Below are 72,089 nucleotides of genomic sequence, written 5' to 3' on the forward strand. Positions count from 1 at the left end.
GGCTATTTGTGTAGTCAGTTTTAATTCTACCCTCAACTCTTGGGGCTAGATTACAAGTGCAGCGCTAACAGTTCCGTGAGAGCGAAAAGGGGTGTTTGCACGCATAAGGTTTTGGGCTCATATTACAAGTTGAAAGTAAACGCAATCTCTTGAGCACAATTGATGTTAACACGTGTCGGGTTAGCGCCACCTCAGAGCTCTGGTTAACTATTACACAAAAATAAAAAAGTGTAACAAAACACTTTAAAAATACATTACAAAGTACACCCATAATAACACCACCTAATAAAAACTAATCAAAAAAGATATTGCACAAAAAAGTTCTAAGGGTTCAAAAAGGTGTTAGAAAAAGAAAAGATAGGCAAAGGACTTAAACATAGAGATACATACATGTCTAAATATTGATATGTATATATATATATATATATATATATATATATATATATATATATATATATATATATATATATATGTGTGTGTATATATATATATATATATATATATATATATATATATATATACTGTATATATATATGTGTGTGTGTTTATATATGTGTGTACATATGTATTTATAAGTGTATATATGTATATACAGACATATATACTCATATAAACACATACATATATATGTATACATTTAGGGGCCGATTTATCATGGCTCGAATTGGGCCAAATATACCTGTTTCTGCGCGAGCCTTCAGACTCACCGGAAACAGGAGTTAAGAAGTTTTAAGACAGCTGCTCCTTAACTCTTAACCTCTGAGGCTGTGGACATCAATCCGCCTGATCGTGTATGATCGGGTTGATATTTGACACCCCCTGCTAGCGGCCGTGAGTTTGCAGGGTGCGGCATTGCACAGTTCAGCGGATCATGACTGACAGACATTAATAAATCAGCCCCATACAGTATAGACATTTAAATAAATGTATTTTTTATATTTTACCAAAAAAATCATATATATATATATATATATATATATAGAGATTGCCCTCTGACGAAGTGAAATGCGTAAGGGCGGAGCCACGCAGCGAGTGATATCACATCCGGTTTTGCGGTCCATATTTACTCGTATAAACATATATATATATACATACGTACACATATACAGTAAAGGCATGTAAATAAATGTATTTTTTATATTTTACCAAAAAAAAATCATATATATATATATTTATGAATAAATCAAACATATTCTGCTATGTGAAGAACATTGGAATGTGAAATATTAATATTTTCATTTCGAGTTAGCGCACTTGAGAATATACAATCATCTTTGTGAGGGAGCAGGGTGTTTTTTTTCCACTTTTTTCTTTATTGACTTCTATGGGGGAATAGGTTATCGCACATGTAATATTCTAAGTTCAATCAAAAACTGTTTACTTTCAACTTGTAATACAAGCGCTACCGGACGTGCGCAAAAAGCTTACTTCTAGCACAGTTAATGCCCGTGCGGGAGCGTTAAATAACACTCCACTTGTTATCTAGCCTTTAGTGTGTTGTATGGCTGATAGGTATAGACAGAGGAAGATTATTCTTGAGACTTTCATTAGACATGCTGATAGCACTGGAATCAGACAATAACCTACTAAAGATAGAAGATTAATCCCAGTGGCAGAAGCAGTGGCATGAGCTGTGGGCAGGTTGAACATCATATAATATAATATGCAAGATGTATCTTTGAAGTTCATTTGTGCAGTTTGGTAGATTAGAAGTCTAAGTTGTTCCCAGTATCCCAGTCTTTCTTAGCTCAGAGTCAATTTTAAGTAATGCAAATTATATTTTTAGTTCTCTTAATACTGTTTATAATGTAGAATATATTGATAGCCTTTTTATTATTTATGCCCAGCTTTTATTTGGGAGGCCAATTGTTTAGGAAAATTAATGAAGTTGTTATATGTAATGTATATGTTTACTTTTTTTAAAAAGGGGCTAAGACATTGTAAATCATACATGCACAGTGCTAATCCAGAAGTTGACACATGAACAATAATTTATTCTCACAGTCAGAAGATTATGTAAATATAGTGGTGACCTGCTATGAAGAGAATTCCCTTTAAAAGCAAATATATTAAAGGGACATTCCAGCTAAAATTGGAAATCACATGGATGCATTTCAGTTTTAAATAGAAGCATTTTAGTAATATACCTCTATTAGCAAAAATGCTTCTAATAAAAGCTATAGCTGTTTCAAAAGTATAATTAAGTATGCACTGAGCACCAGCATTTTAAATACAGAACTTGTTCAGAGATCCTAAGGTGCTTGCAGCATCTAGTAATGAATCAATGTGTTAGCTACTGGCATGATACACAATGAAACCACAAGTTTTCTCAGAGTAAGAGAAAAAAGTAGAGGGCGCTATATTCAAATAGATAAATTAAATATTGTGAAAAAGGCAATTAATAATATTAATAAATACATCAAATAATGTCTGTGACAATAAATAAAGAGTCCACAAGTCAGCTCTTCTTCTGGCCTATTGGGCTTGCAGGGATGATCTATAAATTAAATGAAAAAGAAGCACGCTTATTGGTGCAGAAATCTTGGTTTGTGAAGGGTTAATAACCAAATAAAATGGAGAACTGCACTGTGACATAAGTGTCTAAGTCTCCAGCTGACTTGTATAAGGCTGTCTCCCAGGAACTTGTGAGAGTTGTTGACTCTGGGGAATATTGGGGTCGATCCGATAAAAATCGTCGCCCGCCAAAGCCGGCGACGCCAATAATTGCGCGGATTTGGTATCCTATATACGGCGTAAGCTAGAAGTTACGCGCGTAGATTTCTGGCGTCGCCCGTAGTTTTTTGGCCCATAGACTGACATACAAAACACGCGCAATTTGCTATCCAATATACGGCGTAAGGACTTACGCGCGCAGATTTTACAAAATCTACTCCATTCTCAGCTCGCCACAAATTGAAGGCGCAGGTACCCTTGCACTGACTTAGAAACCAACGTAACTCTCAGAAGGCATAACAAATGCATGCCTAACAATATACATAGCAGCAGCTTGTTCACAAATAGTTAACCTCTTAAAAGCATTTATTATTCCTGCCCCTGCAAGTGTGTCAAACCAATCACAAACAGCACAACCTCTCACCTGCAGCCTTAAAACACCTGCAAATGCACACCCTCATTAGCCACCATGTTTCCCTTGCAGTATATTGCATTTAGAGTCAGACAGCGTCGTGGGGCACAAGGGGTGCTGGAACCCCTACAAGCCCCTGTTTTGGATGGTATCCCTGCTGCTGAGGTCCCTGGTCATGGTGCTGTAGCTGTCCCTGCTCCAGCTGCTGCTGCTGCCCTCCCTGCTCCTCCTGCTGTTGTCCCTGTTCCTGGTGCTCCCCATGCTGCTGTTGCTGCAGCTGCCCATAGGCCAGCAGGGCCTATAAGACGAAGGCATCAGCAGAGGGGAAGAGCACCAAGGGTACATAGGGTTAGGGTCACCCTGTTTGGGATGACAGAAGTGGAGGTCAGAGAAAAATATCGCTTGACATCTGCAAGCCTCATTAACCTATATGAGGTGTTGAAGGATGAAATTGACCCTCAAGCGTATAGGAACCGAGCTCTGACTGGTATGCAGAAGCTGTTGTGTGTTGTACACTTCCTGGCAACTGGCTCATACCAGTCAACAGAGGGGCTTGTGTCTGGCCTAGCGCAGTCTACCTTCTCCAGGATTCTAGGGGAGGTTCTGACTGCTCTAGATAACCAGACACAACGATACATTCATTTCCCCCATACCCCCCAGGAATGGAACCGTCTTAAACAAGGCTTCTATCGACTGGGGGGTATTCCTAATGTCATGGGGGCAATTGATTGCACACATGTGCGTATTGTGGCCCCACATGAGGAGACAATCCTCTATATTAACAGGAAAGGGTTTCACTCATTGAATTGCCAGATGGTCTGCGATACCAATCTGAAATTCTTACATGTGTATGCAGGCTTCCCAGGGAGTGCACATGATTCCTACATCCTGCGCCAGACCTCCTTATTCAATATGTTTGAAAATGGAACACTTTCGGGAGGATGGCTGCTTGGTGAGTACCTTCATTCTGTCTGTATATTTCTAATAAAGGGACACTAAACACATATTTTCATCTCATGTTTCAGATAGAGAATACAATGTTAAACAGCATTACAATTCACTTCTCTTATATCATTTTATTCATTCTTTATATATCTTATTTTTTTTAAATTTCTAATTCACATATATGAGCCAATCATATGAGGCTTCTATGTGCAGCCACCAATCAGCAGCTATTGAGCATATCTAATATGCTTGTCATCAAAAGTTATCTATAGAATGGAGAAAATGATCTAATCGAAGTTAATTATCAAGCTGCTAACAATTGCAGGTTCTTATTAAATGGACAGTCTAGTATAAATTGCACTTCCATTATTCAGATAGGCCTTTTAATTTTAATAAACTATCCTGATTACTTCCATTAATGTTTTTATTAAATCTATCTTTTATATGTGATTCATGTTGTGTCCCTTTAAAGCACATGATGTACCTGTAGTAATCCAAACACATATGTTACATGACAGGTGACGCAGGGTACGGCTGCAGACCATGGCTATTAACCCCCTTGGTGCACCCCATTACGGAGCCACAACTCAGGTACCAGGAGGCACACATAAGAACAAGGAATGTCATTGAAAGGAGCTTTGGCCTATTAAAAACCAGGTTCAGGTGTCTGGATGTTACAGGCGGAGCACTACAGTATAACCCCAACAAAGTGTGTTCCATTGTCAATGCTTGCTGTATTCTACACAACATTGCTGTGGACACACGTTTGTTGGGGGACATTGACCCAGAGCAGCAGCTGGTTCCTGTACTTGAGGATGTGGACAGGGGGACACTGAGGGGGAATGAAGTGAGGGATTATGTCATCCGGGAATACTTCACCTGTAAGTTACTTATTCATAAGTACAGTAAACCGTAACATTCACATGTATTATGATGTTTGACAGTACCTCACCAACCATTGCATGTGTATATATCATGTCTTGCAGAATTTAAAACTTTGGATTTCCACTGCATGTAAGTGAAACTACTACATCCCAACCCCCTTCCCTTAAAGGGACACTATACCCAAACATATTGTTTCATAATTAAGGATAGAGAAGATAATTTGTAAAAACCTTATAATTTAAATCAATTACCTATTTTCATTTTTTATTTAGATATACTTTAATGAAGACATAGCAATGCACACAGTGAAAAAATCGCAGGAGGCATCTATATACAGCTACTAATTATCAGCTACCAAGCATATCTCAATATGGTTTTCAGCAAAGAATATCAATAGAATGAAGCAACATAAATAATAGAATGAAATTATAATTTCTTTTTGGAATTATCTTCTCTTTCAAAATCATGAAGGAAAAAAATTAGCTTTCATGTACCTTTAACAACCCTAATTACTGTATATTTATCATTTGTTTAATTCATGTTTAGTTCACTATCATTAAGAATGAGGATAATGGATATTTATACCTTATGTTCACACCTTCTTTAAATACATTATTAGTTATATATACCAACGTGTCAATTTATATTGGATGTGAGAAACCTTGATGTACATCTTAGAAGTGAATATTACTATATGTACCGTTGAGACACAACCATGTGATGTTGTTTATTGAGCAGGAATATGTCATAAACATTATAATAATACTTTTTTGGTCCATTTCAACACAGGTATTATTATATGTTTTACCAATATTACTGTACTAAAACACACCTCACATGGATGTGGATGACAATTAGATAGTAAATAACAGAGGACAAGATTTTCAATGAAATAGAATAATATTTATTTTCTTTTAGGCCTCTTAGATGAGGGGCCTGGAGTGGGTCTTCTGCCTCTCCTGGGTTGTATGGATCCAGTAGGAGTGCTGGTCACAGAGGAGATGCTTGATGCGATGTCCTGCTGGTGGGTGAAATGCTCCACCAAAACCCCCAACAGTTGGTTCTGTTCCCTCCATCTTTGGTCACTCTGTATTTGCATGTCCGATATGACTCGTAGCATTTGGTTTTGGTTTTGGACCATAGCTGTTACAGATGCTGCCATGTCCCTTTGCAGCTCATTTGATCTCTGTTGCAAACGCTGTTGGCTCCTATGGAACCTGTGTTGTTCCCTCTGCATTCTTTGACACGTTGCCATTAGAGTCTCACATGTCAATGTTTGCCTCCTCTGTAGTGAGATATATTCGTCACCCATGGCGGAACTCAATTGATCCATGGGCTCTTCAGCAGCAGGGACAATCGGCACTGTTTCAATTTCGTGTTCCTCAGCTGGAGGTGCAGGCACAGGAATCTCGGCTGGAGGTGCAGGTACAGAAAGCTCAGCTGGAGGTGCAGCCACAGGAATCTCAGCTGGAGGTGCAGCCACAGGAATCTCAGCTGGAGGTGCAGGAACAAAAACCTCAGCTGGAGGTGCAGGAACAGAAAGCTCAGCTGGAGGTGCAGCCACAGAAATATGAGCTGGAGGTGCAGGAACAAAAACCTCAGCTGGAGGTGCAGGAACAGAAAGCTCAGCTGGAGGTGCAGCCACAGGAATATGAGCTGGAGGTGCAGGGCGATGGATTTCAGTTGGTGGAGCCCTTCCAACTGATGATGATGGTACAGATGTCGGGATGGACCGATAGTCCCAATGGCCGCTGGTGTGCATCCACTCAGCCTGCTGGTATAATCGTGTAGTGCCATGATATTCTTGTGGGGGGGTAAATACATCTACCCTTCGGGGCTGGCGGGGCTCCCCCTCCAAGCCAAAGGAATATTCCTCGGGCCAGGGCTCCTGCCAGGTATCCTCCTGTAATGCAGGCGGCATGATATTTGGATTCTCTATTGAGGCAGTCCAAGCCATGTCATGCCTGGCATACTCCTGCTGTATTATCTGTACCGGTGGTTGAGGTGGACATATAGTTTGATCCAGTGTTGGGGGATTCATGGGCTTAGGCACCCTGGTGACTGGAGGTTCTGTGGAGGAGTCAAATGATGAGAGGGATTAGTACAGTCAGATATCTATCCATGTGGGCATACAATGTACATGCTAGGGCCTATCCACATTCTCATGTCAAACTCTATAACATGCATGTGCACATTGAGATTTGTGATATGAGGGTTTTTAATATGCAAAGTATACATGTATGTGTTTCATACAATAGTTCTGTGTACATGTCAGTGATGGAGAAAATGTGTTCTTTAAGTGACACTATGGTTGTGATGACTATGGTGTCCATTTACTGAAAGGTCTACATGTGGCTTGTGGCCTGTGTTACTCTGAGACATGTTAGTATTTCACTATTCTACCTCATATCATGATTTTCAATGTGTTAAGTAGCATTAAATGGACATGCAACCCATATTTATTATTTCATGATTCAGCTAGCCAAGCATGGAATTTTAAAAAACTTGTAATTTACTTCCAGTAGCTAATATGCTTCATTATCTTGATATTCTTAGCTGAAATGCATTTCTACATAGGCTCAGAAGCTGCTGATTGGTGGCTGTACATCAATGCCTTGTGTGATTGCCTCACCCATGTGCATTGATATTTAATAAACTAAGATTATCAAAATAATAATTAAAAATAGATAATGGAAGTAAATTTGGATGTTGTTTAAAACTGTATTCTCTATCTGAATAATGAAATAAATTCTTTGTGTTTCATGTCCCTTTAATGTTAAATCTCATTGTATATTTAGTTGTTAGTAAGCAAAATACCATGATCCTCATTGTGTACATGAATGTGTGACAATATAGGATGTTATAACTCAAATACATATGTGCTGATGTTGCAGTCCCTGAGTCACGAGCCCCTGGAAGTCCACGGACTGCTGTGAGGCTCAGGGACCTACGAATGAGCTCCTGCCACTCATTGTATTCCGCCTCATAGTGAGGCCCACCTCCTGTTGCCCTCTGGGACATTGCTTCCTGGCCCATCCTCTCCTTGACTCTCCTCTTGCAATCATTCCACCTCTTCTTTAGGCCATCTACATTCCTCCTCTGTTGGGACACACCATTGACGGCCTCCACCACCTTCTGCCAAGCATCTTTACGCCTACGGGCAACTCCTTTGCCCTTCTCTTGTCCAAAGAGGGCATTATGGTTCTCCAGGACAGCCTGGACTAGAGTGAGGTTTTCGGCAAAACTGAAATTCGGACACCTCATACGCTCCTCGTCCTGGGCTGCCTGGCTCCCTCCCTGGGATGTCCCTGGTGTGGGTTCCTCCCTATCCTCTCCCTCCTCCCCCCTTCTATCCCCATGTGCACCCTCTATCCCTCTTCTCAGTGTGCCTGGCCTTGGGGCAACCCCACTCCCATCCTCCCTTCTGGCTCTCCCTCTCCCCACTCCGCTCACTCCCTGACGGGGACCCTGCTGCTCCTACTGTCCATAATCCTCTCCCTGCGACTCCCCTTCCCTCCTCCCTCCAGCCCTAGCTCTCCCTGACATCCTCACACTACACACACTCACACACTCACACTCACTCCCACTTCAATCACACACAATCACAACCAGACACTCAGGCTTTCAAACTGTAAAAGATAAATAAAAAGTGTTGGGTGTTATCAAAAAAAAGTGTTGTGTATTTTGTATATGTGTGTATGCAAAATGTGTGCAATATGAAAAAAAGTGTAAGTAAATGTACTGGCTTAACAATCCAACAATCCGACCTAACTAACTTGATGAAATGCTCCTTTCTCACTACTCTTACCACTAATCTCTCTACTCGCTGTAGTGTGCTGTAGCTCCAAGAACCAACCAAACACACTAAAGAAATGGCGGCTGCGCAGGTGTTTAAGTATGATTTTTGAATCTCGTCATTACGTGGCGCATCTCTTAGAACTGGCGTTATTTTTTACGAGTCGTAGGCTAATTTGCATAAAACTACACTTTATTGAGACTTTACGTGAACAAAATACAGGCGCAAGTAGTTGCGACGACTAAAAGGTGTATTTGCGCACATTTTGCGGGCGACGCGGGTTACCTCGCTTGCGCCGAAAACTACGATCTATATCGGATCGCGCCCGTGATGTTTCTGTCCTTTCAAAAGTGGAAAACAAAAGGAAAAGCAGCCAATAGTGCAGAAATACTGAAGATGGAGATAATTAAAATTATTATCACAAATGGTTACTCACATGTAAGGTTGCACTGTGAAAATATGTGTGCATATAGAGCAGGCTGGGCTTCATAGTCTCCAGCTGACTAATTCCTTTTGATCTCCTAGGGTGAGAAATCCAATGCTGATTCTACTTGAAGGTTATTGTTTGCTCCAAAAATGAAAGACAAACAGGAAGATCCAAAGTAGTAAAGGCTAAAAAAACTACTTGTAATAAAACAATTTAAAGGGACAGTAACATTCAGACTAACACAGTGCAGAATTATATAACATTATTTTAGTGGTAACTTCAAAACTAAAAAGTATTTCCAGATTTTTAAGTGTAAAGTTAGACCCCGCTCCAGGATCTACTGAGCGGGTCTTACATATCAAAAGCTCTTTGCGGGCTTGCTGGCTAGTCACAGCACGCCTGGTCGTGCTATTGGACTATATGAAGCCCACAGCGGGAGCAAGCTTCATATAGTCCAATAGCGAGACCGGGCGTGCTGTGACTAGCCAGCAAGCCGTGAAGCACTTTGGATATCCAAGACCCGCTCAGTAGATCCTGGAGCAGAGTCCAATTTTACACTTAAAAATCTGGAAATACTTTTCATTTTTGAAGTTACCGCTAAAATAATGTTATATACCATTATTCTATATGTTTACTGTCACTTTAATAAAAGTAATATAACATTATTCTGAACGTTTACTGTCCCTTTAATAAAAGTAAGATAACATTATTCTGAACGTTTACTGTCCCTTTAATAAAAGTAAGATAACATTATTCTGAACGTTTACTGTCCCTTTAATAAAAGTATAACGTAAATATAAAAACATATGCTTTGAGTATAGAGCACTGACATTGCAGGTAAACCAAGAATATGCATGTACTATATTGGATATAGAACAGCTGCAGTATATAAAATGCTGGTGCACTAAGAATATCTAGCTATGTTTCACATGCACATGCAGAGGAAAATGTTAACACTGAAACAGTGATAACTCTTACTAGAAGCATTTTTGCCAATACATTTATATTGTAAATATATTTTAATTCATAGATGTAATTCATCTATTTGCATTTAAATTTTGACCGAAATATCCCTTTAATGTAACTAGAAGTTGTACTGTCAGTAAGTGCAAAACAAATTAAATAAACCGTTTCATAGCATTAAATAACGTTTCATTTAATTAATTCTTTTTACGCATCATTTAAATATCTTTCAGCATCAAATCAACAATTAGGGAAAATATGGCATTTCCTGGATGTAACACCAAAATGTAATTTTGCTGTAACATTAAGCAGCAGTTTAAGCTTTCTTTTTTTGGGGGGGCTTTCTTACTTTTCTACTTTTTGGTGTTACGAGTTACTGTCAAGTCTTGCACTTGACAGTTTCTTTTACCCACCACTGTTATGTGCAGTATCTGAAAGTGGCCCCATACACCCATTTGTGTTGTAAAAGGTAAAATCAGTTGTTAAAAAGAAACAGATTATAACAAAACTATTAATATAAATTGGAAAGTGAAACCGTGACCTCTCCCCTCTTCACATAACCACAACTATCACTAAACCTGCTCCTAAAACTGCATGTTAGCCTAACCAAAATCCTGTCCAAAAACAATAACCTTAAACTTGAGCCTGTACTTCCACAATTAACCCTATCCTTGGCCCTGGGAAGACACTTTTAACACTGGCCATTACTCTAGATTTGCATTAATACATTCCTAATACAGACCAATTCAACCCACAGACATGACCCCATTTGTTAAACCCTATCACTAAATTATCCTCTTCCCCATTGTAAATATCCCCAATAAATAATAAAACTTATATTAATCCCCCTTTAGTATTCCTCCATTAAAATATTTTGTTTCCATCTCCTCAAATAACCTCCAGCAGCTAACCTGCTAACTAAATCAGGATGGCTTATTCTCAAAGTTTAGCCTGTTCATCAATTTAATTGTTGATTAAATGGACGTTACAGTCAACATTAGAATACACACAGGTGCATTTCAGTTTTGAATAGAAGTATTTTTGTAATATCCATGTATAAACAAAAATAATCCTAATAAATGCTAAAGCTGTTTCCAATGTGTACTGTGCACCAGCTTTTTAAACACAGCACTTGTTAAGTTGTTTGTACCATCTGGTAATGACTCAATTTGTTAATTTGCTGATATAATACAAGTCCCACTTTTGCTCTGAGCAGCTGCAGTATTTAAAATGCTGGTGCACAGAGAAATTGTAGCTATGCTTCTTATGCACGTGCAGAAACATTTTTAACAGTAAAACAGTGATACATTTTACTAGAAATCCTTTTTGGACAATACATGTATGTTGCAAATGTGTTTCTATTCAAATAATTGATTTACTCTATGTGCATCTAAATTGTGTATGAAATTTCCTAATATAAAAATGATGTTGCAACTTGGGTGATTTTTTTACTTCTTTTTTTTCAAAGCCATTGCAATCCATTTTAGTTAAGTTTGCACCACAGTTTAAGGTTAAGACCTGTTTTTCTCGTTCTTCTAAGTTTGGATTGGATAACCCAATTTTTTTTCCTTTTCTGTTTACATGTGGTAGTTTTGTGGGAACACTCAAAGCGGCAGATTTATCATGGGTCGAATGGACTCTGATGCCCCGGTTTCCGCGCGAGTCTTCAGGCTCGCCATAAACAGCAGTTATGAAGCAGTGGTCTTAAGACCGCAGCTCCTTAACTGGTCCGCCGCCTCTGAGGTAGCGGACATCAATCCACCCGATCCTATATGATCAGTTTAATTGACACCCCCTGCAAACGGCCAATTGGCCGCAAATCTGCAGAGGAAGTATTGCACAAGCAGTTCACAAGAACTGCTTGTGCAATGTTAAATGCCGACAGTGCATGCTATTGGCATTCAGAGATGTCTGGTGGACATGATACGCTACAGCGTATCATGTCCGCCCGACAATGATAATTCGGCCCCAAATACTACTGTCTTAGTGCAGTTTTTCACTTATATCAACTTATGATGTATGACTTACATATTATTATTATTATTATTATTACTTATGACTTTAATTTTATATTTAAATTTATATTAAATTTATGTAAATGTTGTTTAAGATTCTGACTGGGTACATTATTATATGTGTTATGTTAAATTTTTAAGCATGTTCGATCATGGTAAATACCTTTTATTCGTTACATTTTATTTAATTTCTTAACCCCCCACCTGCCCACCTAGGGCTAGATCATGAGTAGAGCAATAAGTTTAGCATGTGATCGATAAGGGCAATTTCAAATCTCCTTGCGCACATAAGTTCACTTGACCGCAATCAAATTTAACGTGCAACTTCAGAGCTCTGGTTAACTGTTATTTGAGACAAACAAGCAGGGCCGGCGCTCCCACTAGGCAAACTAGGCAGCCACCTAGAGCGCATTACCGCCTAGGGCGCAGCCGGCCATGACTGCTGTTATTTGGGTCTCAAAGTATGCGTCAGCACACGAGTCATCATTCATCTCAGTTAGTCCCTGGACTGTCTGCAAGCAGTGCGCTATGACTGTGTGTCTCCTGTCCTGATATGACTGAGCCTCGAAATGATTGCTCCCAACAAGAAGTGGCCGCCTACTTGTGAGGTCACATCACGTGTGCGCACTGCACTAAGCATGTGCAGTAATCGTGGGGAAAGTGAGGTGGATTGTGGTAGGAACTGAGAAGTCAGAAGGTTCAAGGATCCATCTGTTGTTGTGGAGTCTAGAGACTGGAGATCTGATGGGGTTATGATTAGACCACACACTGTACTGTCTTAGCACTGTCTAGGTGAGAAGGTAAGAATGGGCAGTGGCCATTAGATCAAGTCATAATCTGCTCTAAATATGTTTTCATTTTTTTTTTTTACACAAATGTAAATTAATCTATTCCAATCTAGCCATGACTGAATACTAGTGAGTGTTACTTCTTTTAGAAAACCTTTAACTTTCAGCATGAATTGATGCAAATGCTGACATTGTAAGCATATTTTTAGGAGACCACTTTATCTCAACTCATGAGTCATATAACTATAATATACTAGGGACAAAAATACTATATCTGTGCCCCTGCCACACAGTGCATACAGCAGCAATAACAAATCATAAAAACTCAGTTTATTGAGTTTCTCTGCATTAAGTTTACAAAGTGTGGTTGGTATTCATAGATTAAATGCAAATATTTAAAACTGACATGTTTTTATAAATGTTTTATTTGTATTACATGCACACATTAATCATATGTGGCTCTAATATGAATACCACATTACAAATTCATATTCATATAGGAGTGATTGTTAAAGTGAACAGTTTATTCTTTATACAATATAATTAGAAAAACAACTGTGTGAAGTTGGTTTTGTAGGGATGATGGGTGAGGTGTAGGGAGAGGATGACTGTATGACAATGTGTAGTGACTGGCCTTTAAGTAAGTGCATGGGTTTGTTTTATAGAGGAGAGGGAGACTGTATGATAATGTGTAGTGACTGGCCTTTAAGTGAGTGCATGGGTTTGTTTTATAGAGGAGAGGGAGACTGTATGATAATGTGTAGTGACTGGGTTTGTTTTATACAGGAGAGGGAGACTGTATGATAATGTGTAGTGACTGGGTTTGTTTTATAGAGGAGAGGGAGACTGTATGATAATGTATTGTGACTGGGTTTGTTTTATACAGGAGAGGGAGACTGTATGATAATGTATAGTAGTGACTGGGTTTGTTTTATAGAGGAGAGGGAGACTGTATGATAATGTATAGTAGTGACTGGGTTTGTTTTATACAGGAGAGGGAGACTGTATGATAATGTATAGTGACTGGGTTTGTTTTATAGAGGAGAGGGAGACTGTATGATAATGTGTAGTGACTGGGATTGTTTTATACAGGAGAGGGAGACTGTATGATAATGTATAGTGACTGGGTTTGTTTTATACAGGAGAGGGAGACTGTATGATAATGTATAGTGACTGGGTTTGTTTTATACAGTAGAGGGAGACTGTATGATAATGTATAGTGACTGGGTTTGTTTTATACAGGAGAGGGAGACTATATGATAATGTATAGTGACTGGTTTTGTTTTATACAGGAGAGGGAGACTGTATGATAATGTATAGTGACTGGGTTTGTTTTATAGAGGAGAGGGAGACTGTATGATAATGTATAGTGACTGGGTTTGTTTTATAGAGGAGAGGGAGACTGTATGATAATGTATAGTGACTGGGTTTGTTTTATAGAGGAGAGGGAGACTGTATGATAATGTGTAGTGACTGGGTTTGTTTTATACAGGAGAGGGAGACTGTATGATAATGTATAGTGACTGGGTTTGTTTTATAGAGGAGAGGGAGACTGTATGATAATGTATAGTGACTGGGTTTGTTTTATAGAGGAGAGGGAGACTGTATGATAATGTATAGTGACTGGGTTTGTTTTATAGAGGAGAAGGAGACTGTATGATAATGTATAGTGACTGGGTTTGTTTTATACAGGAGAGGGAGACTGTATGATAATGTATAGTGACTGGGTTTGTTTTATACAGGAGAGGGAGACTGTATGATAATGTGTAGTGACTGGGTTTGTTTTATACAGGAGAGGGAGACTGTATGATAATGTATAGTGACTGGGTTTGTTTTATACAGGAGAGGGAGACTGTATGATAATGTATAGTGACTGGGTTTGTTTTATACAGGAGAGGGAGACTATATGATAATGTATAGTGACTGGGTTTGTTTTATACAGGAGAGGGAGACTGTATGATAATGTATAGTGACTGGGTTTGTTTTATACAGGAGAGGGAGACTGTATGATAATGTATAGTGACTGGGTTTGTTTTATACAGGAGAGGGAGACTGTATGATAATGTATAGTGACTGGGTTTGTTTTATAGAGGAGAGGGAGACTGTATGATAATGTATAGTGACTGGGTTTGTTTTATAGAGGAGAGGGAGACTGTATGATAATGTATAGTGACTGGGTTTGTTTTATAGAGGAGAGGGAGACTGTATGATAATGTATAGTGACTGGGTTTGTTTTATAGAGGAGAGGGAGACTGTATGATAATGTATAGTGACTGGGTTTGTTTTATACAGGAGAGGGAGACTGTATGATAATGTATAGTGACTGGGTTTGTTTTATACAGGAGAGGGAGACTGTATGATAATGTATAGTGACTGGGTTTGTTTTATAGAGGAGAGGGAGACTGTATGATAATGTATAGTGACTGGGTTTGTTTTATACAGGAGAGGGAGACTGTATGATAATGTGTAGTGACTGGGTTTGTTTTATAGAGGAGAGGGAGACTGTATGATAATGTATAGTGACTGGGTTTGTTTTATACAGGAGAGGGAGACTGTATGATAATGTATAGTGACTGGGTTTGTTTTATAGAGGAGAGGGAGACTGTATGATAATGTATAGTGACTGGGTTTGTTTTATACAGGAGAGGGAGACTGTATGATAATGTATAGTGACTGGGTTTGTTTTATAGAGGAGAGGGAGACTGTATGATAATGTATAGTGACTGGGTTTGTTTTATAGAGGAGAGGGAGACTGTATGATAATGTATAGTGACTGGGTTTGTTTTATACAGGAGAGGGAGACTGTATGATAATGTATAGTGACTGGGTTTGTTTTATAGAGGAGAGGGAGACTGTATGATAATGTATAGTGACTGGGTTTGTTTTATAGAGGAGAGGGAGACTGTATGATAATGTATAGTGACTGGGTTTGTTTTATACAGGAGAGGGAGACTGTATGATAATGTATAGTGACTGGGTTTGTTTTATACAGGAGAGGGAGACTGTTTGATAATGTATAGTGACTGGGTTTGTTTTATAGAAGAGAGGGAGACTGTATGATAATGTATAGTGACTGTGTTTGTTTTATACAGGAGAGGGAGACTGTATGATAATGTATAGTGACTGTGTTTGTTTTATACAGGAGAGGGAGACTGTATGATAATGTATAGTGACTGGGTTTGTTTTATACAGGAGAGGGAGACTGTATGATAATGTATAGTGACTGGGTTTGTTTTATACAGGAGAGGGAGACTGTATGATAATGTATAGTGACTGGGTTTGTTTTATAGAGGAGAGGGAGACTATATGATAATGTATAGTGACTGGGTTTGTTTTATAGAGGAGAGGGAGACTGTATGATAATGTATAGTGACTGGGTTTGTTTTATAGAGGAGAGGGAGACTGTATGATAATGTATAGTGACTGGGTTTGTTTTATAGAGGAGAGGGAGACTGTATGATAATGTATAGTGACTGGGTTTGTTTTATAGAGGAAAGGGAGACTGTATGATAATGTATAGTGACTGGGTTTGTTTTATACAGGAGAGGGAGACTGTATGATAATGTATAGTGACTGGGTTTGTTTTATACAGGAGAGGGAGACTGTATGATAATGTATAGTGACTGGGTTTGTTTTATACAGGAGAGGGAGACTGTATGATAATGTATAGTAGTGACTTGGTTTGTTTTATACAGGAGAGGGTGACTGTATGATTGATAATGTGTAGTGACTGGGTTTGTTTTATAGAGATGGTGACTATGATAATGTGTAGTGCATGTGTTTGTTTAATAGAGGACAGGGTGACTGTATGACAATATGTAGTGACTGGGTTTGTTTTATACAGGAGAGGGTGATTGTATGACAATGTGTAGTGACTGGCCCGCAAGTAAGTGTATGGGTTTGTTTTATAGAGAGGGTGACATTGTGTAGTGACTGACCTGTAAGTAAGTGCATGGGTTTGTTTAATAGAGAGGGTGACAATGTATAGTGACTGGCCTGTAAGTAAGTGCATGAGTTTGTTTTATAGAGAGGGTGACAATGTGTAGTGACTGGCCTGTAAGTAAGTGCATGGGTTTGTTTTATAGAGAGGGTGACAATGTGTAGTGATTGGCCTGTAAGTAAGTGCATGAGTTTGTTTTATAGAGAGGGTGACAATGTGTAGTGACTGGCCTGTAAGTAAGTGCATGGGTTTGTTTTATAGAGAGGGTGACAATGTTTAGTGACTGGCCTGTAATTGTAATTAGGCAGGCAATGGTGGCTTATATATAAGGTTATGTATAGATCCCTCTCTTTATATTTGCCTCTTCATGTACAGTATGTAGCTTGTTATTGTCCAATACAAGCTAGCCCCTTATTAATAAATTTATACAGCAAGACTTTGAAAACCCTGAACAAAACCAAATATACAAATATTTATTTACTTCACATGATTAATCATTATGTTAAAGAGACATTGGTACACTTGATTTTTCTTTGCATACATGTTTTGTAGATGATCCATTTATATATAGCCCATCTGGGTGTGTTTTTGTAAAAATGTATAGTTTTGCTTAATTTTAAATTACATTGTGCTGATTTTAAGACTTCTAACCAAGCCCCAACGTGTCAGATGTATACTGATATATACAGACTTCAGACTGCTTCTGTTTGTAAATTGGGTCATTTCCTATGCAGGGGAGGGGGGAGGATATTTGGAGGGGGGGCGCAAGTAGCAGGTCTTGCCTAGGGCGCGAAATAGTCTAGCACCGGCCCTGCAAACAAGTTGCACAGAACACAACAAAAATACATTGTAAAGTACAGTTACTCTCATGATAACACTGTGTAATAAAAAATATATTTTTGAAAAATTGCATAAAAACATTTAAAAGTGCTCTGAGGTATCAGGTGTTAGAAATAAAAAAGGCAGGCAAAAGGCTTTAACATACACATGCCTAAATCTGTATATGTATGTATATATATATATATATATATATATATATATATATATATATATATATATATATATATATATACATACAGTATCTTATATATATATATATATATATATATATATATACAGTATCTCACAAAAATGAGTACACCCCTCACATTTTTGTTTTATTATATCTTTTCATGTCAACACTAAAGAAATGACACTTTGCTACAATGTAAAGTAGTTAGTGTACAGCCTGTTTAAAAGTATAAATTTGCTGTCCCCTCAAAATAACTGAACACATAGCCATTAATGTCTAAACCGTTGGCAAAAAAAGTGAGTACACCCCTAAGTGGAAATGTCCAAATTGGGCCCAAAGTGTCAATATTTTGTGTCCTCCCCATTATTTTCCAGCACTGTCTTAACTAGGCTGACCATATTGCCGCTTTAAGAAGGGACACATATGAAAAATACATATGTCAGGGTTCTTATACAAAACATTTCTTTAAACAGCCCTAAAAACAGCCCTGACATATGTATTTTTTTATATGTGTCCCTTTTTAAAGCGGCAATATGGTCACCCTAGTCTTAACCCTCTTGGGCATGGAGTTCACCAAAGCTTTACAGGTTGCAACTGCAGTCCTCTTCCACTCCTCCATGACAACATCACGGAGCTCCCCCACCATTCCATTTGAGGATGCCCCACAGATGCTCAATAGGGTTTAGGTCTGGAGACATGCTTGGCCAGTCCATCACCTTTACCCTCAGCTTCTTTAGCAAGGCAGTGGTCGTCTTCATGTTGGCCAAGTCTTCAAAGGGAGGGGATCATGCTCTGCTTCAGTATGTCACAGTACATGTTGGCATTCATTTTTCCCTCAATGAACTGTAGCTCCCCAGTGCCGGCAGCACTCATGCAGACCCAGACCATGACACTCTCACCACCATGCTTGACTGTAGGCAAGACACACTTTTCTTTGTACTCCTCACCTGGTTGCCGCCACACACACTTGACACCATGTGAACCAAATAAGTTTATCTTGGTCTTATCAGACCAATGGACATGGTTCCAGTAATCCATGTCCTTAGTCTGCTTGTCTTCAGCAAACTGTTTGCAGACTTTCTTGTGCATCATCTTTAGAAGAGGCTTCCTTCTGGGATGACAGCCATGCAGACCAATTTGATGCAGTGTGCAGAGTTCGGTCTGAGCACTGACAGGCTGACCCCCCACCCGTTCAACCTCTGCAGCAATGCTAGCAGCACTCATACGTCTATTTCCCAAAGACAACCTCTGGATATGATGCTGAGCACGTGCACTCAACTTCTTTGGTTGACCATGGAGAAGCCTGTTCTGAGTGGAACCTGTCCTGTGAAACCACTGCATGGTCTTGCTGCAGCTCAGTTTCAGGGTCTTGACAATCTTCTTATAGACTAGGCCATCTTTATGTAGAGCAACAATTCTTTTTTTCAGATCCTCAGAGAGTTATTTGCAATGAGGTGACATGTTGAACTTACAGTGACCAGTATTAGAGAGTGTGGGAGCGATAACACCAAATTTAACACACCTGCTCCCCATTCACACCTGAGACATTGTAACACTAACGAGTCACTTGACACCGGTGAGGGAAAATGGCTAATGGGGCCCAATTTGGACATTTTCACTTAAGGGTGTACTCACTTTCGTTGACAACGGTTTAGACATTAATGGCTGTGCGTTGAGTTATTTTGAGGGGACAGCAAATTTACACTGTTACACAGGCTGTACACTTACTACTTTACATCGTAGCAAAGTGTCATTTCTTCAGTGTTGTCACATGAAAAGATATAATAAAATATTTACAAAAATGTGAGGGGTGTACTCACTTTTGTGGGATGCTGTATATATATGACCTTACTTGGCAGGATCAGACTGATATACTTCAGGAAAGTTTTCTTCTGTGAAAAGCACACTGGTCTAAAAGAGGCTGCTTCCGGGTGGTAAATCGCCATAGAACAAGCCACTGAGCTGTTGTTCGTTCCTGGTAGAGCGCTTCTCTCTTTGTATGCAAATGATTATGACCCTGGGGAAGTCTCCCTATGGGTGATGGGGGAAACCAGACGTGGACTCCTTGCCCAGTGTGCTTAGAGGAATGTGGCTGCACCTCACTGACGAGGCCCATAGGAGGCCGAAACGATCATCTGGGGTTGTCATGTTCCTTGTTCAGAGGAGAATTGCCTGGTATTTCGGGGCTGGACTGACCTTACTTGGCAGGATCAGACTGATATACTTCAGGAAAGTTTTCTTCTGTGAAAAGCACACTGGTCTAAAAGAGGCTGCTTCCGGGTGGTAAATAGCAATAGAACAAGCCACTGAGCCGTTGTTCGTTCCTGGTAGAGCGCTTCTCTCTTTGTATGCAAATTATTATGACCCTGGGGAAGTCTCCCTATGGGTGATGGGGGAAACCAGACATGGACTCCTTGCCCAGTGTGCTTAGAGGAATGTGGCAGCACCTCACTGACGAGGCCCATAGGAGGCTGAAACGATCATCTGGGTTTGTCATGTTCCTTGTTCAGAGGAGAATTGCCTGGTATTTCGGGGCTGGACTGACCTTACTTGGCAGGATCAGACTGATATACTTCAGGAAAGTTTTCTTCTGTGAAAAGCACACTGGTCTAAAAGAGGCTGCTTCCGGGTGGTAAATCGCCGTAGTGCAAGCCACTGAGCTGTTGTTCGTTCCTAGTAGAGCGCTTCTCTCTTTGTATGAAAATTATTATGACCCTGGGGAAGTCTCCCTATGGGTGATGGGGGAAACCAGACGTGGACTCCTTGCCCAGTGTGCTTAGAGGAATGTGGCTGCACCTCACTGACGAGGCCCATAGGAGGCCGAAATGATAGTCTGGGGTTGTCATGTTCCTTGTTCAGAGGAGAATTGCCTGGTATTTCGGGGCTGGACTGACCTTACTTGGCAGGATCAGACTGATATACTTCAGGAAAGTTTTCTTCTGTGAAAAGCACACTGGTCTAAAAGAGGCTGCTTCCGGGTGGTAAATCGCCATAGAACAAGCCACTGAGCTGTTGTTCGTTCCTGGTAGAGCGCTTCTCTCTTTGTATGCAAATTATTATGTCCCTGGGGAAGTCTCCCTATGGGTGATGGGGGAAACCAGACGTGGACTCCTTGCCCAGTGTGCTTAGAGGAATGTGGCTGCACCTCACTGACGAGGCCCATAGGAGGCCGAAATGATCGTCTGGGGTTGTCATGTTCCTTGTTCAGAGGAGAATTGCCTGGTATTTCGGGGCTGGACTGACCTTACTTGGCAGGATCAGACTGATATACTTCAGGAAAGTTTTCTTCTGTGAAAAGCACACTGGTCTAAAAGAGGCTGCTTCCGGGTGGTAAATCGCCATAGAACAAGCCACTGAGCTGTTGATAGTTCCTGGTAGAGCGCTTCTCTCTTTGTATATGTATATATATATATATATATATATACTGTATATATATGTGTTTTACTGTAGCTTTACTGTACATATTTCACATTCCACTTACAGGATAATGTACTTATTATTGTAAATACATATTTCTATATATATCTATATATACCTATACCTGTATGTCTATTCCTATAGATATATAAGTACATATATGTATTTTACATGAACAGTATCAGATATATATATATATATATATATATATATATATATATTTAATAATAAAAAGTATATTATTTTCTATGTGAAGAACATAGGAATGTAAAATAAGCATCTTGCGCATCGTGTTTCGCAATTTAGATTTAGGGGTAGATATATTAATAGTCGAGCGCACATGATTCGTTGTAGCGAATCATGTTTGTTCGACCTCACTAAATGCTGACAGCATACACTGTTGGCATTTAACTTTGCACAAGCATAAACCGTCCATTCGGCCACCACTAACCAATGCTCACAAGCAGAAATGGCTGCATTGGGCAGAAAAATACATGAAGACTAATTATCAAACAGTCATGTTCACTGATGAGTGCCGTGCAACCCTGGATGGTCCAGATGGATGGAGTAGTGGATGATTGGTGGAAACACTTTGGAAAGTAATTCAAAATGATATGCTCTATCTGAATCATGTAAGAAAAAAAATTGTTTTTTTTTATGTCCTTTAATCATGTCTCTTAATCATGATTAAGGGCCTGATTGTCTCAATACATCTGTTTGTATCTTGACCCATGTGAATTAATTGCAAGAACAAAAAATGCCCGGCTGGTAGATAGCAGAAACACATCATGTAAGACAATGACAAGAGGCGTATATTTCAGCTGTCAATCAACAGTTGATATACCAGTAGTGCATTGCTGCTCCTGAGCCGACCTATGTATGTTGCTCCTATGTATGGATACCAAAAGAACAAAGGAAATTAGATAATAGCAATAAACTGGAAAGTTGTTCAAAATTGCATGCTCTTTATGAATCATGTTCATGAAATTATGTTGTTTTTTTTCTTTTCTAAATGTAAAAACCATTCAAAAAGCCATGCTACTAGCAGTCTTTTAAATTAGTATAGTAGCTAATGAGGCTTGTTTACAATGCACTGTAATGTCAAGGTAAAATGCTGCTCATTTAATAAATATGTGTTACAGTTACTCCAGTTAGCTATTGCCAAAGCTTGCATAACTTAGTACACAGTTTATTGGACCTGTAAATAGAAGTGTAGTGTCCGTGACTTTTTTTTTTTTTTTCTGTTTTATGCTCTTGTCTCCTTGTCTCCTTGTGGAAGATATATGAATTGTAAAGTAACTTGAAGGGCTGATGCTAAGAAATATTTCAAGATAAATAAAGGACAGCTTATGATTTATAGCATTATAATTTGATATTTCTGGAATATGAAATCTATATTATGTTTTTTTTTTCTTCATTGTGAGATGATCTAGACTCTATTGCATAGGAAGCAGGACTTGGAAATTACAACTCCACTGTTTGATTGAGCTCTGCAACTGCACATACAGATAGATCTTAAGTAGACATATGGACTTTTTTCTTCTTTAACCATTGTTAATTCTTGACACTGACATAACACAGTTTGCCATAGCTTAAGGAGCTATATAGAAGTTCTCACTGCGGTGAATCTAAAAACAACTTTCTATTTTTTTCTCCTGTCAAAGACTTCAGACCTCTGATTCATCAAAACTAATCATTAAGCTCCATAAATAGTCTTTGGAAGTTGTAGAATACAATCCTATTGAGACCGTAGGCCTAGTGAAGGTATGTGAAAGGGTCAGATTTGTCAGTATAAAATACATTTCACAGAGAAGGTGAGCTGAAGTACATGACATACTGTACATTTGATCAGTGCTATGGGCCTCAGGTTTTTAATGTATCAACATGCATCAACCCTATTGGGTTGATGGAAAATACACTTACAGCTTTTAAGACTGTATTTAAAGGCAGAAAGAATGGACTAGATTACAAGTGGTGTGCTAACTGTTGAGCACAAGTCATATCGTCTTTTTGCACTCAACAGAAATAGCATTCATATTACAAGTTGAAAGTAAACGTGATTTTATAGAGAGATGTGCGTTAAATAAATATGCACTAAACACAACATAAATACATTGAACATTACAGTTACACTAAAATAAGCACTATCTGATAAAAAATATTCATAAAAATATTAATTAAAATTATAAGAGTTAAAATGTATATAGTATATAACAAGGTGTTAGACTGCAAAGGGCTATATTGTATATATGCATACATATACATGTCTAAATAAGTGCATGTATGCACATATATATATATATATATATATATATATATATATATATATATATATATATATAGTAAATATGTATGCATAGATGTGTGTACATATGTATTTATGTGTTTTACTCTATATTTAGTGTACATATTTCACATTCTAATGTTCTTCACAAAAGGAAAATGTTATTTTTATAGTAAATATATATTAATATATGTGAAAAAAGTGAGAGAACAGCACCCCTGAGATAGAACAAAAGCTAGAATAACTTCCATGCCTGTTCATTTAAATTTGTAACTCAGGGTGCGCGTTCTTTTAGCACACTGTGCCCCTTCACAGAGAAAAAATATCCTGTAGCATATCAGTCTGATCCTGCCCAATGACCGCCCAGCACCGAAATACCAGGCAATTCTTGTCTGAACAAGGGAAGCAACAACTCCAGACGATCGTTTCGGCCTTCTGTGGGCCTCGTCAGTGAGGTGCAGTTGTATCTCTCTAAGGGCATGGAAGTTATTCTAGATTATGTTCTATCTCAGGAGTGCTGTTCTCTCTTTTCTGATAATTATGCAAATTACTCTTAGGTCTCCCTAAGAGTAATGGGGGAAACCAGACGTGGACTCCTTGCACTCATGCCCTTAAAGAGATGCGACTGCACCTCACTGATGAGGCCCACAGAAGGCCGAAACGATCGTCTAGGGTTGTTGTTTCTTTTGTTCAGAGAAGAATTGCCTGGTATTTCGGCACTGGACGGTCATTGGGCAGGGTCAGACTGATATGCTACAGGATATTTTTTCTCTGTGGAAAGGCATAAACGTGTGCTAAAAGAACGCGCACCCTGAGTCAAATTTCCATCATTTTAATTAGTTGCTGGCTTTTTTTTCCTCCACTTTTTTGTGTCATTCCAATACAAACAAAAGAAATAAACATGAGAATGCCTACACATTTGTCATTGCAACAATGTTCTCGATGAAGTGGTGCATTATCTGACAAAAAAAGGAAGGGGTGCCAATATTTTTGCCCATGACTGTTCAAAATAGCCCAAAGCCATTAACAATCGTGCAATAAATGTTGAAAGTTGCAAAGTTTTCTACAACTGCCTTCCCCCTAAGCGAATACTTTCCTTCTCATTGCTGTTCAAGAAATTACTGTCAGAGAAGTCTGCAAATAAATGTTCACAGTACACATCAGCTGAGAATCTACATAACATGATGAATGCGATAAATTCAGGTTAAAGGTGTAAGCAATAACCTAAAACATGATCCAACAAGTGGAGCCGCAAAACTATTACCATTGTTATGCTCAAGTTCAATTAAGAGCTCTTCTATTTCTGCTTTAAAAATAGTTATATTGTATCTCTTGAGCGATAATGAAAGACGATCTAACATCTTGATGTTGGATATTGTGGGTGGGCTAAATACATTACATAATAGACTTCTGTCATGTACCATTTCCTTTAAATCCATTTTAAAAACATTTTCATTTAAAAAAATAATTGTTTTATATGCATTAAAGGGACATAAAACCCAAATGTTTTCTTTCATTATTTAGAAAGAGAGTGCAATTTTTTTTTTAAATCTTTTATTTGTGAACCAAAACATAATTCAGAAAACAGGAATAAAATATTTGTTATCATGTACATAAAAAACAAAAAATAAGAAAAATAAACAATTAAAAACTAGCATGCTATTACAGCGTTATATAATCTTATTACCTTGCTTAACTTAAACATTGTTATGTTAATTCCTCTTAACATATAACTTTGAGATTATATTTCATACAATTCATAATAATGTTACATCTTAACATCTTATACATTTATCTCTGAAAATGTCTTGGGATTTTATTTGCTTTTTTTCCCCTACCCTTTACCTTCTCCCCCACGTGCGAGGAAAAAAAAAAAAAAGGAAGGGGAAACAGTAAAGGATCCTTCCCTCCCCTCTCCCTCACCCGCCCAGCTCCCGATAGCTACCAGTTCACTAGTAAATCTATTTCTGTATTTTTAAAAGGGAAAATTATATGATTTATTTCATTAGGAGAGAATATTTTTAAGAAATTTGCCCAATTATTGAAAAACCTATTGATGTCCTGATCATTTTCTAGGTTTATATCTCTTTGTTCTAACATACATTGTTTTTTCATGCAATTTTTCACTTCAGAGATACTAGGAATTGAGCGACTCTTCCATTTTTTGCAGATTAGATATCTGGTAGCAAGGATAGTGGAGATTACATTTTTTTCATTATTTTGTTTACCAGGTTCTTTCTTTAAACAGAGTACTGTCTGATAGAATGTTAGAGAAAGAGGAGCTATTTTTAGTACATTTCTTAACCAGTATTCCACTTTAAGCCAGAAAATTTTAATTTTTGGACAGTGCCATATCATGTGTGGGAAATCAGCTGCGAAGTATGAGCATTTGGGGCATTTATTAAACCCTAAGTTGCCTAATAGCCTTTCTCGGGGGTAAAACATGCCCTATGGAGGAATTTAACATGGGCCTCTCGCCATGTGGCTGAGAGTGTGTTCTGAGCCACCTTTTTAATTGAAAGTTGCAGAGTTTTTTGATCTATGTTGCACTGAACAATTAATGTGTTCCAGAATAGTGCCAGTTGTGTTAAAACGGAGACACCCTTGTTTGAACCCAGGAAATAATAACATGGTGCAATGGACATATGAGAATTTCTAGTTAATACTAACCAGTCATCAAGTTTGCCCATGCTCCAGTTCCAGCCTTTTTCTTTGACTAATTCCAACGCAAAGTGTCGAAGTTGCAGATAAGCAAAGAAGTCTTGGTTTGGCAAGTTAAACTCTGTGTTTAATTCCTGAAATGATTTAATGCATTGTCTCTCTTTGTCTATTATTTGGTGAACATTCTTTAGACCCGCAGAGTCCCATCTTCTGAAGACCGCAGAATGAATTCCTGCTTGGAATTTAGGATTTCCTAATATCGAGAGATAGATAGAAGCTTTACTGTTAATTAGGAGGAGCTTGGTTATTTTTTGCCAGGCTTTAAGCGGGTTGTAAAATGTTTTAAGCTTTTTAATTTCTGTCGGGATTTCTTTAATGTCTAGATGAGTCAATGCGGAGGGCCAATAAGGATGAGAGACACTGGATTCCAGTTCATTATTTAAAACATAGTTATTACATGAAATCCAGTCTGTGACTATGCGCGCAAGAAAGCAGAGGTTGTAAATCCTTATATCAGGTAAGGCCAGTCCTCCACATTCTTTTGGTACTGAAAGTTTTCCGAAAGAAATTTTTGATCTTTTCCCTTGCCAAAGAAATTCTATAAGTGCACTATTAAATGAGCGGATGTCTTTTCCAAGTAATAATAATGATGTATTTTGAAGAATATAAAGTAATTTCGGTAAGAGGGCCATTTTAAATAGAGCAATCTGGCCAGATAGTGATAATGGCAGGTTTTGCCAATCTTTAAGTTTTTCTTTAATCGTTTTAAGAACTGGAAGAATGTTAAGATTGTAGAGATCGATGCTTTTAACCGGGATATGAATCCCTAAGTATTTAAAGGATTCCGTAACCTGTCGGAAGGGGATATTTGTTACTGAGTTTATATTGTTCCTAAGCCAAAATATTTCAGATTTCGTCATATTTACTTTGTAACCTGAAAAGGAACCAAAGTGATCCATTATATGAAAAAGCTTAGGCATGTTTAATTTGGTATTTGTCATATAGACAAGCAAATCATCTGCATAGAGCCCAGTTTTTATTTCATGGTTGTGAATTTTAATACCATCTGAAGATTGTCTTATTTTAATTGCCAACGGCTCAATAGCAATATCGAAAAGAAGCGGGGAGAGAGGGCAGCCCTGACGCGTTCCTCTGCCTAAAAAAATAGGAGAGGAGATGTTCCTATTTACTATCAATTTTGTGGAAGGTTGGGTATAAAGATTCGCAACAAAATCAGAAAAACTACCCCTGATACCGAAATGATTTAAAGAAGAATAAATATGCTCATGAGTGATTGAATCGAATGCCTTTTCAGCATCAATGGATATGATAGCAAGATCCTGTGTACCCTCTCCCCCACTATCCCTCTCAGATACTGCCTCGTAATACTCTGTCACAACCAAGACCTCCCTAATTTTTGCGGCAGAGTTCCTATTATTTAGGAACCCTGATTGATCTGTATGAATGATTTTTGTAAGAGCCCCTTGTAGTCTGGATGCCAAAATTGCAGCTAAGATTTTATAATTGCCGTTGAGTAGAGCAATTGGTCTATATGACTCCTTATAAGAAGGATCTTTACCTCCTTTGAGTATCAGTGTTGTATAGGAATGCGAAAAAGAGGGGGGGATGGGTTTGCCGTCAATATAGAAACTGTTAAAAAGAATACAAAGATGCGGAATAACTTCAGTAGACACAATTTTATAGAACTCGCTAGGGAGACCATCAGGACCGGCTGCTTTATTGATAGATAAGTTAGATATTATTTTCCCGATCTCTTCTGCCGTGATAGGGGCGTTGAGACTGTTAGTAACTTCTGGGGTTAGTGTAGGATATTTAATTCCACTCCAGAAATCAGCGGATTTCTTTGTGTCATTAACTTTGAGAGTGTAGAGCTCCTTATAATATTGATGAAATACACCAAGAATATTGTCAGGTTTAGTAAGGTATTCCCCTTTATGCTGGAGTTTATCTATATTTGGTTGTTTTTTTTCATTTTTGATTAATTTAGCCAGCATTTTACCAGATTTGTTGCCATATCTATACATTCTGGCCTGGATTTTCAGTTCTTTTTGAGATTCTTGGAATAAGATGAAGGTATCTCTCTCGTTTTTAGCTCTCATATATTTTGCCCAGTTAAGGGGGGTTTTGTTAAGCAAATATTGATTATAAGAATTAAGCAAAAACTTACATGCTTCTTTTTCTTTTAATCTAGTTTTCTTAAGTAGAGCAGCATTGTATGCAATGATTTCACCCCTCATTACTGCTTTCGCAGTCTCCCAGAATAATTCAGGGTTTTCCAAATGCTCTCTATTAAAATGTACATATTCTTTATATGTATTTAAAAGCCGATTTTTAAATTTTGAATCAGATGCAAGATAATATGGAAAAAAGAAACGAGCTGAGTTAGGGAATATATGAGCTAATTGTAGCACGAGAGAGATAGGTGCATGATCTGATATGAGTATAGGCATTATCTCAGCCTTGACCCTTGTTGATACAAGGCGCTCATCAATCAAGAATACATCGATTCTAGACATGGTCTTGTGAGCCTTCGAAAGGCATGTAAACATCTGAGCAGATGGGTTCTGATTCCTCCAAATGTCACATAAAGCTAAGTTAGTCTTGATTTTTCTATACATTTTAGATTCTAAGTTATCTCTTTTTTGTTTCGGATGTTTAGTATCTTGTCTAAGCCTATCTACTGGGCATTGTGGTGCCATGTTGAAATCGCCCCCAACAATCAAAAGACCTTCTGTATAGGATAGGAGCTTCGACTGGAGAATGTTCCAGTATTCTGCATCGAACACATTTGGGCCGTAGACATTACAAAGCATATACATCCTCTGTGCAATTTTTATTTTTAATAGGACATATCTCCCCCCCGGATCGGCGACAAAATTGACAACTTCTGCCTTAATCCTTTTACCTATTAATATTGATACCCCCTTCTTTCTCTTAATACCAGCAGCAAAGTATATTTCTTTAACCCAGGAAGTCTTTAATTTTAAAGATTCTTCAGCAGATAAATGGGTTTCTTGTATGAAACCAATATCAGTTTGGGATTTACGTAATTGTGTAAGGATTGCCTTTCGTTTAATGGGTGTAGAAATCCCTCCTACGTTCCAAGACACTATTTTACATTTATCTATTGGATCCATTTAATATATGAAAAGAGGAGAGGAAGAGAGAAGGAGAAGGGGAGAAGAGACCAAGGGAGGGAGAAAAAAAAAAAAAAAGAAAAAAAAATTAATTTGCCCCGCACGTGGGGGGAAAAGAATCCCACGACCCATGTCTGTTGAACAGCAAGGGTCTACCCTAGTAGGAACCTGAATTTCAGCCATTTTTTTTATTAACTTCCAGTGTTTGTTGTACTCCTGTCCTCTATTTATTAAGTTAAAGGTTCAAGTGTTTTATAGAACTTTTCAGCCTGACTGGCTTCATCAAACCAGTGCGTTCTCTCAAGTGCTATGACCTTAAGTTTGTGGGGGTATATTATCATCGCCCGGTAGCCTTTTTCTATAAATTTGGAGCAAATGGGAGCAAGCTCCCGTCTTTTAGTTGCTGTATCCACAGAAAAATCTTGAAACAATAAGATTTTTGCCCCTTCAAAAGTAATCGGTTGCTGTCTACGATAATGCTGAAATAAAATTACTTTGTCCTGGTAATTCAGTAATTTTGCTATAACCGGTCTAGGGTTATTTCTGCCTTTATTATCTGTACGAAGGGGACCAAGTCTATGCGCTCTCTCAACCAGAATAGGTTGATGTGTGGATGGTATTTTCAAAAGTTTGGGTAATAACTCTGAGATAAAGGGAATAAGGTTCTCATTTTGTTGTTCCTCTGGAAGACCCACAATTCTTACATTGTTCCTTCTGGATCTATTCTCTAGATCCTCTAATTTGTTTTGAATTTTTTGTATGTTAATATTTGCATTTTCAAGTTTGGAACCATGTAGAACTGTTAGGTCCTCCAGATCAGATACCCTTTGTTCCGCTTCCTGCAGTCTAGTAGAAAACTGCCGAACTTCCTGTGTTAACAGGAAAATATCTTGTCTAAGTTCAGTTTTGAGGGCGTCAAATTTAGGGGTAAGAGCATTTGAAATACTAGTAACAAGATTTTGAATGCTTGTTGCTTCTTGTAATTCTGATACATTAGCTATACTTGGTTGTATATCAGTGACAGTTTCTTGCGTGTTCCTAGGTTTCCTATCCTTTTGTCTAGCTGCCATGGCTGGAGAAGGGGTCTTATGTGTAGTGTGTAAAAATTTATCCATAGGTTGGAAAAAAAAACAATAGTGAGAGTTATTGCCGTGAAAGAAGAAGCAAAAAAAAAAAAAAAGAGAAAAAAAAAATTAAAAAAAAAATTAGGGGTGAATGTGAAGTTTTAAGGAGGTAATTAATCCTCCAACTAGAAGGTGAGGATAAAGTGAACTGGTGCAAGTGACGTGGAGGTGGAAGGGAAAAGGGAAGTGCCTATATGGGGGTGCTTAGTTATTTATGTGAGAGGTCCAGCCATAGAGGTAGAAAAAAGTGAGTATTTATTGAAGTGTGTAAGTTTTACCCCACTTGATTACACCTAAAAAAAGGGTGAATTTTTAGATCCTCACTACAGAGTATAAATATCCTCTAATTAATTTTGCGTCTTTAATTCCCTTTGTGTGCGCTTTATTGAAATATATTACCAGTGGATATTCATATAGAGTTATGCTTTAACAAATATTTATTTGTGTACAGGGAGTTTATATTAGCCTATCCCTGTATCCAGATAAATCTTTAAAAAGTTTAGAAAAGTAAATTTGATATAGAGAGTCAATGTTGCAGAAACCTTCTAGGGAGGGCTAATGTTTACTTTAATATTGAAATCCAAGAAGGACTTTTCCTCCCAACCCTCTCTCTTCCCTTTCCCTTTTCCCTTCCTGCTTCAGAAGAGAAGAGAGAATATATAGTTAACAGGCAGATTTACCTTGAACCTAGAACCAATTAGTAGATTATGACAATATTATTATACCCTAGATACTTAGTTTGTGTAAGTTTATTAAGATCTAAAACATATCTTTAGCAGAGACTCCCTTGAGTTATGCCCAGTTGTTAGTGTACAGAAAAAATAAATAAAAAAAATATATATATATATCAGATTCTAAACCTACAAATTCCAGAGGTGTTAATTGCACTGTCCTAGGGGTATAGACCTCTATGTCAGCATAGATATTTCTGAAGAGTGCATAAAAAGGAGGCTAAAAAGATAGGGTTTTTATAACCTCAATAATATATCCAAAAAGTTGCTTCTGAAAGAAGTATATAGGAGGAACAATAGGACTGCTATTAAAAAGGGTTAAATGTTAGCCCCGCAGACCACTTGTTTTTATTTAGACACAATATGAGCTTAATTCTAGATTTAGAAACAACTAGCAATTAAGGTCAGCATTCATTATTTTGGGATAATCTTATAGCCTTATAAAACTCTTATAATAGTGCAGACATTAATAGTACTACATGAAAATATTTATAACAAAAGTGAGGCAGTCTATATCCTGTAGTATATATATTTTCTTCTTTTCCCTCCTCAGGGTACTGGGCAGCAAGTAATAGTCAGTAAAGATCCAACCATATATTGTAGACAAGCATGCAGAAAAGTTACCTGACTTGTCCCAGGAGTTCTAACAATCACCTTGGCCCAGGGCAGTCCCCCCTCACGCAACACCGGTGGGAGAGGGGCGCCTTTCAAAGAGAGAGAACACAGAAGTACAGCTATATTGCTGCAGAGGAAGAGCTGATCGTGGAGCCATGAAGAAAATCCGCCTGGAGACCACAGGAGCGGAGCAGGCGTGGGAGTAATCTTTCCCCTTGGTCAGTGTGGAAAGGGGCCCAAGCGTGCAGCTATGAGGCAGAGCAGTCAGGAAGCCGCAGGAGCGCGCCAGGGCACTACAGAGATCCTCACCTCCAGTCGATGCACGAGGAGAGCTGAGCGTGCGGCAGAGTAGTGGAGCAGCCAGAGAACCTCAGGAGCGCACCAGGGCGCATCGACCCGCACCCCTCGCGCAGCACCGGTGGGAGGGGCCGACAAGCGGGGAAGATTGAGGATTCCCAGTGACTCCGGGCAGGGTAAGCACAGTCACTCTAAGGGCCGCATCCGGCAACCAAGCACCGGTACCATTCCAGACAGGGTAGGTCTTGCAGCAGCAATGCGGGACGTCAGATAGGAAGCGGGTATTCAATCCAGGTATGCGGCAGTATAGATAAGCTCCAGGCAGCTCATCACAACTTATAGCCAGCCGGAGCACTTGATTTAAATAGATATTGCAGGAGCGGGAGCGGCAGAGATGCCTCAGCAAAGTTAGTTAGCCTCAGTTTTTAAACAGCAGTGTGCTGTTCCTTAGCTAGACCTCACATCATAGCTTCAGTCCGTAGAAGTTTCTCATATACAAAGGATAATGTCGTGAATTATTATTTGCTTTTTCTGTGGGTACTTGCAAGAAAAATCAGGTCCCAATAAAAGCTGCAGGAACAGCTTTTTTAGTGCAATGTTATGGCACTAAAGGTTCGAGTAGCAGTATGCAATTTTAAACAATTTTCTAATTTACTTCTATTATCTAATTTGCTTCATTCTCTTGATATTCTTTGCTAAAAAAGTATATCTAGATAGACTCAGTAGCTGCTGATAGGTGGCTGCACATAGATGTCTCATGTGATTGGCTTACCCATGTGCATTGCTATTTCTTCAACAAAGGATATCTAAAGAATGAAGCAAAATAGACAATAGAAGTAAATTGCAATGTTGTTTAAAATGGCATTCTCTACATGAATCATGAAAGAAAATGTTTGTGTTTAAAGCCTCTTTAAGGATAAATATACCATACATTTCTTTATTTACATATAATTGTCATGTGTTTTGTTAGGCAAACTATCAAATGGTAATAATTTACTTCATTCTTCAAAGTGTAACATTTTACAGTGGTATTTTGTATTGCACTAGAAGGATACACTTATGGGGACATGAAACCCAACATTATTCAGATAGAACATACAATAGTAAACAACTCCCTAACAAGGAGGATGGCAATGTATCAATAGTGTGGAAGATGTGAAAGAATAGAACAGGCAGGGTTCTAGGAGATCAGACAGAGAACTAAACATTTTAAAAAACATACAACAGCAGAAATGAGAATGATACAGTAGGCTTGCTTGACATCATAACATTGTAACATGCCCTGGAGTATCTGGAGTTCAGAGATAACAGGTAATCTGAAACTGCTCTAAATGCAATAATAAATATGTAAAGTTTGTACATGACTCACAAATATGTCTATGGGAAATCTAAGCATTTATGTTTGTATATGTGTATGTATATACAGTATAAATATATATTTATATGTGTGTATATATATATATATATATATATATATATATATATATATATATATATATATATATATATGTGTGTGTGTTTGCTTGCCTGTTTTTTTTTATCTATTTCTGTATGTAAGTATATGTGTATGTATATACAGTATAAATATATATTTATATGTGTGTATGTATATATATATATATATATATATATATATTTATTTATATGTGTGTGTGTGTTTGCTTGCCTGTTTTTGATCTATTTCTGTATGTAAGTATATGTGTATGTATATACAGTATAAATATATATTTATATGTGTGTATATATATATATATATATATATATATATATATATATATATGTGTGTGTGTGTTTGCTTGCCTGTTTTTGATCTATTTCTGTATGTAAGTATATGTGTATGTATATACAGTGTAAATATATATTTATATGTGTGTATGTATATATATATATATATATATATATATATATATATATATATATATATATATATATTTATTTATTTATATGTGTGTGTGTGTTTGCTTGCCTGTTTTTGATCTATTTCTGTATGTAAGTATATGTGTATGTATGTATATATCTTTAGAGAGAGAGAGATTGAGATAGAAAGCACTCACTGGATTTAAAACGTAGCTATTATTCTGAACAACTAAAAGCTAACAATGCATATCGGCAGTAGTGTACCATTATGTTTCATGTCATACTGGACACCTTTATCAAATGTGCTTCATAGCACAGACAGCAAGCTTGTAACCTTTTAACAAACCACTTTTACATATTAATATAGCATCTACCAAAAACTTGTGCCGCTTGTAGCCACATCTCTCTTATTATAAAATTATTGTCTGGGCGGCCCTTATTATTTTATTATGACGTTGAATTAAGAAATTGGTAAATCGATTTGCCACAGCGGAATAATAATAATAATAATATTATAACAACAAAAAAGTAAATTAATCTAAAATCATATATACAACATGTAAAATACCATAAAAACAAAAAGCTTAATCTCTCCTGGAGTGCATATTTAGCTGACATGAGATGACTGACAGTTTATGATCTAATAGAAAGCACCAAAGTCCATTACAGTGTTCAATCCTTTCGGGGCTACTGTTTCCAACAAATGCTTCCAATGTGTCTCCAAATGTAACAGTTACTTAGCTCGATCGCTGCCTCTTCTCATAAACAGGAACATGATTCAACAGCATTGTACATAGAGAAGCAGGGTTATGATTGTACTCCATGAAATGCTGTACCACGGGTTGGTCAGAGAATCAAGTGTAGATAACAGCAAAGCAACAGCTCAGAGATTAATGGTAAGTAGATGCAATAATGAGGAATATCTAATGGCCAGATAGCAGGTCAAGATCGACTAATGGCAATAGTTGCAGAAGCATATTTGCCCAGCAGGCTTAAATGTCAAGTCAGCAGCTCAAGATTAAGGGCTTCATTTTTTACGCTTCAATTGAATCTTTAGAGCCCCAGTGATAGTTAAGTAGCTGCGGTATTAAGACTGCTGCCACTTAACTGTGTGGTGAATTTCAGTCATCCCAATCTGATTGAGATGATCAACATCCCCCAGTCACATGAGATTGTCCAAGTGTAAATAGGGGTGGCATTGCACAAGCAGCGGCTTGTGCAATTTTAAGTGCAAGCAGCGAATGCTGCCTGCTCCCTGCAAGGCCGGACGGACAAGGCTCATAATAGCAAAAAGCATCTGCTCAGTATTTAATAAATGTAGTCCTAGCATCTAACTGATGCAATAGTGTGTATGGCCAGCAATATCAATTTCACAAATAAGCCAAGTGTTAGGTTGTGGTCAGTGCAAACAATAGCAGGCATACCCAGCATGATCCAAATGAAAATCATTAGCCAGTAGGGCACAGCAGAAAGAAATATCCAGAAGGTATGATGGTTGGTATAGGTTAGCAAGATACAGCAGAAGATAATGACTAACAGGTACAATGACAGGTATAGGCCAGTAGGTGCTAATGTCTACTAGATGTGATGGTTGGTAATGGTCAGTCTACAAGGTAGCAGGTATAGCTCTTCTCTGATTCTGCTTTAATTGTTCTTAAGGAAGACGAGTGTATTGTTGAAACACGTTGAGCTAATAAAAAAGTTGTATTCAGCTTTTTATCTTCTACAATGAATCTCTGATCCTTTATTTATCTGACTGAAGTAAATCAGTTGAAATTGGGAAGCAATGTTCTGTATTTGCCTTTTAGGGTCTATACTGGAAACTATGTAATACCCGCCTCCCTCTTCTTGTTGAAATCCAGCTTTTTCTGCATTCCAGTGCTGATATGTTTGCACATGTGCAGCAACTCTCCTTCTCATACATCTAGCGAAATTTAGGTTCTAAAATGGTGGCACTCATTATTAGAACGGGGTTCATCAAATGTATTGTGTTTAATGTCCCTTTAAGGGGGGGTTGCAATGTATTTCTAATTTACCAATCTTTTAGAAGAACTATTTCAACAAGTTTTTAAAGGGCATCAAGATCACGTTTAAGCTAAAGTTATTCTTGTTATTATTACAATGGAAAAATCTGACTTTTACATAATGAAACCTACTCATAGATAGAATATGATCCTTAAAATGCTTGTTTACAGTTGCAAGAATGCAAGTAAGCTTTGGACATTAAATGGATGTTTATTAAAAACGAACACAAAATGATCGGAAAGTAATAAATGCTCATTGTAAATTGAACCTGTTAGAAAGCACAAAGAAACTGCCAACACATGAGGCAATAATCAGTAATCATTTATCAATGTACTGTATGTGTGTCATTCTGTTTTTCTATTGGCTGCTTACTTCTTGCGTCCATGACTGTAAAAAGCCTGCAAAAACTGTTATTTCTTGTAATTTTTTGTGTGTTTATTCAATTTGAAATATTAAAGAGGGTATATAATTTATATTATAGCTTTTGTTTTTTGCACATGGGCAAAAATTTGTTTTGTCCAAAAGATTGGTTTCTGGGTTTTTTTAAACATTCGACTCGGCCATGCAGGCATTTGGTTCAAATGAATATTTTATTTGGATTTGTTACCATTATTTCCAATGGGATGAGTTAATATACACAATTAATATTAACAAAAATCTTATATGATTCGAACAATTAAAAGAACCTAGTTTTCAATGTTAAAAGAGCATATAGCTCCAGTATGACTAAAATCCAGCAATTAGTTCCTGACCAGGGGCCCGATCCGATATGCAGTGTCGCCCGCAAAAGCCGGCGACGCCAAATTTTGCACTGGTTTGGTATCCTATATACGGCGTAACATAGAAGTTACGCTCATATATTTCAGCCTTCGGCCGTAGTTTTTTGGCCCATAGACTGGTATACCGAACCCGCGCAGTGTGGTATCCAATATACAGCGTAAGGACTTACGTGGCGAAAATGGAGAAATCTTACTCCATTTTCACCTCGCCACAAAATGCAGGCGTAGTAAGCCTTACGCCGAGTATTGGAGCCGCGTAACTCCCTAAACTGCCTGCAAAATAAAACCTAACACCTAACGCATGCGCAATGTCTATCTACCTGTCAACCGCAATCCCTAACAAAGTGTTTAACCCCTAAACTTCCGCTCCCGGACCAATATTAAATGTATTACCCCCTAATCTGATCCCCTACACCGCCGCCAGCTACATTAAATGTATTACCCCCTAATCTGACCCCCCCACACCGCCGCAACCTATTTTAAATATATTAACCCCTAATCTAATCCCCCTACACCGCCGCCACCTATTTTAAATATAATAACCCCTAATCTCACCCCCCTACACCGCCGCCACCTATTTTAAATATATTAACCCCTAATCTCAACCCCCTACACCGCCGCCACCTATTTTAAATATATTAACCCCTAACCTAATCCCCCTATACCGCCGCCACCTATTTTAAATATATTAACCCCTAATCTCACCCCCCTACACCATCGCCACCTATTTTAAATATATTAACCCCAAATCTAATCCCCCTACACCGCCGCCACCTATTTTAAATATATTAACCCCTAATATGATCCCCCTACACCGCCGCCACCTATTTTAAAAATATTAACCCCTAATCTAACGCCCCTACACCGCCGCCACCTATTTTAAATATATTAACCCCTAATCTCACCCCCTACACAGCTGCCACCTATTTTAAATATATTAACCCCTAATCTTACCCCCCTACACCGTTGCCACCTATTTTAAATATATTAACCCCTAATCTCACCCCCTACACCGCCGACACCTATTTAAAATATATTAACCCCTAATCTCACCCCTCTACACCGCCGCCACCTATTTTAAATATATTAACCCCTAATATGATCCCCGTACACCGCCGCCACCTATTTTAAATATATTAAACCCTAATCTAATCCCCCTACACAGCCGCCACCTATTTTAAATATATTAACCCTTAATCTCACCCCCCTACACCGCCGCCACCTATTTTAAATATATTAACCCCTAATATAATCCCCCTACACTGGGGGGGGTTCTTTTTTTACAGGTAAAAGAGCTGATTACTTTGGGGCAATGCCCCGCAAAAGGCCCTTTTAAAGGCTGGTAATAGAGCTGATTATTTTTTTAATTTAGTTTAGGGTAGGGAAATTTTATTATTTTGGGGGGCTTTTTTATTTTATTAGGGGTCTTAGATTAGGTGTAATTAGCTTAAAATTCTTGTAATCTTTTTTTATTTTTTGTAATTTAGTGTTTGGTTTTTTTTGTAATATAGTTTAGTGTATTTAATTGTATTTTAGTTGAGATAATTGTAGTTTATTTAATTAATTTATTGATAGTGTAGTGTTAGGTGTTATGGTAACTTAGGTTAGGATTTATTTTACAGGTAATTTTGTAATTATTTTAACTAGGTAGCTATTAAATAGTTATTAAATATTTAATAGCTATTGTACCTAGTTAAAATAAATACAAAACCCTAAAATAGCTATAATGTAATTATTAATTATATTGTAGCTATCTTAAGGTTTATTTTATAGGTATTTAGTTTTAAATAGGAGTAATTTAGTTAATAATATTATTTAGATTTATTTAAATAATAATTAAGTTAGGGGGTGTTAGGGTTAGACTGAGGTTTAGGGGTTAATATATTTAAAATAGGTGGCGGCGGTGTAGGGGGATCATATTAGGGTTAATATATTTAAAATAGGTGGCGGCGGTGTAGGGGGGTCAGATTAGGGGGTAATACATTTAATGTAGCTGGCGGCGTGGTAGGGGGATCAGATTAGGGGGTAATACATATAATGTAGCTGGCGGCGGGGTCCGGGAGCGGCGGTTTAGGGGTTAATACATTTATTGTTAGGAGTGAGAGGGGGGATTGCGGATAGAGGGGTATACGTGTCGGGCTATTTTTGGGAGGCATGTTAGACAGTTACAGGAGATTTCATATTTAGTAAGTTTTTTTAGGCGCCCGCAGTTTCTAAAGTGCTGTTAGTCACTGGCGACTCCAGAAATTTGTAGTTATGCTTATTTCTGGACATCGCTAGTTTGTCCGACTTACGGCACTTTAGCAACTGCCGGCGCCGTATATATGATACCCCGATGTGCGAGGTCAAACTACAGGCGGCGCAGGTTTCCACGCTTGCGCCGAAACCTGCGCCGTATATCGGATCGCGCCCCACCCAGCTGTCTTTAACATCAGTGAGAAGATGGACAAATGAATACATCATTACAAATAAAGGAGCTTATTAATCAACCAATGTAACTCCTTTCCTTGGCCACATTCCTGTACCTTTTTTTTCTTCTTCTCCAAAATGGCATGAAAGAATGAACAAATCAGTTTTGTCAAGCAATCATTCGTTTTGTGGATATTTCATCCAATAATCTATTTGACTGATTGTATATTAAACAACTCGAAGATTCAGCAACATTTGGATGACTTTGCATTCATCCAAAGCCCAAATAAACATCTTTACTAGATAATGACTCAAGATAAAGATTCAATAAATCATATTAGTAATACTAATATCTCACGGAAAAAAAAACATTGCAACTTAAAAATTACAAAGTTCAAGGATATTTGCATTTGCCTCTTATCACAGCCACAAGCTAAAGGGACATGAAACCCAAAATGTTTCTTTCATGATTCAAACAGAACATGTGATTTTTAAACAACTTTCCAATTTACTTTATTTAATTTGCTTCATTCTCTTGATGTCCTTAGCTGAAAAACCATACCTAGGCTGACTCAGAAGCAGCAGTGCATTCCTGGAAGCTGAATGATGGTGGCATATTAACTCTTCTTTTCATAAGATCCCAGATGTGTTCAGCTAGCTCCCAGTAATGCATTGCTCATCTTTCAATAATGGATGTGAAGAGAATTAAGCAAAGTATATTGGAAAGCTGTACAATCACCAACTCTATCTGAATAATGAAAGACACATTTTCTTGGGTTTCATGTCCTTTAACCCTTTAATGACCAGCGCCATACCCTGTACGATTCTGCGGTCCTGAGCCTCTCTCTACCGCGATCTAGCTAAAAGTGCAGAGATCACATATTGAGAAAAGCAAATGGACGCTATTTACAATTTTTTATGTTTTTTGCAGTCCCATGATGTTTACAAATATTACCTATTATGCGATGGCAGAGGTGTGAGTCTCAGCCAAATATCTTGAAACTAGTGATGTCGCGAACTTAAAATTTTCCGTTCGCGAACGGCGAACGTGAATTTCCGCAAATGTTCGCCAACTGGCAAACCGGGCGAACCGCAATTGACTTCAATTGGCAGGCAAATTTTAAAACCCACAGGGGCTCTTTCTGGCCACAATAGTGATGGAAACGTTGCTTCAAGGGGACTAACACCTGGACTGTGGCATGCCGGAGTGGGATCCATGGCAAAACTCCCACGTAAAATTACATAGTTGATGCAGAGTCTGGTTTTAATCCATAAAGGGCATAAATCACCTAATATTCCTAAATTGTTTGGAATAACGTGCTTTAAAACATCAGGTATGATGTTGTATCAAACAGGTAGTGTAAGGGTTTTGCCCGCTTCACAGTGACAGACCAAACTCTCCGTTTAACGCACCGCAAACAACCGCAAACAGTCCATTTGCACACCATCGCAAACTCCCCATTTGCACAAGGTTGGATACCAAGCTAGCCATGTCCCGTTCCTTGTCCTCACTGATGTCATTGAAGGTCTCTTCCTCCACCCAGCCACGTACAACACCAAGGGTCCCTGAAAGGTGACAACAAGCCCACTGGGACGCCTGCTGTATTTTGTCTTCCACCTCCTCAAAGCCACCTTCCTCCTCTGACTCCTCTTCTTCAGACTCCTCTCTCTGCGTTGCCTCTCTCTGCGTTATTATAAGGTGTGTTAAGTAGTACTATTCCTATCAGTTTAATCCCTGTTATGTCCCCTATCAGGGGACGTGTATATGGCATGGATTTTAGGAACCGGGAGATGGAAAAAGATGCTTGGTTGGTCCTCCTACTTCAAATTTGGGGCACTGCGCGTGTAATCTACTGTGCCACCAGATATGAGTGGTGTGTTAAGTAGCACTATTCTTATCAGTTTAATCCCTGTTACGTCCTCTATCAGGGGACGTGTATATGGCATGGATTTTAGGAACCGGGAGATGGAAAAAGATGCTTGGTTGGTCCTCCTACTTCAAATTTGGGGCACTGCTTGTGCAATCTACTGTGCCACCAGATATGAGTGGTGTGTTAAGTAGCACTATTCTTATCTGTTTAATCCCTGTTACGTCCCCTATCAGGGGATGTGTATATGGCATGGATTTTAGGAACCGGGAGATGGAAAAAGATGCTTGGTCGGTCCGGCCATGAGATAGATAGATTTGATAGATAGATACATAGATTAGATAGATAGATTAATAGATGCAATAGATACATTTGATAGATACGATAGATAGATAGATTTGATAGATAGATAGATAGATAGATAGATACATAGATTAGATAGATAGATCAATAGATGCAACAGATACATTTGATAGATACGATAGATAGATAGATTTGATAAATAGATAGATTTGATAGATAGATAATTTCCCAGACAGAGAATTACAAGACGTGCGGTCTGAGACACATGGTAAGGTTACTTCCTTTTGCACAATCGAGTACAGGTTGGGGATTGCCTTTTGTGCAAAGAAATTTCATCCGGGTACCTTCCACTGCGGTGTCCCCTATCAGGCGACGTGTATATGGCATGGATTTTAGGAACCGGGAGATGGAAAAAGATGCTTGGTCGGTCCGGCCACGAGATAGAATTGATAGATAGATGGTGTTACGGTACCAACAGGATACCAAGGTTAATACCAGATGAACAATGTCCTGCATAGGGAATCAGCAATTCACAACCAAGCCAGTTTTCAGGTTTAAAACAGAATGACATTTATTAAAGGCTAGATGCCTAGTATTTATACAGGTTTGACACCTCCCCCCAGATGGGGGTTGAAAGACTGTTGTACATTACATGGAGGGAACAAGCCCTTTGACATGATACAATAGAATTATATTACTTAAACACTTCAACCACAAGACACTCTTGGCCCTTCTTATCACTTAGGCGTTTTCTCTCTGGAGGTGATCAAACAATAGAATGCTTAGCACTAATTAGATTATAGCTGGAGCCAGCAACTCTGTCTTTAGAAATTAGTTTCTTAGCTAAACACAATTAACTACTTCAGTCCTGACAGAAGGGTCTGTCACATATCTCCCCCGTTGTGGAACACTCCGGCAGACCCGGCTTGACCCTTTGGCGGGTCAACCTGGGGATGACCGGACTAGGAGGTGGTAGGCATGTCAGTTTGCCAGGACAATCCATCTGTATTCCCGTTATGAGAGAGAATTCCTGTCCATACAAAGAAGGGTTCAACTTCCTTAGTGCCCAGACTAGGGCTAAACAGTCCTTCAAAATCCCATCAGCTTCTTTACGAGTTTTCTGTACCTGCTCTTTATAGGTATCCACAATCCCTTCATACTGACATAGGGTGCCCTTGAGTTGCTGCACCTCACTATGAGCCAGCGTCAGCTTCTCCTCAAGTGACGCTAAGTTTGTCTTTAAGGTTTCATGTCCCACTCTCAAGCTGGTGTTTTCTGCAGTCTGTCGGTGCAACTTGTCTAGCAGAGATTCACGTTCTAAACGTGCTTTTTCCTCTGCGCTCCTCTTCTCCTTCATCAGCGCATTGTAACGGGACCTCCACATATCAATAGCGGATAGAGATTTACTGAGCTCAGCGTCCTGGGGCTTAGCAGCAGGTGGGTCAGTCTCTGCTGCACGGATCTGGGCACGGGTAGTCACAGAGTTAACATCAGCGGGACCCATAGGAGCGTAGGCAGAAACAAGGGAGGCCAAGTCATTTCCAAGAAGAACATCAGCAGGTAAGTCCTTCTTGACCCCCACATTCACAGGTCTAGCGCCCACTCCCCAATCCAAATGTACCCTGGCAACAGGTAGGCTGAACACATCGCCCCTTGCTACCCTCACAGCCACAGTGTCTCCAGTGTACTGTTTCTCAGACACCAAGTTCTTTTGAAGCAAGGTCATGGTAGCACCAGTATCCCGTAGACCACTGACCTTCTTCCCATTCACTTTAACCAGTTGCCGGTTATTCCGGTGGGCAGCTTGCACAAGGTCTGCCTCATGTAGGATGCTCCAGCATTCTTGCGCCTCTACGTAGCGGGCCGCAGGCTGAGGATTACGTGGGATTCCGCCGGCAGGTCTTCTCCAGGACTGCGCTTGGTTCGCTGCGTTTAGGGGACACTCTGGTCTTTTGTGCCCTAGTTGCTTACATCCAAAGCATCGAATCGGTTGTGAGTAGGCCCGCAAATTGAACAGGGCTCTCTGAGGGTAGTTCGTGGCCGGAGGCCGTGTGGTATAGCGGTGCGCCGGGGTTTGGTAACTGGCAGCTGCTTGGGTGACTGGGGGTCTGTACTCCACTCTAGCAGGGGGCTTAGTGGTAGCAGTGTCCAGTTTGCGGGCATCCGTATACTCATCTGCCAAGCGAGCCGCTTCCTGCAGGGTGGAGGGTTTACGGTCCCGAACCCACTCTCGAACTCCTGCGGGTAACTTGTCGAAGCAATGTTCCAACAGGAATAGCTGCAGCACCTCTTCCCCAGATATGGCTTGGCACCCCGCTATCCAGTGAGCTGCTGTGCGGTGCACCTTACATGCCCACTCAAGGTAGGAATCTCCAGCTAATTTAACAGTGTCTCTGAACCGCCTCCGGTATGCCTCCGGTGTAACCGCATACCTGGAGAGCAGAGCCTCTTTTACCGTATTATAATCCCTGACTTCCTCATCTGGAATGGCCCGAAAAGCCTCTCTGGCCCGGCCGGATAATTTTCCAGATAATATCGTGACCCAGTCCTCTGCGGGTACCTTGTGTAGTGCACATTGCCTCTCAAAATCCACAAGGTACCCATCAATCTCTCCTTCTGTTTCCAGGAAGTTTTTAAAAGCTGCAAAATTTACTTTTCTCTTTTCCATCTTAGTCAGTATTGTAATAATCCCCCTCTTCCTGAGGTTACTGGCTTGTGTAGTTGCTCTTCTGGGCGATTAGGTTCATTCCGTCGCTTGCCACCAATTGTTACGGTACCAACAGGATACCAAGGTTAATACCAGATGAACAATGTCCTGCATAGGGAATCAGCAATTCACAACCAAGCCAGTTTTCAGGTTTAAAACAGAATGACATTTATTAAAGGCTAGATGCCTAGTATTTATACAGGTTTGACACCTCCCCCCAGATGGGGGTTGAAAGACTGTTGTACATTACATGGAGGGAACAAGCCCTTTGACATGATACAATAGAATTATATTACTTAAACACTTCAACCACAAGACACTCTTGGCCCTTCTTATCACTTAGGCGTTTTCTCTCTGGAGGTGATCAAACAATAGAATGCTTAGCACTAATTAGATTATAGCTGGAGCCAGCAACTCTGTCTTTAGAAATTAGTTTCTTAGCTAAACACAATTAACTACTTCAGTCCTGACAGAAGGGTCTGTCACAGATGGATACATAGATTAGATAGATAGATAGATCAATAGATGCAATAGATACATTTGATAGATACGATAGATAGATTTGATAGATAAATAGATAGATTTGATAGATAATTTCCTAGACAGATAATTACAAGACGTGCGGTCTGGGACCCATGGTAAGGTTCCCAGAGGCAGTTGCGGTGCGAGGGGACGTGTATATGGCATGGATTTTAGGAACCGGGAGATGGAAAAAGATGCTTGGTCGGTCCTCCTACTTCAAATTTGGGGCACTGTGCATGCAATCTAATGTGCCACCACATAGGAGTGCTGTGTTAAGTAGTACTATTCCTATCAGTTTAATCCCTGTTACATGCCTTTTTTTTGGTTTGGTTTTTGAAGCCACAGTGCAGCACCAGAGGCCAGAAAAATTTGGCATGTACACATGCCTGAAAAATTAGGTATTGATGCAGCCACTGCTGTAGCAGCGGCCAGAAAAATTGATGTTTGTTTCCCAGGCAGAAAGTGCCCTAAAACATTGTGGCTTGAACCCTAGTTGGTGGCGGATAAGTCACGCAAGTCATCCGGCATTCGAAGATAAAATACAGCACCGTGTGGACCATTTTTAGCCCAAGGCAGCTCATCTCATCAGGCCTTTTTTACTTTAATGTATCGCCCAATGTCAGTCCCTTCGGTATCCATCCCTCATGCATCTTAATAAAGGTGAGGTAATCTAGACTTTTTTGACCTAGGCGACTTCTCTTCTCAGTGACAATACCTCCTGCTGCACTGAAGGTCCTTTCTGACAGGACACTTGAAGCAGGGCAGGCCAGAAGTTCTATCACAAATTTGGATAGCTCAGGCCACAGGCTAAGCCTGCACACCCAGTAGTCAAGGGGTTCATCGCTCCTCAGAGTGTCGATATCTGCAGTTAAGGTGAGGTAGTCTGCTACCTGTCGGTCGAGTCGTTCTCTGAGGGTGGACCCCGAAGGGCTGTGGCGATGCATAGGAGTTAAAAAGCTCCTGTCCTTGCCAGCGTGGTCATGGGAGTCGGAGGATTACTTTCACCTCTTCCCCTGTTAGATTCCCGTTGTGCTGTGACATCACCCTTATACGCTGTGTAAAGCATACTTTTTAATTTATTTTGGAACTGCTGCATCTTTCCGACTAGTGGTTATTCGGTAACATTTCAGGCACTTTATGCTTATACCGGGAGTCTAGTAGTGTGGACACCCAGTACAGGTCGTTCTCCTTTTTTATATGAGGGTCACTCAACAGGCACGACAGCATGAAAGACCCCATTTGCACAAGGTTGGATGCCGAGCTACTAATGTCCCGTTCCTCGTCCTCAGTGATCTCACTGAAGGTATCTTCTTCCCCCCAGCCACGTACAACACCATGGGTACCAGATAGGTGACAACGAGCACCCTGGGATGCCTGTTGTGGTTGGTCTTCCTCCTCCTCAAAGCCACATTCCTCCTCTGACTACTCTTCCTCACAATCCTCTTCCAGCATTGCCACTGGTCCAGCAATCGATGCTGATAAGGCTGTTTCTGGTGGTGATGGTGACCACAACTCTTCCTCTTCACGCTCATCTACGGCCTGATCCAACACTCTTCGCAGGGCACGCTCCAGGAAGAAAACAAATGGTATGATGTCGCTGATGGTGCCTTCAGTGCGACTGACTAGGTTTGTCACCTCCTCAAAAGGACGCATGAGCCTACAGGCATTGCGCATGAGCGTCCAGTAACGTGGCAAAAAAAATACAAATACTCGTTAATGGCTTTTTCTTGTTGGAGCAGGCGGTCGAACATTAGGAGTGTTGAATTCCAACGTGTCGGGCTGTCACAAATCAAGCACCTCTCTGGCATGTTGTTTCGCCGCTGGATATCGGGAAAGTGCACCATGGTCGTGTAGGAATGCCTCAAATGGCCACACACTTTCCTGGCCTGCTTCAGGACGTCCTGTAAGCCTGGGTACTTATGCACAAAGCATTGTACGATCAGATTACACACACATGTGCCATGCACGGCACATGTGTCAACTTGCCCAATTTCAATGCCGCCACAAAATTACTTCCATTGTCAGAAACCACTTTGCCGATCTCCAGTTGATGCGGAGTCAGCCACTGATCCACCTGTGCGTTCAGGTCGGACAGGAGTGCTGGTCCGGTGTGACTCTCTGCTTTCAGGCAAGTCAACCCCAAGACAGCGTGACACTGCCGTATCCAGGATGTGGAATAGTACCTGCGGAGCTGGGGGGGTGCCGTTGATGTGGAGCAAGATGCAGCAGCAGAAGAGGACTCAGCCGAGGAGGTTATGGAAGAGGATGGAGTAGGAGGAGTAGAGGAGGTGGCAGCAGGCCTGCCTGCAAGTCGTGGCGGTGTCGCCAACTCCTCCTCTGCAGAGCCACGCATTCTATGCTTGGCAGTCATCAGCAGGTTTACCCAATGCACAGTGTAGGTGATATACCTGCCCTGACCATGCTTTGCAGACCAGCTATCAGTGGTCATATGGACCCTTGCCCCAACACTGTGTGCCACACATGCCATTACTTCCTTTCGCACAATCGAGTACAGGTTGGGGATTGCCTTTTGTGCAAAGAAATTTCGGCCGGGTACCTTCCAATGCGGTGTCCCAATAGCTACAAATTTTTTGAACGCCTCAGAATCCACCAGCTTGTATGGTAAAAGCTGGCGGGCTAAGAGTTCAGACAAGCTAGCTGTCAGATGCCGGGCAAGGGGATGACTATGTGACATTGGCTTCTTACGCTCAAACATGTCCTTGACAGACACCTCACTGTGGGCAGATGAGCAGGAACTGCTCCAGAAGAGAGACTGAGTGGCGGATGGTTGAGAGGGGGCAAGGAGGACAGCAGTAGTTGACGTGGCTGAAGATGCTGGACCAGGAGGAGGCAAAGCAGTTGTACCTAGGTGGGTGTTGGACTTCCCACGACTCAGTTTCTTTTGGCACAGGTTGCAAATGGCATCTCTGTTGTCAGAGGCAGACACACACAAAAAATTCCACACTGCTGAGCTCTGCGATGACGGCATTCTGGTGGTGGCAACAGCATGCGTTGATTGGCGTGCTGTCTGGCTGACCCCGGGTGCCGATGCATGCTGTCTGACTGTGCCACTAGCTCCTTGCGACGACCTCCCCCTGCTTCCAACTCGTCTCCTCCTCCTCCTCTCTGTCTCCCCATTTGAACTTTCCCCATGTTCTTTTTCTCTTCTAGCGGGCATCCACGTGACATCCATGGATGCATCGTCATCATCAACCGCTTCACTTGTATCTGAAAAATCAACAAAGGAAGCAGCAGCACTTACAACATCATCACACCGTACGTCCATGTCTGTAATGCTGCCTGACTGAGACATATTACTGTTATCTACATCCTCTGTCAATGATGGTTGCGCATCACTCATTTCTTCCAACTGATGTGTAAAAAACTCCTCTGACAGATCAAGTGAAGCGGCTGTGGTGCTAGTGTTGGTGGTGGTGGCAGGCGGGCGAGTAGTAACTTGAGAGGTGCCCGAAGATAAGCTGGAGGAGGATGGTGCGTCAAGGTTCGGAGCAGAAGCTATAGAAGATTGGGTGTCCTGTGTTAAAAAGTCAACTATTTCCTCAGAACTTTTCGAGTTCAAGGGACGTGGCCTCTGAACACTGGGCATTATTCTAGGGCCAAAGGGAATCACAGCACCATGACCACGATGGCACCTGCAGGGTGGCCTGCCTCTGCCTATCATTTTTTTTTTAAATGTACACTTACACTACTATTAAACAAGATATGAGTGGTGGCACTGGGCAAGTGGGCACAGTATACGCTGTGAGCCTGACACAAAAAAAGCAGACTGATGTTTCACAGTCCAAAAAGTTTTTTTTGTTTTTAAATGTACACTTACACTACTATTAAACAAGATATGAGTGGTGGCACTGGGCAAGTGGGCACAGTATACGCTGTGAGCCTCACACAAAAAAGCAGACTGACGTTTCACAGTCCAAAAAGTTTTTATTTTTTTAAATGTACACTTACACTACTATTAAACAAGATATGAGTGGTGGCACTGGGCAAGTGGGCCCAGTATAAGCTGTGAGCCTGACACAAAAAAGCAGACTGATGTTTCACAGTCCAAAAAGTTTTCTTTGTTTTTAAATGTACACTTACACTACTATTAAACAAGATATGAGTGGTGGCACTGGGCAATTGGGCCCAATATAAGCTGTGAGCCTGACACAAAAAAGCAGACTAATGTTTCACAGTCCAAAAAGTTTTTATTTTTTTAAATGTACACTTACACTACTATTAAACAAGATATGAGTGGTGGCACTGGGCAAGTGGGCCCAGTATAAGCTTTGAGCCTGAAACAAAAAAGCAGACTGATGTTTCACAGTCCAAAAAGTTTTTTTTTATTTTAAATGTACACTTACACTACTATTAAACAAGATATGAGTGGTGGCACTGGGCAAGTGGGCACAGTATACGCTGTGAGCCTGACACAAAAAAGCAGACTGATGTTTCACAGTCCAAAATTTTTTTTTTTTTAAATGTACACTTACACTACTATTAAACAAGATATGAGTGGTGGCACTGGGCAAGTGGGCCCAGTATAAGCTGTGAGCCTGACACAAAAAAGCAGACTGATGTTTCACAGTCCAAAAAGTATTTTTGTTTTAAAATGTACACTTACACTACTATTAAACAAGATATGAGTGGTGGCACTGGGCAAGTGGGCACAGTATACGCTGTGAGTCTGACACAAAAAAGCAGACTGATGTTTCACAGTCCAAAAAGTTTTTATTTTTTTAAATGTACACTTACACTACTATTAAACAAGATATGAGTGGTGGCACTGGGCAAGTGGGCCAGGTATAAGCTGTGAGCCTGAAACAAAAAAGCAGACTGATGTTTCACAGTCCAAAAAGTTTTTTTTGTTTTTAAATGTACACTTACACTACTATTAAATAAGATATGAGTGGTGGCACTGTCGGCAAGTGGGCACAGTATATGCTGTGAGCCTGACACAAAAAAGCAGACTGATGTTTCACAGTCCAAAAAGTTTTTTGTTTTTAAATTTACCCTACTGTTACACCAGATATGAGTGGTGGCACTGGGCAAGTGGGCACAGTATATGCTGTGAGCCTGGCACACACGCTGGCAGGCAGGCAACTGCAATTAGATTACACTAGCAGACTGATGTTTCACAGTCGAAAAAGTTTTTTTTTTTTTAAATTTACACTACTGTTACACCAGATATTAGTGGTGGCACTGTGCAAGTGGGCCTGGCACACACGCTGGCAGGCAGGCAGGCAACTGCAATTAGATTACACTAGCAGACTGATGTTTCACAGTCAAGAAAGTTATTTTTTTTTAAATTTACACTACTGTTACACCAGATATGAGTGGTGGCACTGGGCAAGTGGGCCTGGCACACATGCTGGCAGGCAGGCAACTGAAATTAGATTACACAAGCAGACTGATGTTTCACAGTCAAAAATTTTTTTTTTTTTTAATTTACACTACTGTTACACCAGATATGAGTGGTGGCACTGGGCAAGTGGGCCTGGCAAACACGCTGGCAGGCAGGCAACTTCAATTAGATTACACAAGCAGACTGATGTTTCACAGTCAAAAAAGTTTTTTTAAAAAAATGTACACTACTGTTACACCAGATATGAGTGGTGTCACTGGGCAAGTGGGCCTGGCACACACGCTGGCAGGCAGGCAACTGGAATTAGATTACACTAGCAGACTGATGTTTCACAGTCAAAAAAGTTTTTTTTTTTTTTTTTTTAAATTTACACTAGTTACACCAGATATGAGTGGTGGCACTGGGCAAGTGGGCCTGACACACACACTGGCAGGCAGGTAACTGCAATTAGATTACACTAGCAGACTGATGTTTCACAGTCAAAAAAGTTTTTTGTTTTTTTTAATTTACACTACTGTTACACCACATATGAGTGGTGGCACTGGGCAAGTGGCTTGGCAGGCAGGCAACTGCAATTAGATTACACAGGAAAAAAATAAAATAAAAAATGATGTTCTAGCCCTAAAAAGGGCTTTTTGGGGTTCTGTCCTTACAGCAGAGCTCAGATGAGTCCTTCAGGACTGTAGTGCACACTGAATACACTAGCCTAGCTATCAATTTCCCTATTAAATCACCAGCAGCTACACTGTCCCTCCTCTCACTAACAATGCGGCTTCCGAATGAATCTAAAATGGCTGCTGTCCAGGAGCTGGGAGGGTCTGGGAGGGAGGGTCTGCTGCTGATTGGCTGGAATGTGTCTGTAGACTGTCAGATACAGGGTCAAAGTTTACTCAATGATGACGAATAGGGGGCGGATCGAACATCGCATATGTTCGCTCGCCACGACGAGGAACTATTCGCCGGCAAACTATTCGCGACATCACTACTTGAAACATGCAACATCATTTTTAATAAATAGTATATTTTTTATTAGACTAACATAATATAATAAAAGAAAAGCTTTCAAGAGAGTGTCCCCCTCTTTTCCTCTAGTCTGAAGCAATACTGATCAATATGATGAATTTTCAAAGATATCTTGGGAAGAAGGGGGATTATGTAGACAGGGGGTATGTGACATCAGTGAGAGAAGTTACAGGGTGTCACAAATAACAAAATATCAGTGTGATGTAAAAAATGCAGGGAGGGAGGGAGGATTTGAGAATGACATCAAAACCACACTGCAGTAAATGTTAGAAACCTCACAATTAAAATACTGAAAGGAAACTTTCAAAGCACCAGGAATGAAAAACATTTAAAATGAAAATGCTGACATATTTAAACATGATAAACACAAAACTGAGTGCAGATTCCAGCTATTTGTCACACTACCAAAACATTAAATAGTAAGTTCCCTAACATCTGTCATTGGCTTGCACACATACTATATGTACATGTGCACATTAGCAACTAAATAGTGATTGGTTGAGTATAATCTGCTCACTAAAATGGATCTGCTACACAAGAACTAGTTTTGGTGAACCTTTTTTTTTCTTTTAGCATGGGATTTATGCCATTATTAGTGGAGAATAATCAAAATTAACCTTTCATGGAGCAAGCAATTTGAAAGTAAGTAAAAACTTTCAAATTTATTTTTTAAATCAAATTAGCTTCTTTTTTTATTGATAACCTTTGTTAAAGAATAAGCCAAAGTAGGCTTATAGGATACATGTGTCTTTAGTTCTCTGTGGAAGCACTGCTTGCCACAATGTTTGTATCAATGTTAAATGTTGCAAACATTGTAGCCACAGAGTGTATACAGTACTCCTAGGCTCTTATGAGCTTACAAGAGTTTACGCTTCAACAAAGGACAGAAAGTGAACAAAGCAAACAATACAGGAAGTACAGTGCAAAGTTGTTATTTTGTTAAATGGTGTAGTCTAGCTAAACCATTAAAATTTGATTTTGACTTTAATTTCCATTTAAAATTAAAGTTGTTTTTTTTGAGTATTTAACTAATAGAAAAGGCATTTTAGTGTAAGCTCACTGTCCGATAAGTAAAGGTTTTGCAACCATGGCCTCACTTCCATTGAGTCGTAATTCAGTTTGCGTGCACTCGCAAACCGTTAAATATGCTGTCGAAAGCAATATTGTTTATCGACTGTTTCCAACGGCGCGTTATACCTCAATATCGGCAGCTGGACTCCGGCTGCCGAAAAAATCTTTGTCCCATAGAAAGTAATAGAAGCCGTTAATCGATAAATTATACCAGGTTTCCAATGAAAGCGCAAACTGTTAATATACTGTCGGAGGCTGTCGATACATTGAGAAATATTACACCCAGCTCAACTAGGTGTAAAAGAGGAAAATTGTGCTTTTTGAGACCTATTTTCTATTGAAATTATAAAACTTGCAAATAATGCAAGTGTTTTAATGTAGAAATAAATTGTTATAAGTAATATTTATTGTTGTCTCATGTATAGAAATAGTTGAACTTACATTCTAATAGAAATATCAGTATATATTTAAATATACCGTAATAATATATGCAAGAACATATCTACAGAATGCAAACTAGACCTATGCCTAGGGCAGCAATACATATTACTTATATTTATGAAGTGGTAAATATAATTATATTAAAAAATAGTATTTGATTATTAAAAAACATAATTTATGTAAGAACTTACCTGATAAATTCATTTCTTTCATATTAGCAAGAGTCCATGAGCTAGTGACGTATGGGATATACATTCCTACCAGGAGGGGCAAAGTTTCCCAAACCTCAAAATGCCTATAAATACACCCCTCACCACACCCACAAATCAGTTTAACGCATAGCCAAGAAGTGGGGTGATAAGAAAAAAGTGCAAAAGCATAAAAAATAAGGAATTGGAATAATTGTGCTTTATACAAAAAAATCATAACCACCTCAAAAAGGGTGGGCCTCATGGACTCTTGCTAATATGAAAGAAATGAATTTATCAGGTAAGTTCTTACATAAATTATGTTTTCTTTCATGTAATTAGCAAGAGTCCATGAGCTAGTGACGTATGGGATAATGACTACCCAAGATGTGGATCTTCCACGCAAGAGTCACTAGAGAGGGAGAGATAAAATAAAGACAGCCAATTCTGCTGAAAATAATCCACACCCAAAATAAAGTTTAAATCTTATAATGAAAAAAACTGAAATTATAAGCAGAAGAATCAAACTGAAACAGCTGCCTGAAGTACTTTTATACCAAAAACTGCTTCAGAAGAAGAAAACACATCAAAATGGTAGAATTTAGTAAAAGTATGCAAAGAAGACCAAGTTGCTGCTTTGCAAATCTGATCAACCGAAGCTTCATTCCTAAACGCCCAGGAAGTAGAAACTGACCTAGTAGAATGAGCTGTAATCCTTTGAGGTGGAGTTTTACCCGACTCGACATAAGCATGATGAATTAAAGATTTTAACCAAGATGCCAAAGAAATGGCAGAGGCCTTCTGACCTTTCCTAGAACCGGAAAAGATAACAAATAGACTAGAAGTCTTTCGGAAATTCTTAGTAGCTTCAACATAATATTTCAAAGCTCTAACTACATCCAAAGAATGCAATGATCTCTCCTTAGAATTCTTAGGATTAGGACACAATGAAGGAACCACAATTTCTCTACTAATGTTGTTAGAATTCACAACCTTAGGTAAAAATTTAAAAGAAGTTCGCAACACCGCCTTATCCCGATGAAAAATCAGAAAAGGAGACTCACAAGAAAGAGCAGATAATTCAGAAACTCTTCTAGCAGAAGAGATGGCCAAAAGAAACAAAACTTTCCAAGAAAGTAATTTAATATCCAGCGAATGCATAGGTTCAAACGGAGGAGCTTGAAGAGCCCCCAGAACCAAATTCAAACTCCAAGGAGGAGAGATTGACTTAATGACAGGATTTATACGAACCAAAGCTTGTACAAAACAATGAATATCAAGAAGATTAGCAATCTTTCTGTGAAAAAGAACAGAAAGAGCAGAGATTTGTCCTTTCAAGGAACTTGCAGACAAATCTTTATCCAAACCATCCTGAAGAAACTGTAACATTCTCGGAATTCTAAAAGAATGCCAGGAAAAATGATGAGAAAGACACCAAGAAATGTAAGTCTTCCAGACTCTATAATATATCTTTCTAGATACAGATTTACGAGCCTGTAACATGGTATTAATCACAGAGTCAGAGAAACCTCTTTGACTAAGAATCAAGCGTTCAATCTCCATACCTTTAAATTTAAGGATTTGAGATCCTGATGGAAAAAAGGACCTTGTGACAGAAGGTCTGGTCTTAACGGGAGAGTCCACGGTTGGCAAGAGGCCATCCGGACAAGATCATCATACCAAAACCTGTGAGGCCATGCTGGAGCCACCAGCAGAACAAACGAGCATTCCTTCAGAATCTTGGAGATTACTCTTGGAAGAAGAACTAGAGGCGGAAAGAGATAGGCAGGATGATACTTCCAAGGAAGTGACAATGCATCCACTGCTTCCGCCTGAGGATCCCTGGATCTGGACAGATACCTGGGAAGTTTCTTGTTTAGATGAGAAGCCATCAGATCTATTTCTGGAAGTCCCCACATCTGAACAATCTGAAGAAATACCTCTGGGTGAAGAGACCATTCGCCCGGATGTAACGTTTGGTGACTGAGATAATCCGCTTCCCAATTGTCTATACCTGGGATATGAACCGCAGAAACTAGACAGGAGCTGGATTCCGCCCATACCAGTATTCGAGATACTTCTTTCATAGCCAGAGGACTGTGATTCCCTCCTTGATGATTGATGTATGCCACAGTTGTGACATTGTCTGTCTGAAAACAAATGAACGATTCTCTCTTTAGAAGAGGCCATGACTGAAGAGCTCTGAAAATTGCACGGAGTTCCAAAATATTGATTGGTAATCTCACCTCCTGAGATTCCCAAACCCCTTGTGCTGTCAGAGACCCCCAAACAGCTCCCCAACCTGTCAGACTTGCATCTGTTGAAATTACAGTCCAGGTCGGAAGAACAAAAGAAGCCCCCTGAACTAAACGATGGTGATCTGTCCACCACGTCAGAGAGTGTCGTACAATCGGTTTTAAAGATATTAATTGAGAAATCTTTGTGTAATCCCTGCACCACTGGTTCAGCATACAGAGCTGAAGAGGTCGCATGTGAAAACGAGCAAAGGGGATCGCGTCCGATGCAGCAGTCATAAGACCTAGAATTTTCATGCATAAGGCTACCGAAGGGAATGATTGTGATTGAAGATTTCGACAAGCTGAGATCAATTTTAGACGTCTCTTGTCTGTCAGAGAGAGTCATGGACACTGAATCTAGCTGGAAACCTAAAAAGGTTACCCTTGACTGAGGAATCAATGAACTTTTTGGTAAATTAATCCTCCAACCATTATCTTGAAGAAACAACACAAGTCGATTCGTATGAGATTCTGCTAAATGTGAAGACTGAGCAAGTACCAAGATATCGTCCAAATAAGGAAATACCACAATACCCTGTTCTCTGATTACAGACAGAAGGGCACCGAGAACCTTTGTAAAAATTCTTGGAGCTGTTGCTAGGCCAAACGGCAGAGCCACAAACTGGTAATGCTTGTCTAGGAAAGAGAATCTCAGAAACTGATAGTGATCTGGATGAATCGGAATATGCAGATATGCATCCTGTAAATCTATTGTGGACATATAATGCCCTTGCTGAACAAAAGGCAGGATAGTCCTTATAGTTACCATTTTGAATGTTGGTATCCTTACATAACGATTCAATATTTTTAGATCCAGAACTGGTCTGAAGGAATTCTCCTTCTTTGGTACAATGAAGAGATTTGAATAAAACCCCAGCCCCTGTTCCAGAACTGGAACTGGCATAATTACTCCAGCCAACTCTAGATCTGAAACACATTTCAGAAATGCTTGAGCTTTCGCTGGATTTACTGGGACACGGGAAAGAAAAAATCTCTTTGCAGGAGGCCTTATCTTGAAGCCAATTCTGTACCCTTCTGAAACAATGTTCTGAATCCAAAGATTGTGAATTGAATTGATCCAAATTTCTTTGAAAAAACGTAATCTGCCCCCTACCAGCTGGGCTGGAATGAGGGCTGCACCTTCATGTGGACTTGGGAGCTGGCTTTGGTTTTCTAAAAGGCTTGGATTTATTCCAGACTGGAGATGGTTTCCAAACTGATACCGCTCCTGTGGGTGAAGGATCAGGCTTTTGTTCCTTATTGTGACGAAAGGAACGAAAACGATTATTAGACCTAAATTTACCTTTAGATTTTTTATCCTGTGGTAAAAAAGTTCCTTTCCCTCCAGTAACAGTTGAGATAATAGAATCTAACTGAGAACAAAATAATTTATTACCTTGGAAAGAAAGGGAAAGCAAAGTTGACTTAGAAGACATATCAGCATTCCAAGTTTTAAGCCATAAAGCTCTTCTAGCTAAATTAGCTAGAGAGACATATACCTGACATCAACTCTAATGATATCAAAGATGGCATCACAAATAAAGTTATTAGCATGTTGAAGAAGATTAACAATGCTATGAGAATTATGATCTGTTACTTGTTGCGTTAAAGCTTCTAACCAAAAAGTTGAAGCTGCAGCAACATCCGCTAAAGATATAGCAGGTCTAAGAAGATTACCTGAACATAAGTAAGCTTTTCTTAGAAAGGATTCAATCTTCCTATCTAAAGGATCCTTAAAGGAAGTACTATCTGCCGTAGGAATAGTAGTACGTTTAGCAAGAGTAGAGATAGCCCCATCAACTTTAGGGATTTTGTCCCAAAACTCTAATCTGTCAGATGGCACAGGATATAATTGCTTAAAACATTTAGAAGGAGTAAAAGAATTACCCAAATTATTCCATTCCCTGGAGATTACTTCAGAAATAGCATCAGGGACAGGAAAAACTTCTGGAATAACTACAGGAGATTTAAAAACCTTATTTAAACGTTTAGATTTAGTATCAAGAGGACCAGAATCCTCTATTTCTAATGCAATTAAGACTTCTTTAAGTAAAGAACGAAGAAATTCCATTTTGAATAAATATGAAGATTTATCAGCATCAACCTCTGAGACAGAATCCTCTGAACCAGAGGAACCATTATCAGAATCAGAATGATGATGTTCATTTAAAAATTCATCTGAAAAATGAGAAGTTTTAAAAGACCTTTTACGTTTACTAGAAGGAGGAATAACAGACATGGCCTTCTTAATGGATTTAGAAACAAAATCTCTTATGTTAACAGGAACACTCTGATTATTAGATGTTGACGGAACAGCAACAGGTAATGTAACATTACTAAAGGAAATATTATCTGCATTAACAAGTTTGTCATGACATTCATTACAAACAACAGCTGGAGGAACAGATACCACAAGTTTACAGCAGATACACTTAACTTTGGTCGATCCAGCACCAGGCAGCGTTTTTCCAGAAGTATCTTCTGACTCAGTGTCAATCTGGGACATCTTGCAATATGTAATAGAAAAAACAACATATAAAGCAAAATTGATCAAATTCCTTAAATGACAGTTTCAGGAATGGGAAAAAAATGCCAGTGAACAAGCTTCTAGCAACCAGAAGCAATAAATAATGAGACTTAAATAATGTGGAGACAATAGTGACGCCCATATTTTTTAGCGCCAAAAAAGACGCCCACATTATTTGGCGCCTAAATGCTTTTGGCGCCAAAAATGACGCCACATCCGGAACGCCGACACTTTTGGCGCAAAAAAACGTCAAAAATGACACAACTTCCGGCGACACGGAATGACGCAATAAAATGAAGCATTTTCAGCCCCCGCGAGCCTAACAGCCCACAGGGAAAAAAGTCAAATTTTAAGGTAAGAACATTTTTTATTCATATGCATTATCCCAAATATGAAACTGACTGTCTGAAATAAGGAATGTTTGAACGTCCTGAGTCAAGGCAAATAAATGTTTGAATACATATATTTAGAACTTTATATAAAAGTTCCCAACCATAGCTTAGAGTGTCACAGAAAATAAGACTTACTTACCCCAGGACACTCATCTACATGTAGTAGAAAGCCAAACCAGTACTGAAACGAGAATCAGTAGAGGTAAGAGTATATCGTCGATCTGAAAAGGGAGATAAGAGATGAATCTCTACGACCGATAACAGAGAACCTATGAAATAGACCCCGTAGAAGGAGATCATTGAATTCAAATAGGCAATACTCTCCTCACATCCCTCTGACATTCACTGCACGCTGAGAGGAAAACCGGGCTCCAACCTGCTGCGGAGCGCATATCAACGTAGAATCTAGCACAAACTTACTTCACCACCTCCATAGGAGGCAAAGTTTGTAAAACTGATTTGTGGGTGTGGTGAGGGGTGTATTTATAGGCATTTTGAGGTTTGGGAAACTGTGCCCCTCCTGGTAGGAATGTATATCCCATACGTCACTAGCTCATGGACTCTTGCTAATTACATGAAAGAAATATGGATAAGTGTATCTTTATTTTTCTTGAGAGGTGATCACCGGTAAGGAGCACGGACGTTAAACGTAAATTCTATAGCGTAAGGTTGGGTTACCTTAGCAACTAATTGATTTTCAAGAAATCCGACATCAGATGGAAGCGTTAACACAATGTTAACTTAAAGCTACACGAAAAGAGCGACTGCACGCTATCCGCAAAATATTTCAATGGAAACCTGGTACTAAAATGGAGCCGTAAATTACTTTTAGCTGTCGGCTGCTTCGGTAGCTTACGGCTCCATTTTTAACGACTCAATGGAAGCGAGGCCTTTATTGGTTATTATCAACACTATTAATGAGCATAGGATATCATTACATAAACAACTATTTTACAACAGAAACAAAAAAAACTAATACATATTTAATATGCCTTTTTTGTTACTTTTTAATATAGAGAAAAAGGGCTTTATGTCCTTATATTTTGCTCACAATTCCTTGTTTTCTGTATTTCTCATATGTGAAGAGTATTACTAGAGCTAGACTTTCTGAAATGGTAATGATCCATGGCAGACACAATACCTTGGGAGCTTTTGAAGAACTGTACCATAAGAGTCGTATATGACTGTGTATTTGGCACATCATTATTACACTATGAATATTCCCTGAGGTAACCTTTCAGGAATAAAATGATTAAGCATAAAATTTAGGCCATAGATATTTTGAAGCTATCACCAAGTATGTTTATGAGCACAACAGATACAATGTGATTGATTACTAAAATATTTCTATAGACGTCACTTAAAGAGACATAATATTTATATTCTAAATCACTTGAAAGCTGACATGAAAATATCACCTGAACATCATTTAAAAAAGGAAGATATTTTACCTCACAATTTCCTCACCAGAGTAAGTGCTCTGTGAACAGTTATTCTTCAGGCACTTAAAGCTGCAGGTAAAAAAAAAATCATTAAAGGGCCATAATACCCAAATGTTTAACACTTGAAAGTGATGCAGCATAGCTGTAAAAAGCAGATTAGAAAGTATCTCCTGAACATCTCTATGTAAAAAAGAAAGATATTTTACCTCAAAAGTTCCTCAGTAGCCACCTCCCATTGTAAAGGATTTCTAAGCAGCATATTAGTGTGTCTGTCCCGGGACAACTGAAGGAATGAGCTTCGTGCACTCTCATATTATTTCACCAATCAGGTAAAGGAAGCTTACTATGAAATCTCATGAGAGTTAAGTCAAATCTCATGAGATCACAGTAAGAGTTCATGACCTCAGCACTGCTGATGCTGATTGGCTGCTGTTCATATCTTCAATTTTTAATTTTTTTACCTGCAGCTGGGAGCAGCTGAGTATAACTTTTTACACAGAACTTACTCTGCTGAGCTGAGGAAATTGTGATGTAAAATATCTTCCTTTTTTACATAGAGATACTCAGGTGATATTTTCCTGTCAGCTTTTTACAGTTATACTGCATCAGTTTCAAGTGATTTAGCATATGAGTATTATGTCCCTTTAACTCTTTTACTGTGATCTCATTAAACTGAAGTGCATGAAGCTTACTCCCTTGCAGGTCCCGGGACAGACATACTGATTTGCTGCTTAAAGTACTTTACAATGGGGTGTGGCTTGGCTACTTAGGAGATTTTGAGGTAAAATTTCTTTTTTTTTTACATAGAGAGGTTCAGGTAATATTTTCTAGTCATGCTGCTTCACTTTCAAGTGTTGTCCCTTTAAACCTTCCCCAGCAATCCTATTTATGACCTCTTACCTCTACTTTCTTTAACAGAGCTCTCATTTCCATTATCTGCCAGTTTTATCTCCGAAAATAAAAAAGTGCTTATGTTTTAACCACACAGGTTCAGTGTTCAGAGCTTACATGTTTTCCAATTAACCTAATTAAAATCCCAAACGAATGATTTCAAAACCCGCACAAAACTTCTCGGCTGTTATCTTCCCTCAAGTTGAAACAAATTCCTCTTGTCATGGTGCTTAATTCTTAAGCTCTGATAATTAAAACACTAAGCTATGCTCTCTGAAGCATTTTTTTCTCTCTCTATTTTACCCTTCTGCCTTTTGTGTAAAAAATAAAAATAATAAAAAAAACACAACAAAAAAATGGACGGTGATTACTCAGATAATATCCAGGACAACTGATAGAGACCAGAACTGCACATACAAACACAAATACACATTTATTAACATTTATTTCCAGAGAATATGGGCACAAGAACCTACCTTAAAACCAATAAATATATTTTCAGTTATTACTTGCTAGAATCTGCATACATCTCATTGGGTGGTTTCTACACCCCTCAGGGAAAATGTCTTTTATGGAAGAAAATCACATGCATTTCAATATTTCATAGAACTAGAAATTCTCTGAGGGATTTGTTAAAATATAGTCATACTGCATAAAGTATCATAAAGAAATGGAATTAAATTGTAGTCTAAATTTCCATCATGAAATAACAATTCAAAAATAAAAAGATGCATTGCTAAAGAAAGACAGCTTTAAAATACATTGTTAAAGGGAATGTGTACCTTGGGATAACATTGTATGTACATTTTTTTTATGAATAAGCAGCTTTCAGATTTATGTGCTTCTTTCATTTGCTACAAACCTGATTTAATTTGGTTCAGCGGCTTACAGTGGAAATGGCATTTTGCCAACTCACATTTCCTCTCTCAAAGCAGATTTTTAGAAAAAAACACACACTGAAACAGCTTTGAGAGCTTGATCCTAGATTCCCTTTAAGAAAAAATGGAAGCCTTAAAGGGACATTAAACCAAACATTCTTCTTTCATGATTCAGACAGAGAATACAATTTTAAACAAAATTCAAATTTACTTCTATTATCTAATTTGCTTCAATATTTAGATATCCTTTGTTAAAAAAATAGCAATGCACATGGGTGAGCCAATCACATGAGGCAAATATGTGCAGCCACCAATCTCAATCTACTGAGCCTATCTAGATATGCTTTTCAGGAAGGAATATCAAGAGAATGAAGCAAATTAGATAAGAGAAGTATATTAGAAAGTTGTTTAAAATTGTATTCTCTATCTGAATCATGAAAGAGAAAATTTGGGTTTAATGTCCCTGTAACTGACTCAAAAACATATACATCAGAAATAAAGAAATTGTTGCATGAACTCAATCTAGAGGTATGTTTCTATAATAGTGATTTTAACCCAGTTATTGAAAGTAGAATAGTATATATTGGTGCATATTCCAATTATATCTATAAGCTTTTTGCAGTACAATAAGCCATTTTAAAATTCAGAGCTATCTCAGTCCATTAGAACAGCAGGTTTTTAGATGACTTGGCACTGCATTAAACAGTGATTGTTAAATTTGACTTCACTGCATTGAAATGAATACAAAACAAAGTAGTTTGCAAAAGCAATGTATTACCCTCACACAAACAAATTAACCAACCAAAATTCCCAGACTGCCCAGGTACTAAATCTCTAGGTTCAAGGCCTCCTCATTGCCTCCTCATTGCTACAACCCCAAATGGTATTAATCACCTAAACCACATAAGCCCCAATGTTATTAACCCCTAATTGCTAGACCCCCTACACCACAAGGGACCCCACACTGCAAAAAAGACCCTCAAGCAGCATTTGAACCCCAACCTAATTGGACTACAATACACTAAATAAAATAAAAGCCCCTATTTAAAAAATATAAACACCCCAAAAGTAATGTTAGTACTTAATCTCTAAGGACTTACTTTGGTCATAAACAGGCAATCTCCTAATAGTCCTTCACAAATGTTTCAAGCTTTTCCTGTATTTTCAGAGTTATAAAAGGGTGTCCCAGCCATTATTGTATTCCTGCCATATGATATAATTCAAATCATCTAATAGAAATGGTGATTTATCCTATTGGTTGGTATGAAAACTCTAAACAGCCAAAAGAAATGCTAGGATTTTTTTATATTCCTTTTTGGGGAAAAATAGTGAAATGTGATCCAGGGGATAGGTAGTGAGAAGCCTTTAATAATGCAGCTGCAAACATGTTTTAAAACATGAATTATCAAATCCATTGTGCATGTGATAATCATTGTGTGTTTGCACATTAAATGAGACATTACCATGTGTATAGACTTTTGCGAGTCCCATTCTAAGTACAGTATACTTATAATAGGACATGTAAAAGTAAATAGCACATAGTATATGCATCCGGCTAATTTATTTTAAATTTTTATTGTGATCTCAAGGGATGCATTTTTTGATAATCGGCTAGATTACAAGTTTTGCGTTATAGTGCAGTACGGCTATCCCGCTGAAAAATTGGCCATTGCGAGTGGAATGGCAGGTAACACATATTACAAGTCGCTGAGGTATAGCTATACCACAAGCATTTTAGCCATAATGTAACCCTCCATTCAGCACTCATAAAATGACGTTTGAGCGCTGGATTTTCCATAGCGCTGTCAGTATATGGCCGGGTTATAATACAATATATTTAATAATTATTCGTTAAAATAAACCCCCAATAAAAATGCATATACCAAACAATAACATTAATGTAAATTCCTAAATTCTTTATATTAGTTAAAATGTATAGACACATTGAAATATATTTATAGAAAACCAGATATGAATCAAACTATACACGTTTAAACTGTTATATTATGCTATGTAAAGATCATAAAAATGTCCTTATTCACAATAATCTCTCAAACCAGAGTTGAATTTAAATATCACAATGAGATGCCAAGGTAGGGTTCACTAACTTTAACAGTCTAATTTTTTTTTTTAATCTTAAAATGTTATATTCAATATTTTATAATCCCTTGTTTCTTATATGGTCTGCATAGTGTCATTTTCTCTGATCATTTTAAGACCAAACGTGAATATATTCCACTTATAATATATTAAAATGCGTTTAAAATCATATGTTCTATGAAACGATTTAAAAGGATTATAATATCTTCATCATGGATTTAATTACTTTTTCAGTTATTCTCTTAATATGACATACATACCTTGAGCTCAGCAAACGTGTCATTTTCATATAATTATATCTACATTGGATTACTATCTCATACAGATTAATATTTCATCTCTGTATATTTCTTTTTGAGGGTATACAACATAGGATATTATTTAAAATACCAATTATATGTGTACTTATTAGGTGCCTAAACATATAAAGGAATAGGTTATTAAAATTGGACATTTTGATTCCTTAAGACATTCACATGTATTTTTTTTTTTTTAAACCATGCTTTACATTTTCAATTTATCTGGAAATGTGATTGTGGATTGTAACTCAGCAGGGTTAAACATGTTTCTCTGTTAGCTAGTACATATGTTTATCTAACACCACAGGTACCAATTTGCATCGAAGATTGAATGGTCACTTTCCCACAAAACTTGTCACTTGTGTCAGACTTGTAGACTCTCTTGTAAGAAGTAGGAAATCTTATTACACATTTCCATGTAGTGACCATAAGGTCTTTTGAAGGGATATTCCTTTGATGAATGAGAGAGGGGGGTGGTTTGTTACAGTGACATCTGGAGTTTTACAAATAAAATGAGTTCTTGGTCTTGTCTTATAAATCTATGTGTAGATAAATATACATACATATATATATTATTTAATAATACTCAGATATCCTGACAGCGCCCTATTACAGGTTGTGCGTTCTGGCTAAAATGCTTGCGTTACAGCCTATACCGACACGATCCTTTCCACAATCTGAGACCAGTAGTTATGGATTTTGCAAAACAAAAATGTTTCACAAAACCTATAACTAAAACGACACCCATAAACTACTTATTGACCCCTAAACCACCACCCTCCTGCATAGCAAATACTAGATTAAACCTATTAACCCCTAATTTGCTGCCCACCCACATTGCTGACACTAAAATAAACCTATTAACCCCTAAACTGACGACCCCCCACATCGCCAACACTAAATAAATCTAGTTATCCCTAAGTCGCAGGCCCCCCACATTGCCAATACTATAATAAAGAATTAACCCCTAAACCTCCAGTTCCCCACATCACAACTAATAACCTAAACCTATTAACCCCTAAACTGCCAGCCCCCCACATGGTAGCTAATAAACTAAACCTATTAACCCCTAAACCGCTGGCCCCCCACATCGCAAAACAATAAATTAAACTATTAACCCCTAAACCTAACACTCCCCTAATTTTAAATTAAAAGTTACAATATAACTATTTTAAAATAAATAAAAACTTACTGTGAAATAAAAAAAAAACAACTAAGATTAAACTATAAATTAACCTAACATAACTATTCTAATAAAATAAAATAAACTACAAATAAAAAATCCTAAATTACATGATTAAAAAAACCTAACACTACAAAAAGATAAAAAACCTAAATTACAAATTTACATAAACCTAATACTACGAAAAAGTTTTAAAAATCTAACATTACAAAAAATAAAAACAATAAAATTACGAATAATAAAAAAATATTGATTACTAAAAAAAAAAAATGAAATGATCCAAAATAATAAAAATTACACCTAATCTAATAGCCCTATAAAATTTAAAAAAACGGCGAATTGGGGGTTAATCACTTTATTTAGCGTTGGCGATGTGGGGGCCGGCGGTTTAGGGGTTAATAGGTTTAGTTTATTAGTTACGATGTGGGGGGCTGGCAGTTTAGGGGTTAATACTTTATTATAGTGTTGGCGATTTGGGGAGCTGGCAGTTTAGGGGTTAATAGGTTTATTATAGTAGTAGCGATTTGGATGGGCAGCGGATTAGGGGTTAATAGGTTTATTTATTATTTGCGATATGGGTGTCTGGTGGTTTAGGGGTTAATAGGTTTATTTAGTGTTGGTGATGACGGGGAGCGGTGGATTAGGGGTTAATCACTTTATTTAGTATCGGTGATGTCGGGGAGTGGCGGATACGGTCTAATAACCACACATACTATGGGAATGAATACAATCTGTCAGAATCCATCCAACAAGGCTACCTGATATATATAAAAGGGTGCCATGATGACTCACATCACATTATGTGTATCTCTTAAGTCTTTTTTAACCAGGTCTTTAGTATAGACTGGGGTTATCATCATATACTACACATGTGAAATTTATATACTGATACAATGTATATATGTGGTGATACAGAGTATAATATTGGGACCTCCTTTACAAATGTTACCATGACACGCCTCCTGTCAGAGCAATGCATGCTCTGATTGGATGCTCAGAAAATAGGCGGGGGCTGAATCAGTTAATATGATTGATGCCAACACCCCCTCACCCTGACTAATCGCCTTCAATATCTTACCTCGCTAGGGGCGTCTCTCGTACAGTGACGTTCAGATACGAGCAGTACTTCCCAAATAGGATTAGCTTCTGCTGATATAAAGGAGTGGTTTTATTCAACAACATGTGCCTTTGAAAAAGTAGTTGCAAAACGCGTGTCAGGCATTCGCACTGCTCCCTACCTTTTTGTGTCCTATTGATAGCGCTCTCATTCCCAACCGTTGTAATATGTACGCAGTTCCGGCTTTTTAAATTAATTTTATTCACCACTTTGCCTACTTTGGTTGTAAAATAATAGGTAGCCACAGTAATGGTATTAATAGGTATTATCCAGTCATTTTGACTGCGATATTTAGTGGCATTCAGCCGCCTTGGATGGGATATTAATTAATGCGGTATTATAAGGTATAACCTCACCCATTTTTGGCTGTGATACTAACAGACTGACATTTTGATTAAAAGGTATTAATAGGTACTATCCAGCCCCTTTGGCTGTGATACTAATAGTCTATCTATTCTGGCAATTATTGTGATATGGTATTAAGAGGTATGCTGTAACTCCAGTCACTTTTGGCTGAGATACCAACAGACTGACAGTTTGACTAAAGGCATTAATAAGTATTATATAGTCATCCTATCTGTGACAGTTTACCCATTCTGGTAATTTGCATACCAATACGTCCTAACCAGCTGGAGACACACTAACTATGGTATTCAATGTTTAACTACATGTTATTGTTGACGATATTTAATGGTACAGCTTAAGGTATATTTAATTATAGCTAAGGTATAATTAATTATGGTATAGAAAGGCCAAAAACTCTATCCACTTTTTTGACTAAGGTATTAAGAGGTATTACACAGCCATTTTGGCTAAGGTTATTCATTCTGGTTATCTGTATACCAAACCTCCTAACCAGCTGGAGATATACCAATATAACCATGGTAACTGGCAGGGCCACCATCAGGGGGTGACAGGGGTGACTCCTGTCAGGGTCCCAGTGGGCTAGGGGCCCCATGAGGCAAGAACCAGTAGGTACTACAGCAGAGTGCTAATTGAGCATGGGAAATGTTATTACAAGGAGTAAAGTATTAGTATTTGAAAGGATTTCTGAGTGTGCACTATGCACAGTGTGAGACAGACTTGGCACTTTGTTTGTAGAGTGTGTGTCTGAGTCAGACGGCTGATCACTTTCATTTGCAGAGGAGGTAGGAATTACTTAGCAAATGTTTTTTATTTCTTTGTGCAATTTAAGATTGTAACTTCAGTGTGGTAGTAGTTGTATGATGGGGCCAGGGGTCCACAAAAACACATTTTTTTAGCAGCAGTGTATTTATGATTATTTGACAATTCTGTAGAAATTCTATATTTAAAACCATGCAGAAATGTTCCCTCCTCAATACACAAATGATATATATTACATTCCAGTTTACTGCCCCTTTATGCAAGGACTTTCCAGATACAAGGAGGCATTTTATCTAAGATTTTTACATCTGCATAACATGTTATACTCTCAGACTAAGATTGCTCAGTGTTGAAAATGAGACAAGTTAACTTAAAACTGTTCAGTTTACTCTACAGCTGACTTAATTTTGAAATGCATACCAACAAACTTAAATCCTGCATTTAACCAGATCTAATGGTATGAGTACCACAGCTTATGGTTCCACCAAGACCATATAGAGTACAACATTTTTGGTTTGTGTCTCTATGAGTGTGTATGTATTTTTTTTCTGTTGGTATCTCTGTGAGGGTGGGTGTGCATGTCTTTGTGCATTTTCTGTGGATGTCTGTGAGGGTGTGTGCATATGTCTTTGAGCTTTTTCTATGGGTGTCTCTGTGAGGGTGGGTGTGTTTGTCTTTGTGTATTTTCTCTGGATGCCTCTGTGAGGGTGGGTTTGTATGTCTGTGTTTTCTGTGGATGTCTCTGTGACGGTGTGTGTGTGTGTGTGTATGTATGTCTGTGTTTTCTGTGGATGTCTCTGTGAGGGTGTGTATTTTATGTGGGTGTCTCTGTGAGGGTGTGTGTATGTCTTTGTGTGTTTTCTGTGGATGTCTCTGTGAGGGTGTGTATGTATGTCTTTCTGTGTTTTCTGTGGGTGTCTCTGTGTGTGTATATGTCTTTGTGTGTTTTCTGAGGCTGTCTCTTGGTGTTTCCTTGGGTGTATGTGCAAGTTTGAGTTTGTGTGTGTGTGTGTCCATTGTCTGTTCCTTTTTAGGACATTTTGACCTTACTACTGATTATTCACATCTTTCTACAGAGTTTGAGACTAATGAGACCTTTCCGGAAGTCACCAATCTACCATTTAACCTTTAAATTATTGCTTAGGCAGTTCAGGGCCCTTCCTTTCAGCCACTGCTGTTGTCATCATTTAGTTGGCATCTTCCTTTACAAAAAGATAATCAGAACTCCATATTTTGTTTTCTAAATCTCCTTTTTTTACAAAACTGTAGTTTACCTCATTACTTGTCAGGTCAATGTAAACAAGTGCTAAGCATCTGTTTGAGTGTCTTTGAGTTTCTTTGCGTGTTTGCTAGAGTGTCTATATGTGAATCCTTATGTGTGAGTGTTTGTGTGTGTTTCAGTGTATTGTTTGTATGTTATTACGTTTACATTTCCAAGTTTAAATAGACACTTAAGAATAAAGTGCATATACGTTTTAGTCACCTGGTCAAAAATTGCACATGTCAAAGGAGGGGGGGGTCTGATCAATGGTTAAGTCAGGGGGCCCAAAATTTCTAGTGGCGGCCCTGGTAACTGGTGACTACTACAGTTTTAGGCATAACTAATTTTTTTTTATATATGAGCTACGTTTGGTACCGATAATACCCATGCTTTTCAAACAGGACTTGAACACAACTTTTAACTGGAGTACTAATAGGTTTATTCCTCAACACCTGTCACATCAATTACCACACGGTCTATCCCTTTCATTGTAATAAAGTTTATACCTTTCTCTACATACTCCCCCCCCCCCTTTGTAGATTCAGTGTCCTTTTTATGAGGGTGGAAATCCAATAAGCACTATTTAGATTTTCATGGTAATTTATATCAGCCATTTTTTCTGATACTTTTAATTGTGCCTTTTAAAGCCATTTGCTTAGGAATTGCTATCCTTATATTATATGATTTGTATCTGTAATTATCAAGCCGGTCTTGGAACGTTATAGTATATGGTGTGACACTCAGGGAGCAGTCAATCTTAAATGTTTTTTAGTTGTTTTTAAATGTTTGTGTTTTCACCCATTTTTACAGAATAACCATAGTAAAAGTTAAGTTTTAATATCTCATCCGGTCTTCCAGTCCTCTTCGGCTATTTAGATTGGACATATTACCCGCTTATAGCATTATTGTGCCATAATAGTGTTTCTTTTCTCTTTAGTTTCTTTTCTCTTTATTAAGATACAAACAGAAAATACAGGAAATATGTACAAAAAATATAAGAAAAACACAGGTTTCAGATCAAAATGGCTTCTTCAGGCAAAAGTCAGTATTTATTGTGATCTCCCTTGGCACTAAGCACATCTTGAACTTTTTTGACGAGACTCTCCTTAAGTTTTCTGAAGAAATCGTTTGGTTTATTATACCAGTCTTCTTTTAGCACTTCCCAGAGTTGTTCTTTAGATTAAGGTTGTCTTTTATTTCGTTATTTCTTTTTCTGTCCATATGATCCCATACTGCTTCTATAATATTCAGGTCTGGACTCAGTGGAAGCCAGTCCATGACTATCAGTGTTTTATCACTTATTTTTTTTTACAAAATATAATTTCACTGCATTAGCAGTGTGCTTGGGATCGTTATCATGCTGAAAAATAAAACCATTCTCAATCCAGAAGGAATGACGTAATGAATTAAAACCTGTCTGTACTTTCAGCATTCATGATCCCAATCAATATTGTTATTGCCAACACCACTGTGGCATTTTTGCCATCACTCCATTTAAACAGAAACAGATCCTTGTTTTTTTTTATTTACCTTTCAAAACTATATATATATTTTTAGTAGGCATTTTGGTATATTTCATGTCACCATTTCACCACCAAATGCAATCAAATAAAAAAATCTTTAACTTTTTCACATACTTTAGGTTTCTCATTGAAATTATTTACATACCGCTTGTGCAATCATGGCACAAAAGGTTGTAAAAGCTTCTCTGGATCCCCTTTGTAGCAGACATATATGACTTTGCCATTGCATTTTGGTAATTAGAAGGCTGTTAATTGCAGCTGTGTTCCACACTTATTATTATTTCCAACAGTGAAGGGGTTAGATGGCTTGTAAGGTATTTTTAGGTTAAGTGTAGAGATTACCCTCCCACCTTTCACTTCCCACCCACTGATTCCAACATGATCCCTCCCCCCCCCCACTGGTCACCCCCATCTTAAAGGGCCATGATACGATACTCAAATGTTGAAACACTTGAAAGTGATGCAGCATAGCTGTAAAAAGCTGACTAGAAAATATCACCTGAACATCTCTATGTAAAAAAGAAAGATATTTTACCTAAAAAATTCCTCAGTAGCCACATCCCATTGTAAAGGACTTCTAAGCTGCAAATCAGTATGTCTGTCCCGGGACAGCTAAGGGAGTGAGTTTACGTGCACATTCATCTTATTTCCCTATTCAGTTTGAGGAAGTTTACTATGAAATCTCATGAGAGTTAAGTGAAATCTCATGAGATCACAGTAAAAGAGTTCATGACCTCAGCACTGTTGATGCTGATTGGCTGCTGTTCATTTCTTTTTCTTTTTTTTTTTTTTACCTGCAGCTGGGCAGCAGCTGAGTACAACTTTTTACACAGAACTTACTCTGCTGAGCTGAGGAAATTGTGAGGTAAAATATCTTCCTTTTTTACATAGAGATGCTCAGGTGATATTTTCCTGTCAGCTTTTTACAGTTATACCGCATCACTTTCAAGTGATTTAGCATATGAGTATTATGTCCCTTTAAGTACTGGCAGACAGTCTGCCAGTATGCAGTTTTAGACCTTTTTTATTTTTAATTATTATTTTCTTATTATTTTCTTTAGTGTAGGATTAACCCCTTACCTTCCCATGTCCCTGACCCTCCCAAACAGCTCTCTAACCCTCCCCCCCTCTAACTGGTGTCCCTTCTTAGGTACTAGCAGCTCTCTGCCAGTACTCAGTTTAGATACATTTTGTTTTTTTGCAGGGTTTTGTAATTTGTTTTTTTTTTGTATTCTATTTTGTTCTGCAGTGTAGCAGCCCCCGCTCGCCCTCCCTACCTCTCCCCTTCAAGCGATCTTTAACATTCTGTTACATCTTATTGTATTTTCACCTTGCAAGTCTATTGTTTCACTGCCCTACTTGTGGTGGCATGCATAAATAACACAATCTCCCCACTTTTAGTGTTATCGCAGCAGAAAGAGCCCCAGGAAAGCAGCGTCTTACAGGGTACATCGCTGGTCCTTAAAGAGACAGTATACACCAATTTTCACATAACTGCATGTAATATACACTACTACAAAGAATAATATGCACAGATACAGTTATAAAAATCCAGTATAAAACCGTTTAAAAACTTACTTAGAGGCTTCTAGTCTAGCTCTGTTTAAAAGATAGCTGGAACACCCAGTGCAAGTGGGAAATAGCAGGCACATCCCCTCCCCCTTCCTTTGCATATGAAAAGACCCTTTACACAAACAGAAACAAGCTGGAGTAGGTATAAGTCGGTATTCTCCTAAATCTTTGGGGCTTGGTTAGGAGTCTGAAAATCAGAGCAATGTTATTTAAAAATAAGCAAAACTATACATTTAAAAAAAAAAAAACTGTATCGGCTATATAAATGGATCATCTACACAACATTTATGCAAATAAGAATCTAGTGTATAATGTCCCTTTAAAGGCATTAAGGGGTTAAGAAAAGGGAGGAATTACAAATAGAGAGGCATCACTGATGTGTACAAAAGAGGTGATTAGATATAGAAAAAGTATTTGAAAAGATGAGAAGATTATGCAAGGGAAAGCATTGCAAGTGGAGGGGTAGGGTATATTATTAATAATGCTGGAACTGAGCTATGGTTAGGGTTAATTGCAGTTGGAGAATAAGTCCATAGGGAATATGGTTATTTCTAGTGGAGTGGTTGTAGAGTCACTTACATTTCTGTGATGGGTTAATTCTGTGAGGAAAAGCTTTTCCTTTTTGATCCTCTATAATAAATTTTGTTTACATAAATCAGCCTCTAACTAGGGATGGGCGAATGTGCAAATTTTCGAATTTCGAATGTAGAACGAATGTTATTACCGAAATTCGAATTCTAAATTCGAATGTCGATAAGAACGAATATTCTTAAAAATTCAA

The sequence above is a fragment of the Bombina bombina genome, chromosome 8, assembly GCF_027579735.1.
Source record: "Bombina bombina isolate aBomBom1 chromosome 8, aBomBom1.pri, whole genome shotgun sequence".
Taxonomy (NCBI): domain Eukaryota; kingdom Metazoa; phylum Chordata; class Amphibia; order Anura; family Bombinatoridae; genus Bombina; species Bombina bombina.